General features: G+C 31.3%; 4 protein-coding genes across 5 annotated transcripts; 2 read left to right on the forward strand and 2 right to left on the reverse strand.

Moving 5' to 3' along the window:
* Positions 1–4424: 4424 nt before the first annotated feature.
* LOC107844503 (uncharacterized mitochondrial protein AtMg00810-like) lies at positions 4425–4775 on the reverse strand. The gene has a single exon (XM_016688903.2). The coding sequence runs from the start codon at positions 4773–4775 to the stop codon at positions 4425–4427; it is 351 nt and encodes a 116-aa protein (XP_016544389.2).
* A 9191-nt stretch (positions 4776–13966) lies between these two features.
* LOC107843464 lies at positions 13967–16461 on the forward strand. Its single transcript, XM_016687771.2, has one exon. It carries the CDS (start codon positions 14336–14338, stop codon positions 15752–15754), a length of 1419 nt encoding a protein of 472 aa, XP_016543257.1. The 5' UTR covers positions 13967–14335; the 3' UTR covers positions 15755–16461.
* A 16300-nt stretch (positions 16462–32761) lies between these two features.
* On the forward strand, positions 32762–42530 carry LOC107843465 (ribulose bisphosphate carboxylase/oxygenase activase 1, chloroplastic). 2 transcript variants are annotated; one of them, XM_016687773.2, is made up of 7 exons: positions 32923–33078; positions 35558–35892; positions 35994–36099; positions 36190–36275; positions 36382–36854; positions 41965–42269; positions 42349–42530. In XM_016687773.2, the coding sequence occupies exons 1-6, from the start codon at positions 33034–33036 to the stop codon at positions 42243–42245; spliced, it is 1326 nt and encodes a 441-aa protein (XP_016543259.1). In that variant the 5' UTR covers positions 32923–33033; the 3' UTR covers positions 42246–42269; positions 42349–42530. The 2 variants fall into 2 exon arrangements, with proteins under 2 accessions (XP_016543258.1, XP_016543259.1); XM_016687772.2 differs by having other exon boundaries at positions 32762–33078; positions 41965–42530.
* Positions 42531–43025: 495 nt separating this feature from the next.
* LOC107844504 (E3 ubiquitin-protein ligase MPSR1-like) lies at positions 43026–43763 on the reverse strand. The gene has a single exon (XM_016688904.1). The coding sequence runs from the start codon at positions 43761–43763 to the stop codon at positions 43026–43028; it is 738 nt and encodes a 245-aa protein (XP_016544390.1).
* Positions 43764–72089: the final 28326 nt, after the last annotated feature.

Consider the following 72089-nt stretch of genomic DNA (forward strand, 5'->3'; position numbering starts at 1 on the left):
TCTTCACATACTCAAATCATTACAACCTCGCTTTTCATATATTATTCATGACGAAAGCTACATACTTCCATTATATCCCATTTATTTATTTAATTACTACAAAGTATATATACTTAGTTATATGATTTACTTATTATTCAAACATTAGTTTAATTTTAAATATTTCTAATGAAATTTCTGACTTCACCTGTGTTGTCCCGTCTCCCGTGATATGAAGCAACGAACAAGGATTTCCCCTAGCGTTACAATGATTTCCTTTTTCATCAAAAACAGCTGTGGAATCTATGTTGTTTACGTGTCCATGACGGCCCAAATTTTGAATGACAAAATTTCCATTTCACTTGGTTTAGTCCATATGTATCTATTTTTTCACCTTGACTCATTCAATCCTATTGCTTTCTCTTACGAGTTTCGATAAAGATTCTCAACTAGTAAAAATATACAAATTTAGTTATGGAGTTGAAGAAATTAATAGGTCTAAACCAACTTAATTCAAATCTTCTTTGTAGAAAAAATAAGTGTAAAAGCAACTTCAAATCTTCTATATCAACTTCCTCTTAGCTTCTTTATCACTAGATAATTTATGTTGATACTCCTTCATTTTTTTTTTACTTGGTCTTAATTAAAACCTTACTAGTGATGTTTTGAAATTTTTAAATTTAAATATTATTAATTTATATGGTAATTTAATACTAAGAGTATAAAGAGAAAATATAACAAAATTCTCTTTATTTCATAAATTAGATAAATAAATTAATATAATTATTTTTAATATAGGGGTTAAGTAAAATGGAGTAGAGGGAGTATATTATACTTCTTCCCTGATAAAGTTATTTTTCATGAAATAAAGAAATATTTATCGATGTTTGGGCATTGGTGAGGGGATGTAATTATATATACAAACTAAAAATTCATGATAATATATATTAGCAAATTGGAGAGTACTTTAATAAAGTTTTTGGGTATTAAATTAACATCAGCGTATAAGGGTGTGTTCGATAAAAAGGAAATTTCTTTCCCTGAAAATATATTCGAAAAAAGTAAGTGTGTTTCTTATTTTTTGTGTTTAATTTGGTACATATATAAAAAATATCATTTTAAGAGAATGTATATATAATTTAAGCAAATATTATGAGAGACGGTTGTAGGAGAATGTAGGCTACGGGGGTTAAGTGAAGATGAGGTGCATTAGAGGGTAGAAGGAAACAATCAATGCGGATGACCACTTGTGAAACTTGTTTTTTTAAAAGAATATTTTTCAAAAATTTAATCAAGAAATATAAGAAAATTGAAAAATATTTTGTTCATACGTGATAGACCCTAGATATTTACTGAAGGTTACTTCGTAAGGAATACTTATTTAACATTAACAGTTCATGTTCATATATTTTTAGAGAGTGTTAATGTAACGACGAGAAATTGTAAAAGAAAATGTAATTATCTTACCGGGCCTACAATACTAAATTTCATGTGCCCGGCCAATTAGTCAACATATATAATATACGTCGTGAAATATTTCTTGGAAAATTCTTGTAAAGTAAGTATCAACATTATTTCTAGAGGAATTCAAATATAATTCTTTTTCTATTTTCAGGTCGGTAAAGTTCAATAATTGTACCAGTGCATAACATCAATTAATGTCACCTGCCCCATAATGCATTTCAAAAATAACGTGTGATACAATTTTTTTAAATAGAATACTAAACTTTTGGTCAACCATTAAAAAGATTGTTTATATTAGTAGAAATTAATCACTAGAATGTTACGATCAAGGGTTAACTTCACAAACAATCACTTAAATTTTAATAATCATTAAATTATTTTTTGCAATAAAAAAATATTCAATTTTATTTAAATATTACAAAAGGCTAGTTAACTTTATCCTAGGAACCAAAAGTTACTACTCAAATAGTTTTGTAACTTTCTATGATATTTTGGCATAATTGAATGACTATTTTTTTCTATAAAAAATAAAATAGATTAGTGACTTCTACGATACTTATAAGCAACGTTTTTTTTCAGTTGAAACCAACGCAATTGCGAATGTCCTGGTGTGTTGCATGTTTCAATGTAATGCACAAAAATAGTTCGATGATAACTTTCATGCAAATAAAATGAAAGTTGAATGACTATTTATGTAATTAACTATACATTCAACGCAAAATGCGTAAAAGAAAATTGGCGATTAATGTCACGGTTTAGTCTGCAATATTATTTTTACGATGAAAAAAGCGTAAAAGAAAATCGGTGATTAATATGACGGTTTAGTCTGCAGTAGTACTTTTACGATGAAAGTTAATCGTGCACGTTATCATAAGCACAGGTCATCAGTCCAACTACTTAATCTAACAATTAATTCAATAAGTCTTAGATTTGGCATGTCGGTAATTATCTTATTAGACAATAATAACTAATGGAATTGGAATATCGCCTACGCAATAAATTAACATGGACTTAAGTTTCACACTGATTATACAATTCTACACATAAATATTCTATTTGTCCATATGTGTGTTTTCACTTTTCACATTGAGTCATCATTTTATACTAGATTAATCGCATGTGTAATATTTGATTATTTAAAATTAAATAATTTTATTTATTGTAAAAAATTTTAATAATATGTAAAAGTCAAAAATCTTTCACACTTTAATATAATAATGTAAATATAAACATAAATACATATAGATTTTACCACCAGAAGTTTCAAGTGGTTGATGTATCATCACTTTTACGTTTGTCATATCGTAACTCTTTCCCTTGTTGCCACAGATTAAGAGAGATGCATCAATTTGAATCATATTTGTGTTACGATTATTTTTCTTTTTTATATGTTTAAAATCTTTTCTTATTTTAAATTCAAATATTTACAATACATTCTTATTACGTACTTAAAACTTTTAAAAAATTGGTACTTCTTAAATTTTTCTTAGTCTAACGGTTTTATATTTATTAATAGATTTTTTGAATCTCCTTAAAATCAAATTTCGTTGATTTAGAATTCTTAAACTAATGGGGAAAAAATATTAATTGTCATTAATTTTAATGACTTCTAATAAGAAAAGGTTTTATCATAAATATATTTAATTAATTTTCAACTATTAAAATAGAAAAACTAGTAAAATTTTGATGACTTTTAATAAGGAAAAGTTTTATCATAAATATATTTAATTAATTTTCAACTCTTAAATATTAAAAAAAATAGTGAAAAGACGATTTAGTCTAAAATAAATTAAAGACTTTTAATGAAGTGCAAAAAGTTCAAACAACAATTTAAGGCCCTTCACACTTTCAATATATTATAGATATATATTATAGATATATCAATGGTTTTAAAGCTTTAAGTTTATGAGTTTTCAATTTTAGAAAAGGCAGGTTATTATAATAATAACAATGATATATCCAACGTAATTTTATAAGTAATGAATTTGAGAAAGATGGTATGTATGCAATTTTACTCTTTCCTAGTGAAGATAGAGATCGAGGATATTTTTGATGGACCCTCAACTCAAATAAATGATTAGCCAAACATTAAGAAAAAAGAAATACAATAGTGAAAAGTTAGATACAAAATAATGGAGGAAAAAACAATAATAACAACAAATAATACCATAACTAAAGCAAAGAAGGTACAGATAATAATGACACCGAAAAATTCAATGGTAGAAGAAATAATAGTAATAATAATAATGATAAGGAAGTTAGACAATGTTTGACTTTCTATTAACCTTCTGCCTTAATTCTCAACCTTCATATTCTATTACTTAGTCTTCTCATATTATTCTCTCATCAAGACTTATTCGACCTATCTCTACCTTTTCTCATACCCGTTATCATCAGCCTTACATTTCTTGTTACTGCGACATTTATGTATCTCCGCTTCATTTGCTAAAATTATATATCTCAGTCCCGCCTGTTGATTTTCACTATATAGATGAACTTCATGGATAAACAGAGATCGAGCAGAGAGAAGGGAAGAGAAAACCGAAAGAGGAATTAAGAAATTGAATATATCTTCTCTTATCTTCCACTGTATAGATGTCCTCCTTATATATATACATGTGTGTAATTGTCTACCTCTTAACAACTGGCATACAACTGGCTTTTAATTAATTACTGTTAGAAAATTTAACTGCTCTAACTAACTCAGCTAAATAAAACAGATCAAGAAAAGGTTGTGCACTTGACTAAATCCTCCACACCCCCCTAAAGTTACGGGAAATGAAAATGTTCTTCATGCCTAGCTTGGAAAGCAAATAATCATGCTGCAATTTAGATAGAACTTTTGTAAGTATATCAATAGTTTGCTCAATAGAACCCAAGAAAATCAGATGAACCAAATGTTGCAAGACTTTCTCCCTTATAAAATGACAATTGATGTCAATGTATTTTGTACGTTCATAAAAGACCGGATTAGCAATAATTTAAAGGGCAGATTTACTGTCGGAATGTATAGGAACAGGTAGAGAAACAGGAATATCTAATACTTTGAACAAATTGATCTGCCATACAATTTCAGCAACAGTAGAAGCCAAGCTTCTATATTCTGCCTCTGTAGAACTCCTCGATATAGTGGACTGCTTCTTGGATCTCCATAAGATTAGGGAATCACCAAATTTAACAAGAAAACCTGTGATAGACTTTCTAGTATTAGGGCATGAAGCCCAATCAGCATCACAAAATGCAGTCAAATCTATAGAAGAGTTAGCTGATAGAAGAATCCCAAAACCAGGTGACCTTTTTACATACCTCACAAGTCTGATTGCTACATCCATGTAAGAATATTTGGAATTGGACATAAACTGACTGAGGCATTGTACAGGGAAAGCAATGTCAGGTCTGGTGTTTGTCAAGTAAAAAAGTCTCCCCACTAATCTTTTATATTCTCCCGGATCAAGTAATAATGGATTATCGGAAAAGAGGAATCAAACTCTGATGTGGTAAGCTTAAGTGTTTGATCCATAGGAGCACCAACTGGTTTAGCTTCTGCCAAACCTAAGTCAGAAATAAGCTCAATAACATATTTCCTTTGATGCATTAAAATATCCTCTCCATTTCTGGCAAACTCTATGCCTAAAAAATACTTCAAATCACCAAGATCTTTAATATTGAAAGAAGACTATAAGAAAGATTTAGTGTGTAGGAGATCATCAACATACATTGTGATTGATCTATTTTTTAGCTGAGTTGATCAACATACACAGTTTAGTTCTTTTGTCAATTTTGAAACAGACAAAAGATTGAACCTAAAAGATGGCACACATAAAATATTTTTGATCACATCACCTCCAATCATAGAACAATTTCCTGTGTGAGTAACTCTAGCAGATTCACCTGTAGGCAACTGCATATGCCCATTATTCCCTACTTTTGTGACAGGTAATAATATTTGGTCATTATTAATCATGTGATTGGTGACCTCCGTATCAACAATTCATTTAAAAAATGCAGCATTGCAACTATCAGTAGTTGCATTGCAACTATCAGTAGTTTTCTTACCATTACTAGCAGTGGGAATACCTACTATGAATGCGTTATTAGTAGATGTGGTTGATGCTTGACCATTGAGTCCAGTGTTATTCAACATGCTAAGAATTTGGTTGTACTGCTCAGATGTGAACATAGGTGTAGTATTCATAGTCAAGGATGCTGCTGGCACACTATTGCCTGACTCTCCCAGATGCCAACCATTACCGTTAGCATTACCTGTCTGGGGCATAATGCTGTCAGATTCTCCTTGAACTATATATCCACTTCCTACTGGTGACCTTTTCTTAGCTCTAAAATCAGCTGGATAGCTATTTAGATTATAACAAGTGTTCTTGATATATCCTTTCTGATTATAGGAATCACACTTCATTAGCTTAAAACATCCATCATTTGTATGTCCTCTCATGTGACAAAAATCACAATACAAATGACCATTTCTTCTAGGCTTAGGAACAGAAGTTCTCGAGGCATAAAGTGTTGCATGATCAACCGGAGCTGTGTCAATCTTAGAACTGTAGAATGCAGTAGGATCTACCTGATCTGTTCGAGCATAGGAACTTCCAGCCGTCATTTTATGACTCTCATCTTGCACCAGCATAGCATAAACCTGATTAATGCTAGGTAGTCGCGATTTCATCAAAATTTGACTGCGAGCGTGACTATAATAATCTTTGATATTGAAGATTCTCAACTGATTCTCTAGATTTCTCACAATCACATGGTCTAGGATGAATAATTGAATCATACTCATCCCAAAGGTCCTTGAGCCTAGAGTAATACACCAGAATAAATGATGTGCCTTGAAAAAGAGTTAAAATTTCTTTGTGCAGCTGATAAATACTTGAGCCATTGATTTTATCAAATCGCTTATTTAATTCCTACCAAATTAGATGTGCATCTGAACAAAATAGGATTCCGTTTAATATTTCCTTAGCTACATTGCCCATAATCCATGAGACAATGATTGCGTTACATCGATCCCATTGATTCTGCTAACTAGATCCATATGTATTGCCCTGGATCGTTCCATCAATGAAGTCAATTTTATTTATCCCTAATAGTGCGAGTCTCATCGCACGACTCCACGGGCTGTAATTTTTCATTCCTACGAGCTGAATTTCGATAGAAAGAGACCCTGGACCATCAGATGTGTACAAATACAACGGATGATTATAGTCAATTTCAATTATTGGTGCAGTTAATCCCCGATCCTCAGCTGCATTATTTGCCATATCGATAATCGATTCAAAATTCAACTGTCAATTGCACACAAAAAAAAACAGAGGAAGAGAAAGAAGGACAAGCCTACAAATTGACGACGAAAACACCTGAATTCAAGCCATTAAAGCTTTGATACCATGTTGATTTTCACTATACAGATGAACTTCATAGATAAACAAAGATCTAGCAGAGAGAAAGGAAGAGAAAACTAAAAGAGGAATTGAGAAGCTGAAAATATCTTCTCTTATCTTCCACTGTACAGATGTCCTCCTTATACATATACATGTGTGTAATTTTCTACCTCTTGACAACTGGCATATAGCTGGCTTTTAATTAATTACTGTTAGAAAACTTAACTACTCTAACTAACTCAGCTATATAAAATAGATCAAGGAACAGTTGTGCACTTGACTAAATCCTCAACACCGCTTCCTTCTTCTCATCCACTACGTGTTAAGATTTTGGCCCAAATTTTCTTATCAAATTTGAATTTTACTTTTCTTGGAAAGACAAGATAATACCATAACTACTTTACTTTTCTTGAAAGAAAAATATAATTTCTTTTCAAAATTTGACTAACCTCTCTTTTGGATGAAAAGTTTTGTACCTCTATAAATTGAGGATCCTTTTTTTCATACCATAGCACAATAGTATCCACAATTTAGTCCTTAAAAGATCTTGTTTGGGAGGGATTTCTTTCTCATAATTTTAATATTTCTTTTATATTAGTGTTATATGTAGGTCAATGACCAACCATAAAGTAATATTATACTTTTTAGTATTTTATGTTATGTAATCTGAATTATCATCGCTTTTCTTTGCAATGTTAAGGTTTTGTATGACGTGTTTTAATTTTGAATCCAACAAAGAGTATCAGAACCAACGATACAAGGAGACATAAGTTCAAAGCAAATTGCAATCAAGTTGATGATAAATTGATAATGAAGAGTTTTATGGTCAAAAGGAAAAAAAATAACTACGCGTGGAGCGAATTGTCAATCATATTTTCAATAATTTCAATGCTAAATTTTTAAAAATAAAGTTCACATTTAACCCTGAAAAGAGCTCCAATATTTCTAACCGAAAATGGCTCATATACTTTTAACCAAAAAAATCTCCATTTTTAAGTATGCCAAGTAGCAACAGTATATGAAAATTATGCGAAGAACCAAAATCATGCACGTGGCATGAAGAAGGCAGATCAAGTTTTGTTAAGAAAATTCAGCCAAAAAAGGTGAATTTATTAGAATTTTTGGTCTAAATTTTCTTATCAAATTTTAATTTTAATTTTCTTGAAAGGAAAATCAAAGTAACATCATAATTACTTTTACTTTTTTTTTTCTGAAATAAAAATGTAATTCTCTTTCATATTTAGCTAATCTCTTTCTTTGAGGAAATGTTTTGTACCTCTATAAACTGAGGATCCCTCTTCTCATACCATACACAATAACATCAACAATATAGCTCTTAAAAAGTCTTGCTCAGAGAGAGATTTTTCTCAGTAGGTTTTATGTTTTTCTCAATATTAGTTTATAATATGTAGGTTATTTGATTAAATCATATTATTAATTTGCCTTTTTAGTATGTTTTCTCTTTGTCTAAATTATCGTCTCTATGATTTGTAAATTATAAGCTTCCACATGACACCCTGTCAATTTGAACCCAACACTACGAAGGTCTCTCCCACCTTTTCCCGAATATTTTCATTCTTGATCTTATGTCTCCTGATATTCTTGCACATCCATCTTTTACTAAATTCTCAATAAATTATCTATATATATTTAGTAGAGTTTAACTCAAATATAAATTTTGCTAAAAGCTACTTAAATTTTATCCAGCTCATAAATGATATTCTAGCTTTGTTATAGTGATATTCTAGCTTTGTTATAGTGTACTGGTAAAGTATACATGCATAGATTTAGTAACAAGACTAGTTAATAATTTATTGTTGGTGAAATTACAATAAAAATTACAACTGAAAATTATAAGTGATCAAGAAAATAAAAAGACTATCTTATTCTTCTTCGATTGAGGCGCAAATATCTCACTCTCTTTAAGAAGATTCAAGCCCACTACAACAAATTTTCACCGATCCAGCATTAATCTTCTTGACTTGTTCCCTCTAGAATACAACCACCTTTTCACAAAGAACAACTCAACAACTCTGGACAAGAGTTGAGTTCAAAGCTCCACAAAAAGAACACCTCCCTTCAACTAATGAACTCTCTTTTTTATCATCTTTTGTAAACTCTCTATAATTTTGTGTGTAGAAAAATATGCAAGACCACCTCTATTTATAGGAGAGGAAGCTTTACGTGCAATAAATAAGAATTAATAAGTGGTAGTAAAGATGGAATATCAATGACTTTTAGGTTACATGAGTTACACCAACATAAAGAATAGGATAATGGAGAAATAATGAGAAGAAAGTTACATAAATCACTAGAAAAATGGTGATCAAATTGATCCATCACAACTAAAAATCAAGTGCATTATATGACAAAAATATTCCTGCACGTTCATGCTTAAAAAAACTGTTAACTCCAAATAAATGTCCCATAATGCCATAGTTGAAAACGTGATATGCATGCTGCCTAACGTTTTTTGTTGTGATGGCTTTTCAATAAGAGAAATGTAACAGATGCAGTAACAAGCATGAATACTTCATTATACTGCATAACATTAAAAATCATGCATAATAATATTAAGTAATAATATTAAAATGCTAAAACCAACATTATTTATGCACAGTCTTGGGCTTGAAATTTTCCAATGTAAACTGAAGTATGAATTATTATTATAAGTCCACTGTTTTGGGATATATACACTTCTTTCACGATTTATATAACAGTAAAGAGTTGATGGGGAAGTAAAAAGCATGATAATTCTCACTTGATACACGCTAGACTTGAATGTAAGATATTACAATTTGACTTTTGCACTGTTACATGCATGTTTGAATGCTCAATTAAGTTCTAATACTTTATTCCTTTTCATGAAACTTATAAGTTAATTAGTAATTAAAAAATACAAACTACATTGAGATTAGATGAGTGCCTCTAAAAATCAATTTTGAGGAGGAAAAAAAAGCATTCATCAATTCTTTAGGGTGAGGTTGATTGGGTTGGTCTAATTGGTGGTATCTTATAAGAGAGGTTTCATTTCCCCTGTAAATGTCTTTTCAATTGAGTTCATCGTATCGTGATTTGCCTAGTGCCTTTTACATCTCATACATGATTTTTGAGCCATTACATAAGAGCAAATTTATCCATTGTATGTCCACTCAAAGAATAGCGGCGATGGATACTTTTGAGAATTCAAAAGAAAAAAAAATTGATTAATTATTTTTTAATTTAAAAGTGTGTTGGAAACTAAAATAGAGGGTATAATTTCTACTATGTCCGTCATTTCGATTTATGTCAACTTATATGAGTGGGCTCAAATATTTTAGAAAAAAGTGAAAGACTCCTAAAACTTGTGGTTAATTAGCATGTCATAAGTCATAACATTGATATATGAGTAGTTTAAGAGAAAAAATTTTATGAGTGGTCATCTAATTTTGTGTTCATTATTGAAAAGTCAATATTTTTTGTTTTGTTACCCAAAAATCACTTAACTTTGCCTTACTTTTGGTAAAAGTAACTGCGACAAAATATTGTTAAAAAATCTGCTTAAAATGTTAGATAAAAAAAAAATCTCTTATTTGAGGATATAATCAAAATGATTCCTTAAATATATTTTGGAGCAGTTTTAGTCCACTAATTTGCTAAAAACAGATCAGGGATGAGTATCTAGACTTACAAAAAATACCTAAGAAGCAAAAAAATAACTAACACGTAAGTGGATATCAAATTGGATAATGCAACAGAGAACCATTCATAGTAATTGTAATACTTGATTAATTCAATCTTGAGATGCTCACAATATACAATTTATCTGCAAATATTATATTGAATGGTGACTCTTTCACTCATGATGTCAAATATGACAGGACCAAGTTGGTTTGGTCTGGTCAGTCTAGATCACCTCACACAATGGCCCCCCATTCCTTAACCACCTCAGTCTGTCATCTCTAACCCCCCTCCTGCACCCCCTCCTCCCAACCCCAACTCCCTCTACCACAACTATTTGTATACGAGTAATATTTTTATAGATTGCATATAAATATTTTTATAATAATATCTTTTTAGCTTGCTTATCAAGTACCAATAAATAAATTTTGAAAGTCCCACTTGTTTTCTTTTAACAAAATATTTTTGTGATAAATGTTTTTTTTCTTACTAAACACATCTTTAATGATAAGTTTCTATAGCCACATAAATGTTATGACTATATAATATGCTTAAGACGGTAAATATTAAAAGTTTTACCGCCTAGTAAAAAATAAAATGTACACTTAAGGTTATTAGTTTTAAAAATTTATATTTCTCACATAAATTTTGTGAATAATCCAACTATATATGCGATATAATTTAAAAATAAAAATTAAATACACGAAAAAGTTTAAATAAACAAACCAACATCTGTTTTGATATATATACACAAAATAATTTAAATTTTTTTTATACATATCATATAATTTTTCGCTAAAGAGTTTCAGATGAATCCTTATGACTCGACTTGAATAAAAAAAAAATTAAGTTCACTAAATATTATAAATAAAAATGAATATAAATCATTGATACAGTCATTTCCAATCTAACTTTATCTACCAAGTTGGAATGACTCTAGAAAGTGAATAATTAAAAAAAAATTTTTATACATATCATATAATTTTTCTCAAAAGAGTTTCAGATGAATCCTTATGACTTGACTTGAATAAAAAAAAAAAAATTAAGTTAAATAAATATTATAAATAAAAATGAATATAAATCATTGATACAGTCATTTCCAATCTAACTTTATCTACCAAGTTGGAATGACTCTAGAAAGTGAATAATATGGGACCAAAATAAGACCAAGTAAAGAAACAGAGTAAGTCTCACACAAAACCAAACCCAACATTTGAAAATCACCAAATCCAACTGTTTTCCTAACTGACAAAACAAGATTCCTCATACGTGGCATCTTTTCCTTAATAGCTACAGAAAAATAACAACAAAAAGTCAATCTAAATATCTCCCTCTTCAGTAAAATTCAACTGACCGACCTGTCAATATTTTTTCTTCCTTTCTTCTTTGAATTTTATAATTATAGTTTGTAAAATTGGGTTAAGAAGATTTTTTTTGATATAAACTCAGATATTTCTATAACGACCTATCTTTTATATTTCTTTTGTTTCGTTTTTATTGATTCCCTTATTAAATAGTTATTTAATATATGTATCCAATCTATAAAATCAAGATGATTTTATGAATATTTTTTACATATTATTTCTATATTAAATAACTATAGAGAAAATAGTCAAATATCCCTCCAATCTATACTCGAATTTTTAACTACACACTTCAATTTCACTGGATCCTATTACCCTCCTGAACTATTTAAAAATAGAATTATTATCCCCTTTAAAAATTCACACTCAAATTTATAGCAAGAAGTGTAATGCCCGCACCATGCCATGTCACGTCTACGCCACATAATATTATATTTTTAATATAGAAAATTGATTACTTTTATTTAGTATACTTTCTCCTTTTTTTTTTCTTTCTTTTTTCATTTTATTTTCTTTTCTTTTACCAAATTCTCTTTAACTTTTCAGCTTTCCCGTTCATAACTCATTCTCAAATCACCCCTAACCTTCTTAGCTTCTCCAGCAACGAACACAAAAGTGAAAAAGACGATGGAGAAATAGATCTAAGTTTCATTTCAGATTTAAAATAGATTTGGAGAATTGCTAGTAAATGGGTATCTGGGATGAAGATTCGGGGAGAGACACAAATGTTAATTTCGATTGAATAATGTTGAAATCAAAAAATTTAATTAATGCTTGCAATTTTGTTATGAATTTTTCTTTATTAGTGGGTTTTTTATTCAATGAATACCTCTCCATTAATGACAATAAAGTTCCATCCTCTAGGATTTCTATATTGAACTACCCTAAATTTTCAACTTGATGGTTGATGATTTTATTCTCACATGTCAAAAAAAAATCATTTTCGATGGATTCTAGCGAAGCTATGGTGAAAAATGTGTGATTTAAAGGTGAGAGGAGGTTTTTGGTGGAAGGACGATGAGGATGGGAACCTGGTGGTGGAGGAATGAAGCTCATATGGTGGATTGAAGGTGATTGCGGTGATGGTGCTTTGTTGAAGAGAAGAAGTGGGTGTTTGAATTAACTTATTTTTAGGTGTTTTTAACTTATAAGCACTTTTAAAATTTTAGTGGTGTTTGACAAAATAAAAAAAAATGCTTTTAAGTATTTATTTTTAAGTCAAAATAAGTGCTTATAAGCCAAAAGCCAAAAGCCAAAAGTAGGGTAATACCGACTTATGATTTTTGGCTTATAAGCTACTTATTAAAAACTCATCCAAACAGGCCCGAAAGAAAGGAGACACAAATGAAAAAATAAATAGAAAACATAAAAAATTTAAAAATTAGAAAATTAAGAGGTGAAAGAAGGCAAAATAGTTAAAAAAAAAAAATAAGACGTTTTCACTCTCTCAAAGAGAGTGTACTACACCTTTCTTGCCACCTCAACATTTAGGGAGAAAATATGACCATTTTAAATTAGTTTAGGGGGTAATAGGATCCACGTGAAGTTAGAGTGTGTAGTTGAGAATTCGAGTATAGATTGGAGGATCATTTGACCATTTTCTCAATAACTATATAAACTACTAATACTTATTAAATTTAGAATTTCAAAGTATCTCATTAATCAGGTTAGTTTGATAAATACTTCAGCATTAAAGTTTTTTAAAAAAATGTATCAAATTAACATGAATCAAATAAAATAATACATTAACAGCTACTTACTACTCCTTTGTTTTAACAGCCTAGTGTTCATTGGATTCAATTTTTATATTGTTTTCTTAATTTTAATTTGTTTATTTGATTTTGCTTTTTATAAAATTTTAAAAAATAAGAAATTTTAAATCTCGGTCTTAAACTAAATTACGTAGAGTGCACTATAATAATCTTTAATTTTTCAGTTCTAAACATATCATACAAAGAATTAGAATTAAAAAGTTAATAAAAAAAAGACTTTCTTTTTTAAAATAAATATCGAGGCAAACAACATCGTTATAAAAAGTTTTAAAAAGAAATTGAGGAAAAAAATTATAAAATGGGAGTCAAGTAATTGAACTACTAAGATTTTCATTATAGAAAATTCTAATTGTACACAAGTTGTTAAATTTTATTAACATAATTTTTATAACTTTAAATTCCCTTATTTGAATTCTTCACTCCGCTACACTATTTATTACTCCTGTCCAAAAGAAAAAAAAAAGATGAAGCTATAGATGTCCAACCGTCCGAACGCGTCAACACAATCCAACACTCCCAAAAGATCATTCGAAGCTCTCTCTCACCGCTCCCTCCTCAAATATATATATATATACCCTCCATTTCCATACTCTACATTCTTGCAGCTTCCACCATTCTTTTCATCACAAAAAAGCTAAGAAGAAAAGAATTGATGTTATAACATACCATTTATCTATATATAATACATCTATGTTCAATGGTTGGTTTTGCCAAAATGGGTTGGCTTAGTTCCGTCAACAATAATAAGAGTTCAAAAATAGCAGATGATGTGAATAAAATGGGAATCTTGGCATTTGAGACGGCGAAAATCATGTCAAGATTGCTTTGTTTATACAAGTCTCTTTCAGATTCCGAGATATCGAAGCTTAAAAAGGAGATGAAGTCACGCGGGGTGGCTTATTTGAATTCAAAAGATGATGGATTTCTTTATAGCCTTGCGTGTGCTGAGAGGCTTGAAGATCTTGATAAAGCCGCGGCGGCCGTGGCTAGATTAGGCCATAAGTGCTCTGATTTTGGCCTAAATCGTTTTGATCTTGTATATACGGATCTAAAACTGGGGATTATTGATTTTGGGAAACTGGAATATGGGTCGAAGGAGATTGAAAAAAGAGTTGATAAAATGGAGAAACTGATCAATGCGACCTCTGGATTGTATTCAGCGTTGGAGAATTTGACGGAGCTGGAGATTTCAGACCGTAAAATGAAACAGTGGAAGGAAAGAAAAGCGTCAGGGCAGTTGCAGAAAGTCAATCTGGACATGCTTAATCAGAAACTTGAACAGCAGAGGAAACAAGTCCGTCAATTTAGGGAGATTTCTTTATGGAATCAAACTTTTGATAAGAGCGTTGGTCACATGGCGCGGATTGTTTGCATAATATATGCTCGAATTTGCCTTGTTTTCGGGCCTTATATTCCTGTTCTCCCCTCTCTTTCGTTGCGCAACATGCGTGCATCTCAGCAGAAAGAGATTATCAAAGTCCAACCTGAGAATTGTTTGATTGAACCAATAAGGGAACAGGTCATTTCGCGGTCAGGGCCAATTCCCACCACGTCTAAGCCTACATTGGTTCGATTTTACAGCAGGAAATCGATATTTTTCTTATGTGACGATGAAGGTTTTGGATCAGAAAAATTGGCAAAAAACAACAGGGTGTTTCACGCAGCAGGGCCTTTAACCTTGGGTGGTTCAGGGCTCGCGTTGCGTTATGCTAATGTAATCTCATTAGTAGAGAAATATTCGAATCCATCTGAAACTGTAGACCTGAATTCACGAGAAAATTTGTACCAAATGTTGCCTGGAAACCTGAAGAAAACAGTGAGATCAAAATTGAGCAAGAATTTGAAGTGTATGGATGAGGACGAGTCGTTAGCTGAGGGATGGAGGGATGCATTGAAGCAAATCATGGAATGGCTAGCACCAATGGCTCATAACACCATAAATTGGCAGCTAGAACGGAATTTAGAGAAGACAAAGTTCGATATCAAGCCTTCCGTTTTGTTGCTTCAGACATTGCATTATTCGGATAAAGAGAAGACGGAAGCTGCCATTGCTGATATTCTAGTCGCGTTGAGTTGCATTTACAAGTGTGAGAATCGACAATGGAGCGAACCATGATTCGTGATTTTTTTTGAAAAATACTGGTGAATTTTTTCCATCATGTAGTTAGACCATGGCACAAATTACCTAGGATTCATTGGGCTGTGGAAAAGTAATCACATTTTTTTTAATACAAATACGTACAATTTTTGGTTCACTTTTTCCAGCTTTCCTATTTTTTTAGCAGGGTATCTGCAACAGTTTCATGCTGATAAGTATGTATAAATGATATCATTTCTCAAGGTTTTGATTTATGATTAATTCACTTTTTCCTTGTGTTAATATTGAATATATATACCTACGAGAAAGAAATCATCATTTCCAAATTGTTCTGCATAGTTACTGTAAATGATGAATAAGAGCCGAGCCACGAGTACCAGTTATTAGTATCAAACGCTTATCATCGTGTCAAAAGCTATATACCATAGCAAGAGGGTCATTTTATTTCTTAAAGCCCATCAAGCAAACATTATATATGTTCGACCATGACTCCAACCTAGACCATCATTAGGGCCTCGTCAGTCGTCATATGCAGGATGTTGGGGTCATGCAACACATATTATGCTTATGAATAAGAAAAGATTCAGAAAGAAAATTACATCTTCAAAACATAGAAACCAATCCTTACAAGTTACAAACACCAAGTGAAACAGTGACACAATACATAAAACCAAACTTTTTAGGTAACAATCAAAACAAAGACTCAGAGAAAACAACGATTCTATCTTATCACAATCCACAATCACAAGAACACTCGATTCATTTTGACTAAAAGAAAATCATATCGCGGATGATCAGCCGATACTTGGAGGCATACTGACTCTGTTGAAACCATCAACAAGAATCCGAACTCTATCTGAACAAAGATCTTGAGTCAACGCCCAAGGCGGATGGATGATTTGGATGATTTGTAAGTTTGGCATCTCTGCTTTGATCAACTTTGCAGCTTCATCGCCTAAAACCCCAATCAATTCAGGCCAAGTCTTGGGACTATTCTCATCATGCTTATATTGTCGAAAGTTTGAACATTGACACTTTTCATTGTCCATGTCTTTCAAGTATTTGAATTTTGATGCAAATAATACAACTTTTATAGAACCTGATATCAATATAAACTAAAGGTAGCTTAAAATTGACGCACCTAATCATCTTTGCCAGCCAAAAAATAGTTCAAAGGGATGTGGTCTAATGTAGAGTCAGTGGTATAGACTGCGTGCATTCTATCCTCCCAGACCTTACTAGATGAAAATATACTGGGTTTGTTGTTGTTGTGGATGTAGTCTAATGGTGATGAAGTAATTGAAAATCATGAGCTATGGGGCTTAAATTTGAGCAGAGATAAAAACACTAGGTGAGTTTTTCTCATCTATTCTACTCTTATGGATAGTTTTACGTGATATATGTTGCTGATGGATGATGACAGATATCCCGTAGAGTCAAATTCGTGAAATCTGACCTGAATACAACAATTATCAATAATAATTACTAATAATAATAAAATTGTAATAATAATAAGCCAAAATATATTCAGAACTTGTAATGATTAATTGTTCTGCATTGTATAGGGATGCATCTTTGACTCTTAACAATTACTTCGTCCGTTTAAAAACAAATGATCTACTTTAACTTGATACAAAGTTTAAGAAAATAAAGAAACTTTTGAATCTTGCGGCCTTAAATTAAAGTTATATCAAATGTATCAAAATGCCCTTTAATCTTGTGGTCTTAAACATGTCATGTGAAAAGTTGAAATTAAAATATTATCAAAAAAGAAAAAAGATCATTTTTTTTTAATAAATTAAAAAAAAAAAAGTAGATCATTTTTTTTTAAATGAAGAAAGTAAATAATTTTCATTTTAATTAAACAATCTAATTCATATGATTTGGTAAGTCAGGCGTTTTTTTTTTTTGCACCTCGTAATCATTACCATATCTAATTAATTAGCTGGAGCCTAGTCTCATAAGCACATGATTTCAGATTTAGATCTACCGTCATTTTCCGTTCCACATTTTGGCGCTGACAGTAATTACTAATTAGAACTGAACAAAGGCGTATTATGTGAGAGACTTTCACCCATAATATTTAGACCGTAAATCTTAGTAAGACCTTCAATGACTTTGTTGAGAATTAGAGGTTTTAAGAAGTTGGCCAATGTTGAGACATCTTGTTTCGATTTCTTAAAAATATTAATGGTACCTAAAGGATACTTTCAAAATAGAGTATTATAAGAGATCTAAAGACAAATACGATAATATTTTTGAGTAGTTTGAATAACATATATGTTAAGTAAGACTTTTCGCAATTTATTATCCTTTTTTTTCGATCGTGAACGCTCAAGGTCATGATCACATTTATATAATCCACCTAATCATTTGACTTTATCACCTAGTTCGACTTTAAAAAGTTTATAAATAAAGTAAATTAGTTTTAAAATCCTTAAGCATTGAAAATCGAGGATGCAACATGTGGCACTTAATTAAGTTGTGCAATTTTCAGTTTTCTGAAAAGCAAGCAAATGGATTCATTCAACAATTCTTGTTCTTTTGTTTCTTCATGTTTTTGCCAACTACTGATTGTCAGAGTTACATTTAAATATGATGTTTTGAATCAGTAAATTGTTTCTACACTGACTGGACGTCAGTAGAGCATATTAGTGATAGATTTACATTGTATAGCCGCCCAATCGAAGCTTTATATTTTTCGTTTATTAATATATACACATATAATATTCACACACTATTTCTATATATAATTAGAGTATATTTGGGTAGCGGCTGTAATATTTTGCAGAGTAGCCAAATGGATAATTGGCACATATGATCTTATTTTGTGCTGGCCTTTTAACTTATTCCCTTAGAACAAAAACTTCTTGGCGAGGCAATAAGTCATATGTAAAAATCGAAGCGATCGATAAATCGAATTGATAAAAATGTTATTAATTTATTGTTATTGAATTATTGGGTTAATAATTTTTTAATGATTTTATAAAAAAAAAATTATTGAATTATTAGTTCGGTTTATTTTTTTTTATTGGGTTATTGGGTAAACCGATAACCCAATAAGAATATATATATATATATATATATATATATTAAAAATGTGAAGAACATTAGAAAAGTAATTTAAACTTTTTGCCCTTCATTAAAAGTCTTTACTTTAGCCAAAATCATCTTTACACTGTATTTATAATAATAAACAAAAAATTACAAAAAAAATTCAATCCATATTTGATTTGAATTTGGGAGTTAAGATCGTGCTTATATTTGTTTTTGTTTAAATTCCTTGTATAATTAAAGTTTACCAAAATTAAATAAAATAATGTTTAACACCTCTAGATTAATTTGAATTTTACCTTATATAAATTAGAATTCTATTTAAGGAATAATATTTTGGGTCATAATTTTTTCTTAATTGATGATTTTGATTCAAGTCTTTCTTCTTACATTTATTATTATCATCTAATTTCTCTTTCAGTTTATTTTCTCTTTTGATAGCACAATTACAGCTTACCTTCAGCATCAATTGTAAGACTCTCTTAAACTAATTTCGTATAATTGATCCTATGAAATGTACATACATATATGTCCATTGAAAATAGTGTTTGGTTCGTCATATAGCCAAATTAGAGATAAAAGAGTTGAGGAGTTTTTTTTTTTTTTTACAATTTTATTATCGTAAAATTTATTTGAGTAGAAATATGACAGAATCATGTAAGAGAATTATACTAAATGACTCATGCATAAAGTCCTTTATATATTAGTAAGAGTAGCAGTTTTTTATTAAGAGTTATAATTGATCTATGCATCGTATTGAATATTAAAGTTTTTAAATTTTTTGTATTGTTCTTACTAACTTATTTTTAGTGAGTTATAATTTATTTCGGTTAGTAAATTCTATTTGATTCTCTTGTGTTGTTAAGCAGAAAATATTTACTTTAATTTTTTCCTTAATGATGAACAAACATCTTCTGTGAAAAATGGGACAGTACACAATTTCTTTGGTCATTGTTTGATTAACTTTTTGAAGTTAAAGATTATTGTATGGAGTAGACACGAAATTTATATATAGTCACATGAAGATATCTATATATCAGGTTCATTTGTTTAATTTGTCATTTAGTTAGATTTGAAGTTATAAAATTTTGTTGTGTTAACTCTTACATGTTCATAGTTAGTACGACATGATATTATCATTGATGGTGAGCATATAGAGGAAGAGGAACTAGGAGAAAGGAGTGTTTGATACCTCTATTTAAAGATGTGTTTGATGCATTATGAGATCATTTCTATTTTTATTCTTATTCTTCCTTTTTTTTCTGGTCATCTTCGCAATTTTCCTCCAAGTTATCAAATTAGTTCAACTAATTCGTTGACCTAAGATGATAACAGAAAAGACATTTTGATGAATACAACTAAGAAGAATAATTTGGATCATAATAAATCTTTTGTAGGCGTGACTTGCGAGCTATCAATATAAGAATCTTTTGGGCGTTAAAGTTCTTTCATGTTTATTTCTCTTATATGATTCATTTGAATTGAACTTTTAAAAGTATATATAAATTTAAAGATTATTTTTTATTAATGGTTATTAGGGACATGTCGAACAAGAATATACTAAATCATGTAATTGTAATAGCTTCATTTTAGAAGTCACAATTATGGCTTTGAAAACTTTATAATGTAACTATATTAGTTGCTTTAATTGTGTTTAAAGCTAAACTCAATATGTCAATGGGTTCTCCTCTTTTAATAATTTCTTGTGTATTTTCTTTAATTAAAATATCTTGATCGAAAAATTTGACATGATATATACGTGCAAAACGCGTACACTAAACTAGTATATATATATATATATATGACTTATTATATATGACTCTTAATTTCTCTTTAATCTCTACAAATTAACAAACCTATTATTTCAATTATACCAACTCTTAATTGCTCCTAAAAACATTTAATTCAAACTTGAAGATTCTTGTAAATTAAAACAAATTATGTAGGATTTTTATTTGCAAGTAAAATTCGGTTTTTTTTCATGTTAGTTACTGCTATTTCTATTTTATGAGTATTTTCTTATCAGTTAAACCGAAAATCGAATCGTTAAGGACTAAAAATCGATAAATCGAAAACCGATTAAAAATATCTTATTAATTTGGTTATTGGTTTAGCATATTTAAAAATTGAAAATCGATAAACCGAACCGATAATTTGTAAAATCGAACCGACCGATGCACAATCCTAGTAAATATTTTCGTATCCTAGCATGCTTTAAGTTATGCCTCTCGCATCACTTCAGTTTCTATAGAACTTATGCCCCACTAGATAGCTTTTCAGTTGTTAAAGGGAAAAAATACAAAACGCTAGACATGAGGGACAAAAGTAAAGACCAGCCCATTTTAAGGGATTCGTGCAATTTTTGTGGACAAATATGTTTAAAACCCTATTAAAACTGGAGGTCCATTCTAACCTTTTGGGTCAGATTAAGCCCATTCCACAAAATAATGTTTAGTTACAATGTTATTTGTTCATGAGGAGTCCATTTGATTTCCTTACGAAGGGCTAGAGAGTCCACTTATAATCCCAATAATTAGGAAAATATGCAGGGAAGAAAATATTTTCAGGAAAACATATATCAATAATAATAATAATGTTTATGTGCTGAAGCAAATATTAAAGGTATAATACATAAACATGTCCTTTAACTTGACCTCAAATCACATTATGACCTTCAATTTTGGGTGTGCACAAGTAGACATTTATATAAAGTTGAACAAGCAGATACACATGTTGAATAAGTAGACACACATGTCCTATGAAACATAATACACGTAGGATGCCATGTAGGACAAGAATTGGCCATGTTGGACGCCACATTGAACATATGTGTCTACATGTTAAACTTTATACAAGTTTAAATATCTACTTGTGCACACCCAAAGTTGGAGGTCATAATTGTCATATCAGATCAAGTTAAAGGGCATGTTTACGTATTAGTCAATATTAAATTAGTTAAGAATTGAAGATAATTATTAAGAAAATGACTTTAATCCTGCCAAACACATTCTAATTTAAAAAATGAACAATGTCTTTTCTTCTTTTTATTTATCAGTGTCATGAAGTGAAGTTGTATCGTTTTTCAAAGTTACAATATTTGTGTGGTTAATATTTTTAAAATTTTCTATATAATAAAAAAATCACTCAATTTTTATTAGGACATTTTCATTCATCTAAGAAGTCAGAGTTTATTAGGCTATTTATTTTCTAGCGCATATAACTGAGTTGTATGGGAGTTTTACTTACAATTTAACGGACCTAAATTTTACATCTTTTAATTCATAAAATTTGAGTTCACCAACTTATATTTATGAAATAAAAAGGAAATACATAACTATGTCAATTTTGCCCCGGCACAACTAAATTTAATTGGCTAGAAAACAGCCAAGTGGATGGTGAACCTTTTTGTGTTGAGAATAATATAGGAGCTTCCGGAATTTAGGATATTTCTTGTGAGCTCTGAATTACTAGCAAACATAATATTATTTTAAGTGTGATTTTTCATTTATTGTATTTGAGAAGTTACTATGTATAAGATTTCTTTTTTCATGTCACTTTTCTTTAATTGATTTTTACTTTACTTTTTATTGTTTGAAATATCTTATATTCCTCTTTCAATTTTTTTTTCTTTTCCATAAATTACTCTTATTCAAAATAGTAGATTCCTTTTTCAAATCAAACCCAATTATAAAGATTATTATCTTCATGATATTTAAAATTTCAAAATATCACTCTTTTATATCTCTAACTTTTTTTCTTGCTAATTTTTCATTTTCTTTATTGTTTTATTTTTTTTTAATTTTAATTACTCTTTCTTTTCCATTTTTTTCATTTTATTTTCTCTCTTTTACTTCTCTTTTTGTTTTTTTCCTTTTTCGTTTTTTTCTTTATTTTTTTCTTTTTTCGTTTTCTTATTTTTCTCTTTTCTCATATTTTTTTTCGTTTTTTTCTTCTTCTTTTTTCCGCTTCTGCTTTTACACTTCTATTTCTCTTTTTTATTCTTTTTCACTTTTTTTAAAGATTTTTATTTTTCGTTTTTGTCTTTTTTTTTTTTTTTTACTCTTCTATTTCTATTTATTATTTTTAAAAGATAAATATTTATATCACATATACTTATTCAAAAAAAATATACAAAATAAATAGACATACAGATCTGCATATGTATTTACGGTAAAAAAAACATACATATATATCTGCATATGTATTTAGAGAAATACATATTTGACTCACATGTATATATAAACATGTAGGATATGTTTCATGTATTTTTTTATTACTTATATGTATATGTATATAGTTGTCCTTTTTGTTATAGAGATTTTTGTGTCTTATATGTTTATATATACATATGAGTGAGATATGTATTTTTTATAAATAAATATACAGATACATATTTATATTTTATACTGTAAATACATATCCAGATCTGTATGACTATGTATTTTGTATATTTTTTGAATATGTGTATGTGATATACATATTTGTCTTTTCAAAATAAAAGTTAGAAATAAAAGAGTAAAAAAACTAAAAAATAAAAATAAAAATAGAAAAAAAGAAAACTAAAAAAGAGAAGTGAAAAAGAAAAAAAAATTGAGTTTGAGCAGCTTGAGAAATCGATTTTGATCACTATATTATTCGATCAATTCAATTTACTGTTGCATTACTTTTTTTTTTCGAAATTCGTTTACAAAATATTCAAAAACAATTTAATGAAATAAATTTTTAAATTGTACAATGTAACGGACAATTGATTTTGATCACTCTAACGAAAAATCGCTAATGGCTCAAAATATTTAAAAATAATTTAAAGAAAAATTGATTTTGATCACTATATTTGAACGAAACATCAGTAATGACTTAAAAAAATTTGAATGAAATAACAGTAATGGTTCAAAAAAAAATTCAGAACGAAATTTTTTTGATCGATTTCAAACAACTGATGAAATTCATATAAGAAAACAATATTACGATTAAATACCTTCAATAAAAGTAATGGTTTGATTTGAATTTTCGAAGATATTGAACAGAAGAAGTTTCAGTTGAATTTGATTTTGATTTGTTGGGGGATGAAAACGATAATGTGAAACTAAAATTTGAATTTTGATTTCAGTTGGTAACAAATAACAGAAATCATGTTAATTAAGAGGTTTTAATGAAAAAAGAATATCCACATTTAATTCATGGTTAATTATACCATATTTAACTCAATTGATTTGAGTTAAATATGGCCAGTAAAATGATTTGTATATGTATTTTTATAGCAACAGTTTATTCAGATACAAAATATAAGTTGCTATGACTCTCATAATTATGGTATTAAGTATGTTGTTTATTAATTTTACCCCTAAAGAAAACCCATAAATTATGTTCATTTTCATTACGACTTATTAATTACAGTCGGATCTCTCTATAGTGACAGTGTTTGTTCAAAAATTTTGTAGATGCTATAGAAAGGTATCGTTATATACTATACTGGTGTTTGACGTTCAGATTTCATTTAACTGTTATAAACAAAAATATGCAAAATTAGAAAGAGCATGAATATAAAAATGCAAACATTAGTGACGTTTTCCTCGTGAAGTTGTGAACAACTGATCTGCACTAGTTAAATATTTTTTTCTTTAAATTAGATATTCGTACTTAAAATTTACTACGTACATGTCGTTAGTGATGATTACATAAATATTTAGTATTTTATTTTGTACATAATACATTTTTTACAAATTTTTATTACATAATATTTGAGTATGCTGTTATAGAGAAGTAATTCTACAAAGAGTGTACCGTTATAATAAACGACATTGTTGTTATATAGCTTATAGGTAGAATGTCATTATAAAGAAGTAAACTATAATATAAAAAATTAATTTTGGAGAAAATCAAATTGCTATAGTGAAATGTTGTTATAACGAGGTAATGTTATAGAAAGGTTTCTAGTAATATTTTTAAGGAAAAAGGGTCAAAACCCCTCTACTTGCATAAATTAGCTAAGTTTGCCATTCGATATATAATGGGGTTAAATATACCCCCGCTGTTAATAAAGTTTGTAAATATGCCCCTCTTTTTAACGATTTTCCACATAGGATGACACCTGGGGTGAGATTGACGTCACGTGGCATGCCACCTCAGCGCCAAATATTACTTTTCTTTTTCATTTAACTTTTCTTACTTTTTCTTTTCACAACAGAAGGTGGCTTCAATGGCATTTTCTACAATTTCATTTTAGTGGTCTCTCTTCTTATGCTTAATTTGACGAATCTTCAATAACATTTCAATCACTAAAAACAAAGATGTAAAAAAAACAGTGTTTCTTCAAGATCGAAAAAAGAAAAGTCGACATTTAGTATAACTTTTTATTGAGATTCAAAAACAAATCGCTACCTGGGACATCTACAAGCACTCTCTTACCGATGGTTTGCACTCTCTTACCGATGGTTTTGTTCCAGAACATTTCTCCTAGCCCTCCAAATACCCTTTTACAGGTTGCGGTTAAAAATAATCAACAGCCAGTGTGGTATTTCAACGATAAAATTTATTTTCACGTACTTTTCACGGAGGATGGGAGGATGGAGCGCTCCACTTTTCTAGAGACTTGAAAGTCACTACCTGATTCAAATGAGGTATCCAGGGACTTCCTATCACCTGTTATCACTAGTGTTGAAACAACCCTTGATCGGCTAGCTGCATCAAACATATTCTTTATTGCTAAGCGCACACATGCTAACTAGGAGCTGTTGTATCTTTCTGTCAAGATTCCTCGAGGAATTCCTTTGTTAATCGAACTAACAACAGTTATTGGAACCTGTTAAATTGTGGAGCTTGATTAATATGTGACGTACTGTTATATATTAATGTTCACGCGATTTTAGGCTGGACTTTTTATTCTCATTCTCTGTGTAATTGTACATACTCCAAGTCATTAATATAAATAGCCCGTCCGCCGTGGAGGTTACCCACGGGTGTTACCACGACCTCTCTCTCTCTCTCCTCAAGAACTCTCTCTAGTTTTCTTCATCCTCTCCATAGATTTAGTGTGTGCGAACTGCTAATCGATCCTAACAAAACCCCTGGTGTCAAGTGTACCATGAAGACTCCAAGCCCTGAAATGGCTCCTCTCTTCTTTGAAGCTGTCGAGACTTTGCTTAAGAGTTGATAGCTTGTTTTTCCCTTCTCCATTAAATTTATTTTCCATGTGATTTTGTATTTCGCGCTCTTTTATTGAGACGTGGTCTTATTTTTGTTTTGATTAGTAGCTCGAGAGTTTTCAGGTTGAACTGTAATTCACGCTTCATCCTATGTTCAAGCGCTTGTTATTATAGTTTTCTTTATTGAAGAATTTTTTCAACTGTATGGAATGTATCTTAGAAATTTTTTTTTGTAGTCTTTTATTTGTTGACATTGAGGATTATCGAGTTCATTTGTGAACCGTAAGTTAACTCATCTGTAGACCATAATTTACTGGGAGCATCGATGTCTTGTTACAATTGCTAGAAAGTATTACTATTTGGGAATGAAAAAGAAAATTAATATTTGGCGCTGAGATGACATGCCACATGGCGTCAATCTCACCCAAGTGTTATCCTATGTGGAGAACTATTAAAAAGAGAGGCATATTTACAAACTTTATTAACAGCAGGGGTATATCTAATCCCATAGTATAACAAGGGGTAAATTTAACTAATTTATGAAAGAAGAAGAGTATTTTTGACCCTTTTTCCTATTTTTAATGTGATTTCACTATTTTTACTATTAAATATTTTAGTATAATGTCATGACTCATCTTATATTATTTTGTGTCTTCTTTTGGAGAATGCCTTATACAATTGTATTATCTTATTAGAATTAAGAATTATTTGAACCACGAGTTATACGTTTTGCGCTATGAAGATTTTACCTGAAAAAAGACCTAAAAAACTGAGAAAACCTAAAATCCTAGAAAATCCGACTTTTGTTGATTTTTATTAATCTATAAATATTCAAAATAATTAATTTAATTTAGTACGTAATTGAAATTTTTTAACTAACCTGACTTATATACCCAAGGTAGCAGGAATTCAAATTACACAAAATCTAACAAAGGAACAGTACTGTCTTTTAGATGGAATCAGTACACTAGATTGTGTATTACTGTACTTTAAAAGATGTTTGACAGTGACACTTTCAGATAGAGTAGAAATAGAATAGGCTAGAAACAGTTTGCATCTAATTAAATTAATAAACGTTTGGTCATTGAAAATTAAATTTTTATAGAGTTATAGTTATAGTTGTATTTGATCACAAATATAAATTAAATTTTTTATTGATTTTCTGCAAGAGAAGTTGAAGTAAAAAAAGTGAAAACAAGTTTCACTTATTTTCACTTTTTCAAATGAAATTCAAGTTGTATTTGGAATTCTTATAATAAAACACTACAATTTTCACAAGTGAAAATTCTCATGCCAAACATGCTCATACTCGTGATGTTTGGACAAACTTGAATTATTTCCACCCTTTTAAATACAATTTCAAGTTGTATTTGAAATTCTTACGACGAAACACTATAATTTAGACTAAATTGAAATAATTTTTCAAAAAAAACATGCCAAACAGGCTCTTATACTCGTGATATTCGACAAACTTGCTTTCTCTTTACTATTTATTCTACAGGGTATTGGCTTTTTCCTATTAATAGGCTGCGGATTAAAGTCATAGGAGAAGTGCTACAAATTAAAAATCTTATCGTATCAATATGATAAAAGAACACATTTAAACTATTAATCACAATTAACAAAAGTTAAATTTTGAGAAGCTAAAATGTGACATAAATTGAAACCCACGGAGCACTTTTTTTTTGAAATAACAATTATCTCCTGGGCATTCTAAGAAAGAGATACTCTATCGATTGAGTTCACATACATTTAATAGATTTTTGACATGCATGCGTTTATGAAAAAATGAGGCTACGATTTCTTTAGCTAAGTCTGCATTAATATCTGATATCAAGCATTATATGGATGTCTTGCCAGACCACTTTCATTCAATGTTATTTTAGGTCTGCACTTCCCCTTCTAAAACTTTCACTTATGATTTTTCACGATATGTTCAAATCATCTCAAGCGACATTCTTGCATTTTATTCTCAATGTGTGCTATGATGATCTTTTTTAATCTTATTTAATCTAATATAACCATACATCCATCTTAACATTCGAATTATCTGAGCACTCACATCCTGAGAAAACAACAATAGAATTAGAAAATTTATGGATCCAAAAACAACTTAGATATTGACATCAAAGCCAATCTAGGTTGAAGGTGTCAAACGGTTCGGGCCGGGCCAACCCGTAACCGGCCCTTCCATTTTAACCGGGTTGAGGGCTGGTTAAGGGCCGATTTTGACGTTAATCGGGCCGGGCCGGGCAGGGCCGGGCAGGGCCAAACAGTAAAAAAATTAAAATCCACACTAACCCAGCCCACTTAACCCAACCCAGTCAAACCCACCAAAACCCGGTCAAACCCGGTTAAAAACCGGTCAAACCTGTTTAAAAAATAAATAAAAAATCCAATATACACTATATACACTCCAATATACAATATATATTTTTAAAAAAATATATAAACAATTACACATATATACGTACCATTCAATATATAATTATATATGACTATACGTACTACTTTAAATAAAACATATGCTATAATAGTATAATATATATATACACTACAATATATATATATATATATATATATATATATATATATATACTAATTTATAAAACATATACACATCTATACGTTAAATATATACTATTTTAGAAGATATATACACATATATATGCACCATTCAATATATATGTACTACTTTAAATAAAATATATACTACAGTATACATATATATATATATATATATATATATATATATATATATATATATATATACAACAATATGTATATATATATAGTTAGATACTAATTTATAAAACATATACACTTGTATACTTAAAAGATATACGTCTATAAAAGATATATACACATATATACGCACCATTCAATATATATGTACTACTTTAAAAAAAGTATATACTACAATATATATACTAATTTATAAAACATAAAGTAATGTATACGTTAAATATACACGTCTATAGAAGATCTATTCACATATATACACTCTATTCTATGTATATGTAATACTTTAAATGAGATATACTACAATATATATACATTACAATATATATTTGTATAGTTATATACTAATTTATAAAATATATACACATGTATACGTTAAATATACAAGTCTATAGAAGTTCCATTCACATATATACACTCTATTCTATGTATATGTAATACTTTAAATGAAATATACTATAATATATATACATTACAATATATATTTGTATAGTTATATACTAATTTATAAAACATATACACATGTATACGTTAAATATACACGTCTATAGAAGATCTATTCACATATATACACTCTATTCTATGTATACGCACCATTCAATGTATATATACTACTACTTATAAAATATACTACATTATATATACATTACAATATATATAGATATACTTATATACTAATTTATAAAACATATACACATGTATACGTTAAATATACACTTCTATAGAAGATATATGCACAAATATACAAAACATATGCTACTTAATATAATAAATTAATAATATTTGGTAGTAAATTAATAATATACTAGAAGTAAGTTTTTAATTTAAAGTAGAAAACTAGAAATTCAATTTAAAATTTTAAATCGTTAAATGAAAAAAAAATAAAAAACAAGGACTAAGGAGTGAATGAATTTGGCGAATTTTATTGATTGCAAAATGATCCAAAATTTATAATTTACATGAATGAAAAATCTATAAATTATGCATCATTTTTTCCAACTCATTCATGTTAATATTAATGGAAACTTGCATAGGATAGTCTAAGTCAACGAGGGCAAAACCATGCATTGGACTTGATTCTGCTGAGTTTTTCCCTTGAAGTCATAATTTCTTCAAGTTTTAGCTCGTCACTCGGCTCCGGTTCCATTCCTTGGTTTCTTCTTTCCGCTCTAATCCAATCTCAGAGGCAAACTAGAACATTCATTGCATTGCTTCCCAATGAGTGTCGGTTGTCTCCAAGCTGTTGTCGTCCCTGACTAAAGGTGCTCTCTGATGCAACGGTTGACATTGGAACATTCAAGATATTTCTAGCTAATCTTGAAAGCACAGGATATTGTGTTTCATTACTCCTCCACCAATCCAACATGTTGATCCGTCGTCTGCGATCCTCTGGTGCCGTCCGAAGATAATATTTCAGTTCTTCCCGATAAGTTGATGTGTAAGTTCTCTCATCAACACTGTTCCAATAATTTAAATCATAAAACGAATCAGAAAAACCACTATGTGTCGGCCTTTTAAAAGATGATGGCTCCTCGGGAGGATGAGGAGCGACAGTTGGAGTGATATTTGTAGGTACGGCTAAATCAAATAAATCAGCATAGTGATTATATAATTTTTCTATGTAATCCTTTGCATCAGCCGTAGCCGTCCACAAATCAGGTTGTACTTGTTCAGAATCATAGTTAGTATTTATTTCTAAGTTAGTATGAATAAGAGTACTAAAGTGACACATATGATTATATTTCATGCACGGATTTAACATAGCACCAACCAAGTAAATAAGGGGAATCGAGAAAAAATATTTTTTAAATTTCGTAAACATGGCGTCAACAGCTTCTTTATAACCTTCTTTATTTTTATATTCTTTGAGCAAACCAGAAATATCGGCTATATATGCCAAAATATTACAAACAGTAGGATAATAAGCACTGAAAAATTCAACCGTAGCTACATAAAATTTTTCTAAAAACTTAACAAGATCATTAATTACAACCAATTAGAATTATGTAGCATGCAATCAGCAGAATCAGCAAATGAACCGCAATGTTGGTTAAAAGCTAGTGTAATAGGAATTCTATATTTATAACAAGTTTCTAAAAATTCATACGTAGAATTTCATCTAGTATCAATTTCCTCAGGCATCAAAATCGGTGTAAGTCCATTTTCTTGACATTTAACTTTAAATTCTCGATCTACGATTATTTCCTTGAATAAAACCAACGGCAAGACGAATTTTTTCAATATAAAGCTCAAAAAAGTCAAGACCATCTTTTACAATTAAATTATATATATGACATGCAAACTTAATATGAAAAATTTCAGGCAAGGGCGGAGATAGCGTAGATTTTATTTTTGTTATAGCAGTCTTGTTGTTAGAAGCATTATCAAAAGCAATACATAAAACTTTATTTTTGATACCATAATATCCGACAATTTTAACAATAGAATCAGCAATAAATTATCCAGTATGTTTACGATCTTCATCATATAAAAAAGCAAGAATACGTTTTTGCATCACGAAATTACTATCCATCCAATGACAAGTAACGGTTAAATAATCATTTTTATTTACAACACGACCAAGATCAGAAGTTAGGGACAATCTATATTGAATATTTTTTAACAATGTTGATAAATAAAAACAATAGTGTGAATGGAGTCTAAAAATATCAGACCGACAAGTAGTTCTAGGAATACCATTAAACATAGGATTATAAATTGCTTTTATATAACGAATAAAGACATCAGAAGAAGGAAAACTAAAAGGCAAACAACCCACAACTACCATTTTAGCTATTTCTTCCCTGTCCCTCATTTTATTATACTTCTTCGCTACGTGACCGGTTGCTGGGTCCATTCTAATTTGCGTTGACCCACCAACATCCCCACCACCTTTTGCAATATTTAACTCTCTTTTATGATCTTCAGCTACATGTCTCATTAACGTACCCGTACCCCCTTGCTTGCCTCCACTTCTATGCTTATATATTTGTTGACAAATATTGCATTGCACCTCAATATCTGATATACGTTCAAAAAATTGCCATGCAATATTAGTTTTTTTACGAGGTTTTGGGGCACTGGGAGGACGGGAAGGGAGATTAACTGATTCAGATCTAACGTTAGCATTTCCTACTGCGGGTGTCTTAGCAATATTTTCATTATCTTCGTCTAAATTAACCGCATCTACTTCATTTTCTTTTTCTATACCTCAATTTTCCTGAGCTTCTACATAATCCATATCGTGAGCACCTACACCTATTTCTTCCTCAAAAGGTGTACCAAGCGGTACGGGAGGCGAAGACATACGGGTATATCTACTACTTGAACTACCTCTAGCGCTAGTAATTCGCTTTCTACTACCACTACCGCTTTCGGGACAAAATTTTTTAACACTTTTAGTAGCGAGGTTTCTTAATTTATCCATAATATAAATTAAATTAAACTAAAAATATTCAAAATACACAAATATAATAAAATTAAATATTAAACAATTAATACAATAAATAAAAATTAAACGTAAGAGATGGAACGACAATACTAAATTTTGGAAGTATCCGAAGATTGCGACTTTAGAAACTTTCGCTCGTACTTTGTAAACGAAAAATTAAAAAATTAAAGTGAACACTTTAAGAAATTAAATATACTGAATATTTGAGAATTGAGAATTGAGATTTGAGAGAGTGAAAAATTGTGTGAAAAATGATTTGAAGTTGTAGGGTATTTATAGATTTTTTTTTGGGATTAAAAAATATTTGTTTAATTTTTTATTTTTTTTTAATAAATGGACTCAAACTAGCTGTTTGGACCCAAAAACGGCTATATAGCCGTTGGGCCAACGGCTAGTTTGGCCCAAAATTCAAAATATCTTTTTTTTTTTTAATTTTTCCAAGCCGGGTCGAGCCGATTAATCGGCGGGCCTGGACCGAACTTGATCCGAACTTGATTAGCCGGACCCATTTTAACAAAATAACCGACCCGAACCTGAAATCCTAAAGCCCTAAGGCTTGTTGGGCCGAGTCAAACCTAACCCGGCCCACTTGACACCCCTAATCTAGCTCCCAGAAGCCTCCATTTTGTTGTTAATCTAGTTCTAGGACATTCAAAATTTAAGAGAAAAAAAGAAGAAGATAAAAGCAATACTAGCCATGTCACAAAATAAAGTGCTGATCAAAAGGTCCACGTAATATAGACAATCCACCATCGTGTGGTTATTATGAATTTGTAATCCAAATAACTTGTGCTATATAAATTCTCACCCAACCTTCCCTATACTAATTTAACAATCAGAGATTTTTTTGAACAGATTGTGATCAATCAGCTGTTTGATTTTCAGAGTTGCCAAAAATTTAAAAAATGGCTAGCTCTGTCTCAACTGTTGTAACTGCCAACAAAGTAGTGGTACTGTATTTTTTCCTCTTCATATTTAAACATATGTCAAGTTGTTTATTATAGTTAAATAATGGAATCTAATTGTCTTTACCTTTGTTTTAGCGTCTAGCTAGGAAACAATATTTTTTCTTGTTTGTTAGTAACATTCCAGCATTAATTCCTCTTTTGGGTTAGTTGTCTGTCTTGTGCAGTCAATTTCTACTGGAAACAAAAGTACAGGTCTACAAGTTAAACTATTGGACTCGTTATTTTATGTACATTAATGTTGGCCATATATCACAGCACTGAAGTGACTATAGACTCACTATAGACAGATCAAGCAAGAAATTGTACACAGGATAGAAATACTGAATTCTTCAAAAGAGAGGATATAGAAATAGAGAGTTAATAAATAAAATCATTTACATTTAAGTTCTTTTTGGTTCATCACATTTATTTAGTTGTCTGCTGGAGGTTCATTCTTCATAAGAATCTTCCTAGATGGTGGTTAAGGAGATGAGTGTTTTTAGCTGTATTCTTTTGTTTGTTGATGGCACTGTTTACATGGTTATTAAAAAAAAATATTGGTCATATATTGTCAAATGAGATGTATAAAAGAAATTCAGTGAAAATAGTACTTTCTTCGTCCATTTTGCTTATCCATTATATTAAAAAATTCAGTTTTATCTTTTCTACTCATTTTACCTCTATTATTAAATATTATTTATCACTCAATGCATTACATTTACTATATTTAAAAGGTGATATAGTAAAACTACACCAATTATTTATTATTTTTTAATATGTATATCAAGTGATCAGTGGATAAGTATTATTAGACGGAGTAATAGTAGTATATTGGCCTCGAGGCTTAGTTCTAGCAACAAGGATATTGAGACTTGTGATTTAGGTCAGGTTCGGGAGGAGCGAATCTAAGGTGGTAGGAGTAGGCTCGAGAGAATCCACTAACTTTTACATTGAGAAGTTTATTAAACAAATAAGATACATTTGTGGGGAACCAAGTAACTAGCGAGAAAATTAGGCGAGGGTGACAAAAAAGTCTCTAAATTAAAAATGGTGATAATTTTAATCAGTTAAAGTTAAAATTTTATTTAAATTGTGATTAAATTAATTGGAGTATAAAGTATAATTTTTAAAAACTTTTAAATTTTTTAAAAAAGTCCTCCAACTCCAAATTTCAAATTTTATAATTTCCCCTTTTTTTTTTAATCTTTCAATCCTTCTTCTTTTATTTTTCTCTCTCTAAATTTCTTTCTCCCCATCTTCTTTCTTATTTTTTTCCCTCTTTCTAGATTTTTCTTTTCTTTCATCTTCTCTTCTTTTTTTCTTTCTCTTTTCATTTCGTTCTTTTTTTTTTTTAAATTTTCATGGACTATTTAAAAAAGAAAAATAAAAAGTTTAAAAAGAAAATTTTTGATTTCTTTTAAAAATAAATGAAGAAATAATACAGCAAATTCAGCAACTATAGAGTTTCTTCAGCAACTACGAGAGTTGTTTCAGCAACTATGATAATTGCTGCAACAACTACTATTCGTTATTGTGTTACAACAATTATCAAAGTTGCTGCAGCAACTATCAAAATTGCTGCAGCAACTTCGGTTGTTGATTGTTGTAGCAACTTCGACTATTGCTGCAGCAACTTCGACTGTTGCTGCAGCAACTTCGATACTTACTTAATTTCTAAAAAAAAAATCTGATTGGAGGAGGAGCCCACGAAAAAGTGATATTTATGGTAAAAATGAATGTGGTGGTGCTGATGGTGATGCCGAATGAGAAGATGACATTTGTTGTGGTGTTGATAGCGATGGTGATGGAGGAGAAAAAAGAAAAATAGGCGATAGTTATGTAGAGGAAGGAAATAACAGTGAATTTGGAAGAGGTAACAATGATAGTGATAATGATAGTGGAGGAAGAGGAGGTGGCGGCGATGACAACAAAATGGGTGTGGAGAAGGAGGAGTGGTGGTGATGATGTAGGGATCTTTGTGTAAATAATAAAACTTGAGGATTTTAAAATTAGTGTCATTAAAACTAATCTTAAAATTGTCACCTCTACTTAATATTTAAAACTTGTGTCACTCTCTTTTAGTTTTGAAAACTTTTTATTACTCTTAATTAATTTGTCATTATTACCAGAGAAAATTAGTAGTAACAAAGCAATATCTTGGTACAGCGGTAGGAATGAAACTTGCTTAAGCTTAGCTACCCTCCTTGATTAGTGTTCAATTCCTCCGGGCACATCGTACATATAATAAAGTTTCTTAGATGATTTTCTAGGTGGTTAAAAAAAAAGATTTAAGAGTAGCATATTGTTAATTTGTCTGGGTATGTGTCATCTTTTTGATAGGAATGTTGAGTTATGTGGAAAACTAGCAAGAAGTTTAATTATTGTTCATGTTTTAAGATTGATACATGCACTTGGCCTTTTATTTCCATCAAATCATACTATGTATCTAGTGCCTCTTACTAAGAAAACTTTATTGGTGCAGTTGAGTTTGAACAACTCTGGTGCTGGAACTTCAGTTCCGAGCACAGCCTTCTTTGGCAAAACCTTGAAGAAGGTGAACACGAAGGGCGCTTCCAGCCCCAAGGTTTCAAACAGGAGCTTCAGGATTACATTTACAGCCCAACAACCAGAAATAGACGAGAAGAAACAGACCGAACAGGACAGATGGAAAGGCCTTGTCTCGGATACGTCTGATGATCAACAGGATATTACCAGGGGAAAGGGTATGGTAGACCCTCTCTTCCAAGCTCCTGTGGGTACTGGTACTCACCATGCTGTCTTGTCATCCTACGAATACATCAGCCAGGGTCTTCGTCAGTAAGTTCTCTCGACTAATTTTTGGAAATTTGAGGTATAAATATAATCAATCCGAAAATATGAATCTAAAATGAAAATGTTGGCGTGATTATTTATTCCAGATACAACTTGGACAATACACTGGAAGGATTCTATATTGCTCCTGCTTTCATGGACAAGCTAGTTGTTCACATCACAAAGAACTTCTTGAAATTGCCCAACATCAAGGTCCGTATTAAAAATTGGCTTAGAAATTCTTCTTGACGGTCTTTTATTGAATACATTGAATGGTTTAAGTCTTATCAAATTTTCTTATAGGTACCACTAATTTTGGGTATCTGGGGAGGCAAAGGTCAAGGAAAGTCCTTCCAGTGTGAGCTAGTCTTCCGTAAAATGGGAATCAAGTGAGTATTATAATTACTTGATCACATAGGATCGATCATTAAGGGAAAGTCGATAAATTTTCAGAACGAAGTTACTAAACTTTATTCGCATCTTGATTATTTGCAGCCCCATCATGATGAGCGCCGGAGAATTGGAAAGTGGAAATGCAGGAGAGCCAGCAAAATTGATTAGGCAAAGGTACCGCGAGGCAGCTGAAATCATCAGGAAAGGAAACATGTGTGTCCTATTCATCAATGATCTCGATGCAGGAGCTGGTAGAATGGGTGGAACTACCCAATACACAGTTAACAACCAGATGGTGAATGCCACCCTCATGAACATTGCTGATAACCCGACGAATGTCCAGCTCCCCGGTATGTACAACAAGCAGGAGAATGCCAGGGTTCCCATTATAGTCACTGGTAATGACTTCTCCACATTGTATGCCCCTCTTATCCGTGATGGCCGTATGGAAAAGTTCTACTGGGCACCAACCAGGGAAGACAGGATTGGTGTATGCAAGGGAATTTTCAGAACTGACAGCGTACCTGATGAACACGTTGTAAGGCTTGTCGACGCCTTCCCTGGACAATCTATTGGTAAGAACACTAAAATTTGTGACAATACAAAAATGACTTTCCAAATGATGATAATGTTGCGGAAGCTGGGTAGATTGCAATTATTGCACAATTACTATCCCAAAATAAAAGCCGCTAAAAATAGTAAAAATAAAAAAAACATTGAATTTACGAGGTTCGGTAAAAATGTTTTACCTATGTCGACCAAATTTTACTCCACTCCAAAGATACAAGTGAAATATTACAAAAGAGAGAATACTCAAAATGCCTTAAAAAGATAAGAAGACAATTGTGAGAGGTGTATTTAAAACTAAAACATTTGGATTTCTTTTTTAGGGAGGAAAGCCCCCCATTTTTCTTTCCCAACCGATATGGAATAATCCCACTTTCAACAAATCTCCACCTTGGGATATCCCACATCTTCAATTTTCTCTCATGACAAATTTCAGTTGTGTCTTCAACTTTTGAACTTCAATGTTCAACAATGTTGATCAAGTCCAAACAATGTCCAAACTTGATCGCAGTCTCCACTTTAGTTAGCATATCAACAGGATTCTCTGTAGTCTTGATTTTCTGCACTGTGACTCCTCCTTCTTCTGTTATTTCTCGTATGAAGTGATACCGAACATTAATGTGCTTCGTTCTTGCATGATAGACTTGGTTTTTCGCCAATTGAATAGCGCTTTGACTATCACAAAATATTGTAATAGTTTCTTGTCTGATACCAAGTTCCTTAAGCAATCCTTGAAGCCAAATTGCATCCTTCACAGGCTCTGTAATAGCCATGTACTCTGCCTCAGTTGTAAACAAAACAACTGTTGACTGTAAAGTAAACTTCCAACTAACTGACGCTTTTGCAAAAGTATACACATAACCAGTAGTTGACCTTCGTTTGTCCAGATCACCTGCATAATCAGAGTCACAATATCCAACTACACACAAATTTTCTTCCTGCTAAAAAACTAACCCAACATCTACAGTATTACGAATATACCGCAAAATCCATTTCACCGCTTGCCAATGTTCTCTTCCTGGATTATGCATATATCTGCTCACAATCCCAACAGCATGTGAAATGTCAGGTCTTGTGCAAACCATTGCATACATCAAGCTACCAATAGCACTTGCACATGGTACCTTTGACATATATTCTCTTTCGACTTCATTCTTCGGCGACATATCAGCACTAAGCTTAAAATGAGGAGCCAATGGAGTGCTAACTGGTTTTGTTTTTTCATCCATACCAAATCGATCTAGCACCCTTTTCAAGTATTCTTTCTGAGATAAACAAAGTTTCTTTGAATGTCTATCCCTTTTTATCTCCATGCCAAGAATCTTCCTTGCATCTCTCAAATCCTTCATCTCAAACTCCTTACTTAGTTGAGCCTTCAGCTTCTCAATTTCTGCCAAATTCTTGGAAGCTATCAACATATCATCAACGTAAAGGAGAAGATATATAAAGGAACCATCCTTAAGCTTCCGTAAATACACACAGTGATCGTATTTGCTTCTCACGTACTTCTGCCGCAACATAAACTTGTCAAATCTTTTGTACCATTGTCTAGGAGACTGTTTCAATCCGTACAATGATTTTTCAAGTTTGCACACCATGTTTTCTTTCCCTGCAACTTTGAATCCTTTCAGGCTGAGTCATGTAGATTTCCTCTTCCAAATCACCATGTAAAAACGCTGTTTTTACATCCATCTGAACTAGTTCCAAATCCAACTGCGCTACCAAAGCCAACATGATTCTAATAGAAGAATGTTTTACAACTGGAGAAAATACTTCATTGTAATCAATTCCTTCCTTCTGAGCATATCCCTTGGCCACCAATCTTACTTTGTAGCGAACATCATTTTGGTCAGGAAATTCTTATTTCTTTGCGTATACCCACTTGCACCCAATGCTTTCTTGCCCTTCGGGAGGTCAGCCAGATTCCACATATTGTTCTGATGAAGGAACTTCATTTCCTCAGTCATTGCAACCTTCCACTTATTTTCTTCACAACTTTGGATAGCTTCTTTATAAGTGGTAGGAGTATTGTCAATTATGATTGAGGTTGCACATGCCATCGTCTCTATGAGACGCATAGGCTTCTTTATTGTTCTTTTGGGTTTTTGGGTTGCTATTGACTCAAGTTACTATTTAGGTTCTTGAGTTGGAACCTGCGTCTCAACTGGCTCTGCTTTCAAATCATCATTTATTTCTTCATCTGCCTTTTGTGGAGAAAAAATAAATTTTTCTTCTAACTCCACCTGCTTTGAAGCACTATCGGTTACTTTTGTATCTTCATCTGCACCATTTTTCATCATCGTGGATTCATCAAAAGTAACGTCTCTGCTGAATATTACTTTTCTTGTCTCAGGACACCATAGGCGATACCCTTTGACTTCGGAAGTAATTCCCATAAGATAGCATTCTTAGCTCTTGGATCCAATTTTGAATCTTTCACATGATAGTATGCAGTTGAGCCAAATACATGTAAAGAATCATAATCCACAACAGGTTTTCCATACCATTTTTCAAATGGTGTCTTCCCACCAATTGCAGCAGATGGTAGACGGTTAATAATGTGGCACGCATATGTTATTGCCTCAGCCCAGAATTCTTTCCCCAAGCCAGCATTGGACAACATACACCGTGCCTTCTTCAACAAAGTACGGTTCATGCGTTCTGCCACTCCATTTTATTGTGGTGTATGTCTGACAGTGAAGTGTCTGACGATGCCATTATCATCACAGACCTTGTTGAAAAGATCATTTTTGTATTCACCTCCATTATCTGTGCGAAGACTCTTGATCTTTCTGTCTGTTTGATTTTCTATCATCGTCTTCCATTTGACAAAAATTCCCAACACTTCATCTTTTGTTTTCATGGTATATACCCATACTCTTCGAGAAAAGTCATCAACAAAGGTTACAAAATAGTGTTTCCCACCTAATGAAGATATTTTGGAAGCACCCCAAATATTTGAATGTACATAATCCAAAATGCCTTCAGTATTATGGATTACTGTACCAAATTTAACCCTTGTTTGCTTTCCCTTCACACAATGTTCACAAAATTCCAAGTTTTCAAATTTAACGCCTTTTAACAATCCTTGATCTGATAGAATTTTTAAGGATTTGCCTCCAGCATGTGCCAAGCGTATATGCCACAGCCTGGTTGCTTCTGCCTCTTTGTCAACACTGGATGTTATTGTTGTTGTCCCAATAATTGTAATGCCATGATAATGGTACAAATTATTATTCTTCCGAATAACCTTCATTACCACAAGTGCACCGGAGTATATCTTCATCAATCTATTTCCTATAACAATTTTAAGCCCTTTTGAATCAAGGGTTCCCACAGAAATAAGATTCTTCTTCAAATCCGGTACATATCGAACATCTGTTAGTATTCTGATCACTCCATCATGGTTCCTCAAACGTATTGAACCAATGCCATATACGGTAAGAGGACTGTTGTCTGTCATGTGGATAACTCTAAATTCTCTTTCTTCAAAATCAATGAACCAGTCCCGATTGGGACACATATGATGGCTACAAGCCGAGTTCATCAGCCATACATCTGATGGTTTTGACGACTCTGCTGTAACCAATGAGAAATCTGAGTCGTCACAATCAGCTACATTTGAATCCATTACAGCCTTCCCTTTGTTAGGTTTGGCCTTATTCTTCAATTTTGGACAATCCTTCTTCCAATGCCCTTTTTCTCGACAAAAGGCACATTCATCTTTGCTAGGTCTGGACTTTGACTTTGATCTTTCCTTCTTTGTTCTAGTTTGATCTTGAGAACGGCCTCTTGTTACTAGTGCTTCTCCTTCTTCGCTCTTCTGTTTCTCTTTCTTTCTTTGTTCATAGTTGTACAAAGCTGAACAAGCTTCTTTCAGAGAAATTTGTTTCCTCCCATGAAGTAGAGTAGTTTCAAGGTGCTTATACTCATAGGGAAGTGACCCCAACAACATCAACGCTAGATCACCATCAATAAAAGTTACATCCATATTTTGCAACTCTGTAACTAATTTATTGAAATTGGTGATATAATCATTTATTGAAATCTGTAACTAAGGACCGAATAGTACCACAAGCAACACGGTTGATGTATTTCCAATCTGCATCTTCAATATTTTCTGGTTTCTCTTCTTCTAAGGCAAGATCTAATCCTTGTTGAAAAAGGACATCTTCAACCTCGCATCTCCACATCCCAAAGTGTCCTGTTCCGTCAAAAATTTCAACTGCAAATTGCACATTTGTCTGAATTCTTGACATAAGCGAAGATACAAACGATGTGTTATTGACACCTGACGTGGACACCTTTGTCATGTCTGAGCTGGATACTTCTTGATTTCTCTCTCCCATTTTGTGCTATAAATACTATTTAATAGCTGGCTCTACACAGACCAAGATAATTCTTTTCTGGTGTGGAAGATCAGACTACGCCGATAATTCTTTTCCGGTGTAGAAAATCAGACTACGCTGCAACCACAGAGCGTACTAAGAAAAAATCTTGACAATACAGACCCAAGAAAATATCCTTTCTGATGTGGAAGATCAGGCTATGCTGCAACCACCGAGCATACTCAGACAAAATCCAAGCTCTTATACCAATTGTTGCGGAAGCAGACCGAGTAGATTGCAATTATTGCACAACTACTACCCCAAAATAAAAGCCGCTAAAAATAGTAAAAGAGAAAAAATAAAAAAACCACTGAATTTACGAGGTTCGATAAAATTGTTTTACCTACGTCCTCGGATACAACTGATCAAATTTTATTCCACTCCAAAGATACAAGTAAAATATACATTCCACTCCAAAGATACAAGTAAAATATACACAACTGACCAAATTTTAACACTGACTAAATTTTATTCCACTCCAAAGATACAAGTAAAATATACATAACTGACCAAATTTTATTCCACTCCAAAGATACAAGTAAAATATTACAAAAGAGAGAATACTCAAAATGCCTTAAAAAAATAAGAAGGCAATTGTGAAAGGTGTATTTAAAATTAAAACATTTGGGTTTCTTTTATATGGAGGAAAGCCCCCATTTTTCTTTCCCAACCATGTGGGATAATCCCACTTTCAACAGATAACTTATGAGTGTATTTGTTCTTGAAACAGATTTCTTTGGTGCTCTGAGGGCAAGAGTATACGATGATGAAGTCAGAAAGTGGATTGAAAGAACTGGACTCGAACAGGTTGGGGAAAGACTATTGAACTCTGTTGAAGGACCTCCAGTATTTGAGCAACCAAAGATGACAATTGAGAAGCTCCTCGAGTACGGAAAGTTGCTTGTTCAAGAGCAGGAGAATGTGAAGAGAGTTCAATTGGCTGACAAGTACCTCAAAGAGGCTGCACTTGGAGATGCAAATGCGGATGCCATCAACACGGGAAATTTCTAATGTTTGCTGAAACCTAAAGACAATGTTTGATATTCATTCCAAATGTTTTATCCATAAGGTTGTAGATGCCAATAGCACTGAGATAATTATTGCGTGGATGCAGGAAACCAAGAGAAGCTCGCAACGAAACCTTGATACACCTTTTACAAATGATGAAGGAACCTATCTCTCTTCAAATTTTCGAAGTACTTTGGTGGCAGTAGTTATAGGATACAAATTGCGTAATCCATGAAATCTGTTCAGTTTCATTTATAAGATCAAACAAAGTTTGAGTTATATTTTTATTTAAAGAACTGAAAATAAAAAATTAATACAAATATCACTAGAAACAAATTATATAAGGTTTATATCAAGTTTAACATGAGTTTTGACAAATCAAAATACAAAGGACCTGCTTCGCCCTTACAAAAGAAAAGAAACAATTCTCAAATTGACAAAAATAAAATAGTCCACACATCAAGCGCACACAATTTGAGTAAATGTCTCTCTATAATCTGTCTTTGTGAAGGCAAAACTGAAGCTGTGCACATCGGTTAAGTCACGCAATTTGTGAAGGCAGAACTGTTTTCAATGTTTTAAGTCACGCACACTTTAAAACGACTTGTCTATGCAATATTAAGTTTAATGACATGAGTTTCAACAAATACAAATTACCAAGGACCTGCTTCGCCCTTACAAAAGAATAGAAACAATTCTCATATTGACAAAAATTAAATAATCTTCACATCAAGCGAGCGCCATTAAGTAAATGCCTCTCTATAATCTCCGTATCTATGAATGCTAAACTAAAGCTCTGCATAGGGGACAATCTTTCTTCATCAACAACCATTGTTTGATGCAACCGACATGATACTCGTGTCCACACTGCAATGACCCTATAACCTTTTCATGCTCAAATTCAGAAAGACATATAGCACAGATTTCTGATGGTTCAACACCAGCAACTACTTCGCGATCGACTTCGTCTGTAGCAGGAGCATAATGAGTACTTATAGTCAAATACTTCAACACGCTGTCATCGCCCTCCTTCTCTTCAAGACAATAGTAATAGTAGCAATTAATGAAGTTCAAACAGCGATACCGCAGAGAGCGAAAAGAAAAGCCTGAAGTTCTCTCCTGATCAGTCATGTTATTTGTATTCACTAACATATTTCCACTAGTCTCGTTCGACTCAGTAGCTACAGAGACATCATCAATTGGACTATGACTGTTTACAACAATTGATGGTAAGACTGTATCCACAGGATTGTTCGATGGAAGAGGAGGTTGATCGGAAACAACGGTTTGATCCTGAAATTGTGGAACAAAGTTCTCATTATGATCAGTTGTTGCATAAGAACCATCAAACAAAAACGATAAATAATCATTTTCTGGATCATTATGAACTCTGGGATGCCGTATAGAAGACTGATAACTAGGGAGTCTTGGAGTGTTACGCGGATAATAGCCTCGTTGTCGTTGTTGATGATGATGTGTGTGATTACGGAAAGAGCGATGATTTTGCCTATAATTGCTCATAGTTTCTCTTTGACCAAGAAACAAAAAACAAATTTAAGTATTGTAATGAGAATATTTGAGCTGCAACAAAGTATAAATAGAGATTTTAGTATTCCCAATTTAATTTGGATTAAGTTTAAGTCGACCTTAATTTCCATTGCGATGTTTTACTAAAAGCTTTTTTATTTGTATTCCTAGATTGGTTAGGTAAATAGGTTTCGGTTAGGGAAGCAATACAAAATTATATCCTTCCTAATATATTAAAAAGTTTTCTTTCTTTCCTTTGAATATTTTTTTGCCGAGCAATCGTTTTTACTTTTTTATTTTGCTAACATCTGGCATTTCTCAACAAAAAAAGTTCTCTCTTTCCTTTGAATAATTTTTTTGCCGAGCAATGGTTTTTTACTTTTTTTATTTTGCTAACATCTGGCATTTCTCAAATAATATTTGTAAAATAAAAGATATCACCTATTGTTTGCACTCCTCCTAAGAAAAATATTAACTACATTTTAAATTGCTTAAATTAGTCTTCTCCATTTAATACTTATCTATTTTACATTATATATTGATATTTCTTCATATTTATGACTAAAAATAAAAATTAAAAAAATAAATAACTATGCATTGACATTGTGAAAATGACAAGTAGAGTATTAATGAAAAGGACAACTAACGAGGAATGAAGGGAGCATTAATTAGATCTCAACCATTAATATTCAACTCTTTTTGTGTGTTTTTAATCCACACAACATAGATATACATAGCCAATAAATACATGACATGTATTTGCACAAAAAAATAAATAAATATTCCATTCCATTTTAGTTGATCATCGTATTAAAAATAAATATTCCATATTAGTTGATCACTTACTAAGTCAGGATAGAATTAATTATTTTTTTCTCATTTTACCTCTACAATTAATAATATACATTAAACGTGAACAATTATAATTCCAATGTCCATCGTATGCTTAGTGAATAACATTATTATGGGTAAAGGGTAAAATAGTAAAATTAATCATTTAATTTATAATTTATTAATTATCATGTAAAATGAAATGTGCGCCCAACTAAAATAGGACAAGGGAGTATGTATTTGCACATGACTTTTAATACACTAATTACTCCCTCCGTTCGCTTTTACTTGTCCCTATTTTTCTAACTTGATTTTCATTATTATTTGTTATTTTTGACAAATCAAGAAAAGACAATTTTCTTTTTCGTATTACATCCTTAACATTAATTTTTTTTTTCATTTCAAGACACACTAGTAAACATCATTTAAGATGGGTACGATGTAAAATAGTCATGTCTATAATTATTTTTCTTAATAAATGTGCCAAGTCAAAATATGACAAATAAAAGCCAACATAGGGAATAATTAATATGCGCTCTAACTTTATTTAAATCACATAGATACGATAAATTTATAAGATTTGATATAAATGCTCGGTACAAATAAGGGAGTATTTACTTGGAGAATATCGTTATTTAATTCACGAAGGATAATTTACTCAAAATCCTTGTCTAGGTCATAAATTAACTTTAATACTCCATCATTTATAATTGTTGGTGGAGGTAGCAATGATGATGATGATAATTGTTGGTGGAGGTAGCAATGATGATGATGATGATGATGATGATGATGATGATGATGATGATAGCTGTTGTTGGTATCAAAGCCATGACATATTTGTATACGTAGTTGTTATATATATGTTCAACACTTCTTTCATCATGAATATCATGAGAAAACATAATATTGTTAAAAACAGTACAAAGAAGGAATATGATATGCCTCAATAATTGGATCTGCTTAATAAGTGGACGGTCCCAGATTAAACCCAGGGTAATGTACCAAATGGGTACTCTTGAAAAATTGGGTCTTAAACAAATTGTTAAGGCCACTGAGGAAACCCTCACTGTTGACAGCGATCATGTTACTTTCAGGTTATTATCTGAAAATGATTTAGCTCCATATAAAGAATCTTATAGATTCATGCATATTGGGTTAATCCAAGTCGCTTTTAAGCCAATAACCCTAAGAGGACTACCAGAAAGCTTTATAGCAGCTTTAAGAGATGGTAGAAATCAAGATTGGAAAAAGTCTCTCATAGGGATTGTCCAAACAAGCTTGACCTATAGCCCTATTTATTTTAATGCTTATCCTAATTTGATAATTTCGCTTAATGATGAGAATTCATTGAATGCTTTGATTTTGAGCATTAAATTGCATGGTTATAATTACATGCCCGATACTGAGGTTATATGTATTAGTTATAGAATTTACTATAAACCTCTTTATACTTTGAATCCTATGTGTAAAATGATGAATTTCAAGAGTGAAACTATTCTGAGGAAAATCAACTTTGCTAGGTCTAAAGTTGTTACTAGACGACCTATTATATGAGATGAAATTGACTTCTCGAAAGAATGGATTCTTGAGGATGCAGCTCCTCCTCAGAATAATCTCAATAGTAAGATAACGAAGGTAGAACAAATCGCTGATGGTACTGTTAAGATAAGATTTTCTGATTCTTTACCTCTAATAAATAGAGCTAATGATTTGCATATCACATCTGCATCGAGATTAACAAGATTAACATCACCTTATATATCTCCTATTGATTATATTGTTAATTTTTCATCTAGAGTTTCTACTTTTCAAATTAGAGAAAGTTCTAAAATGAATAATATCAGAATAGATAGCGATAATATTGCTAGTGCTATTTCTAATTTGGATCCAAAAAAATTCGAAATAAATTTTCCCACAGATTTAAAATGAATCAAGATAAAATTAATTTTAGTCTGGGATCTCCAGCAAGGAAAAAGACCTCAAATGAGTTCTTTAAACTACGATGGAAACTTTTCAAAAGATGATTTTTTCAAAGTTTTAATAAAGAAGAAAAAATTACTTTTTAGGAAGAATTTTATAAAGATCTTTTTGCTCATAACATAATGATTGCATTTGTCCCTTGATTTATGGTCAAATATGTGGATAATTATATTTTCATGCTTGCTAGGAATTTTAAATTGACTAATGGTGATATCATCATATCAGTCTTCCCTCCCCAATAATTTTTTCAATTAGAAAAAGGTAATAAAATATTTTATTTTACTGCTTCTGTTAAACTGATTGAGACTGATTCTGCTTTTGTTACTACTCAGCATGTTAATATGATGTTAAAACAGCATAATTATGCTAATATATATGTGAGCATTCTAGGAGAATAAATTATTTCTCTGCATGATAGAATGGATAATATTCTTTCTGTGATAAAGAAGATAGAGCTTAGTAATACTAAGCAAAAAAATAAGGACAAAGTTATTACTGCTACCTCTAGTATTCAGTCTCCACCTGAAATTAGAGATTTTAAGTTAAGTAATGATTTAAAAAATATAGAAAAATTATTGAAAGAAAAATTCAGTGGATTACGGATTAATCCTATTCATGGAGACAATATCGCAAAGGACAATAATGGTCCTACTGAGGTTAATAAGCTCTCAGAAAAATTTGCAAGAAAACCGACTTAGAAGATGTTTTATTATCAAAGGCCTACTCCTCAAGATGTTCTGTTTGAAGAACAAGGATTGTATGTTCCTAACAGTTTTAGAGGGGATGAAATCTATGAATGAAATGTAGATGGTCTAAGTTATAGACAGATCTCTACAATGGTACATAGAATATTGATGTACTGTACAATCTGCAAGGCCAATCCTAAGAACAATGATAAGGCTATTGCTAAAATGATTACTACAAGTTTTACTGGACAGCTTAAAGGCTGGTGGGATAATTATCTCACATCAGGTCATAAAACCAAAATTATAGGGGCAGTAAAGACAGAGAATGGTTAGGAGGCCTTAAATACTGTCTATACTTTGGTTATTAGTATTATTGAGCATTTTTCAGAGAGATGGACGGATAATAGTGAAAGTATCATAACTTTGCTCCAAATTTGAGGTGCAAGACTCAAACGTCTTTTAGGTGGTATAAAGATATTTTCTTATCAAGAGTCATGAAACTACCAGAGAGTAATAACTCTTATTGAAAGTCTAAATTAATAGATAATTTTTTCATGTTATTTGCTGAAAAAGTTAGAAAAATCCTGAGAGGACCTAACCTGAGTATTAACTATGATGAGTACATATATGAGAGCTTGATAAATGTTTGTACTCAAGAAGGTTTAGCTTTGTGTAATGAGATTAATCTAAACCAACATGCTAAGAAGTATCATTTTAATGAGAGACAACAATTAGGAGAATTCTGTGAGCAATTCGCCATAAACATTCCCAAAACTTCTAAGGAGCCTTATAGGCACAAGAAGAAAAAATTCTTTAAAGATAGAAAGGGTGAGAGAATTGAGAGAAAATATAAGATAAAAAAGGATTATAAATTCAAAAAAGATTATAGAAAAGCCAAGAAGACTAATGCTTGCTAAAAATGTGGCAGAGTTGGTCACTTTGCAAAAGATTGCAAAGTAAAAGAAAAGATTAAGAGTCTTATCTTAGATGAAGAAGTTAAATACTCTTTATACAAAATATTGCTTAATTCCTTTCCTAAAAATTCTAGTCCGGATCATAGTGATAATGAGGAAAAATATTAGTCCACAGATGGAGATTTACGAGTCCTTCAATATGAAAATTATATGTCTCCAGAAGATGAATGTTTTCCCTGCCAACAAGGACAGTCTTGTACTAACAATAAAGAAGAAGATGTTTTTTATAACATCTACTCTCAATTTCAAGATTTGGAAATAAATATTTTAAAAGAAGATAAATTAGCAGCTCTGATGAAAATGCTAAAAAACATAAACCAAGAGGATAACCAACTATCTACCAGTTATTCTCACAAAGAGGAGAAAATTTCTTGTATTCCCTTTCAAAAGAAACCTTATACCATGACAGAAGTTCATAAACTTCTAAAGGAAAGACAAAAGGTTGTCAATGTCCCTGCAACAATCCAAGACCTTTAGAATGAGATTGATAATCTCAAAAAGAAAATATCCTTTCTTAAGAATCACAATTTGGCTTTAGACAAATGGGTTTCTGCCTTAGAAAACCCAACTGTGGCACCTACTATAGTAAGCCCTACTCTTTCTTTGCCTGAGAAAGATTTCCTCTAAACTTTGGAAGCTGTTACCCAATAATATTTTTATGCTAAGATAACTCTTTTAATCGATTAAAATTATAAAAGAGAGTTTACAACTTTCATTGACAGTGGGGCAGGCTGTAATTGCATTCGAGAAGGATTGATACCTTCAAAATATTTTGTAAAAATCACTCATGTTGTAAGAAATGCTAGTGGTCATAAGATGAGGATAGAATATTAAAATCCCCAAATCATATGTTTGTCAGAATAAATTATGCATGCCAGAAACTTTCGTTTTAATAAAAGATATCAGTGATGAAATTATTCTAGAAAAATCTTGATTTGTGCATATATATTCCATAATTTGGTGGAATGAGAATGGTGTGATTGACACTTTTGAAATAAATAAATTAAGTTTGAATGGTGTGAACCACCCCATACAAGGTATATAAACCTAATAAAGAAAAAATACTTTTCAAAACTAAACAAATTGATTTCCTGAAAAATGAAATTTGCAGTTTAACTATTGATCAAACTCTTCAAAATTCTAAACTGATTGAAAAAATTGAATTGTTAAAAAATTAATTTTCAATAGAAATATGTGGAAACCATCCAAATGCTTTATGACAAAGGAAAAATCTTGTGGTTAATCTTCTATATGAAGAAACTTTTCAAGAGGCTAATGTCCCTACTAAGGCAAGACCTTGCCAAATGAATTCTAAATACTTAGAATTGTGTAAAAAAATTGATTCTCTTTTGCATGAAAGTCTTACACGACCTTCAAAATCTCTATGGTCATGCATGACCTTCTATGTTAATAAACATGCTGACCAGGAAAGAGGAGTTTCGAGGTTGGTTATAAATTATAAACCTCTCAACAAAGTCCTCAGATGGATCAGGTATCTAATTTCTAATAAAAAAGATTTATTAGACAGATTATATGATGCTCTAATATTTTCTTAATTTGATTTGAAATCAGGTTACTAGAAAATCCAGATATTTGAAGCAGATAAATATAAAACTTCTTTTAATGTTTTAATAGGATAATTTGAATGGAATGTCATGCCATTTGGACTGAATAATGCTCCTTCAGAACTCCAGAACATCATGAATGAAATATTCATGCCCCATAGCAATTTTATAATTGTCTATATTGATGATATATTGGTGTTCTCCAAAAATATCGAGACACATTTTAAATATCTGAATCTTTTCAAAAAGATCATTATACAAAATGGCTTAGTAATATCAAAGCCAAAAATATTTCTTATTCAGACAAATGTAAGATTCCTCGGTCATAATATTGACCTAGGGAAATCATTCCTATTAATAGAAGTATTGAATTTGCTTCTAAATTCACAGATATTATAACAGATAAAATCCAATTGAAAAAGTTTTTGAATAGTCTGAATTATATCTCTCATTTTATAAAGGATTTGACAAAATACACAACTATCTTGTATGATAGAGAAAAGAAAAATCCAAATGCATGGACAGAGAGTCATACTCCCACAGTAAAAAATATTAAAGCAAAGGTTAACAACCTACCATGCCTTACTTTGGCAAATCCCAATTGAAAAAAAATTATTGAGACTGATGCCTCTGATATTGGTTATGGTGAAATTTTGAAGCAATATTCCCCACAAAATAAGCAAGCCTATATTATTCAATTTTATTCTGAAAAATGAAATGCCAGCCAAAAAAATTATGCAACTGTGACTAAGAAAATCCTTGCTATAGTCAAATGTGTTTTAAAATTTCAAGGCGATCTTAACCTTACCAACTGAATAGTTCTCCATGTAGAATTGTGTATTTTCTTTTCCACAAGAACCAATTTTCTTGTTTTGATTTTCAGAATAGTAAATTATTATTTGCCTTAATGCACATTTCTATTAGCTTGGCTTGAAAATTTTGAGAAAGAATTATAAACAAGTAAGTCTAAGTTATCAAAGGCTAGGTTGGGAATGTAGTCATCCAAGTTATTTTCCTCTATGTGAATATGTTAAATCTGAATACAGTATATCTGTAAGAGTCCTTTTATGTCTTCTGTGATCACGACAATATTCTTAGCTCCCTCATGTATCTCTTCCCATGTGTGTAAACTAGATCACCTTTAGAATTTTTCAGACAAAAGTCATAAGTACTTCTTTTGGACAGCCTTTAAATGCACCATTTATATTGCTTTTTAGCCTTTTTTCTAGGGTCTCCAATAGACTAAAAGATAATATAGCTTTGGTTTATGATTTTTTGGGGTAAACTATTATGTTTGACCTGTTTGTTGGCAAATCCTGTAGATTAGGATGGACAATTTCCCTAATTTTTAAAATTCAAAATTGACCTTGAATGCCAAACACTTGCATGATGTTGTCCTACTTAATAGAGAGAGGACCGGTTACATAACAACGGACTATTATCCCAAAAAAAATAACCGACAAAGATTTTTGATTATTAATGTACATAAGGTACAAGTCTAATATTAATTCAGGATATTATGATTGTTATTATTATTATTGTTGTTATTGTTAATATTATTGTTATTCTTATTGTTATTGTTATTATTATTGTTATTGTTATTGTTATTGTTATTGTTATTATTATTGTTATTGTCCGAATCGGTTCAATGATATTCCAGAAACATTTACAAGCAAAGCGTAAGCCCACATTCATAGCTTTAATTCAAAACGGATCTAAAACACAACCTTTAATGCCTTCCGGGCTTATAAGCCTTTCAAATGAACCTCCTGCATGGAGCCTGAATAAGAACTACTACTGCAGGTCTATGTATTGCGACCTTAATATTATTGGATAATTTGATTCTTATTTGAATAACATATGCCATATCATACTAGTAACGTAGTCAACCTTAGTTCAACACTAAGTATTTAGCCTATCATTAGGCTATGATAAAAAAAAAAATTAAAATTTAAAATTACAAAAATTTAAATACCTTTATAATGGATGGTTGTGCTTCGAACCAAAACTTTATTGCAAATCAAGAAAAATATTACAAGAGAGTAGTAGAGAGAGTAGGGGTTCTAAAACTTGTCCCTCAAAATAAAATTGGGCTTCCTTATATAATGGATGCTCCAAGAAAACAACAAAAGAAAATTGTTGGCTTTTACTGTTTACATTGGCCTTTACTATTTATATATGACCTTTACTTTTATAAAAGTTAGTGGCCTTTATTGTGTGCTTTATAAAAGCTATCTGCGATCAAGCTGTGTCCCCCAATAATGCTATTAGCAGTGGGGTATTTAATTATTTCATTTTTTTCCTTTGCCTTTTGCAGATGTGGAAGATTCTTCTAGTGTATTCTAGAACTGCTTCAAGTATTCATCCAGATCTAGTTCTTCATCACTCTGTATGCTTTGGGATTCCCCAGCTAAGCAATCTCCTTCATTTTTCGTAGTGTGACCTGCGAATGATATGGACATATCTGAATGACATCCTTGATCGATATTCCTCATTAGATCTCGCTTGATTTCTCTCATATATGAAGCAAATATCTCTAATTTAGACATTATTCCTTTCTTCATTTGAAGTTTACGAGCAATATTTTTGAACGGACTGTGTTCCTCTTGTTCATATAATGGAGCCATCTCTTTTTGCTGTTTATATTGAGTAACAGTTGTTTTTATTTTTTCAATTAATTGATGGCTATGGACATTTCTATTCCCAGTTTATTGATTTAACTTACTCCAGAATTTAGTATAATAAATTCTCATTAAACATGGGAGATTATTGAAGTTTGATTTTGCCTCTATGGACCATTTCAAGATCCAAGGAATATAGAATTTGATGAAGAAATACATTATCGATATTCCTTCAAAATAGATATTCTCTTTTTGCATTTTGAGAAGTATTGATGATACTTCTATCCAGTCATTATAAAGACTTTTGAAAGGTTTAGGCAAAATTTTTGTCGAAGGGCTATACACGATCCACCATTGAGCAACCAATTTGGTATGCATTATTTATAGACATTTTTACAAACTTTGATAAACCACGGGAAAATCATGACACCATTATGAAGATGCTTAAATTGAGATTCAATTGGACCTTTGGCATCAACAACTAGCCTATGTTGATAGCCTCTTTAGAAGGTTACAATGTTTTTCTATTTTATAGACTCACATATTAATATTCTATACATAGATATGTTATGTATAAAGATATTCAATTTATGATCTAATAAAATAATAAAGTTTTTGGGTTATCAATATGAGTTTAATTAAAATTATTGAAAATTAATTAACCTTTCTTAAAATTTGATGGAAACTTATAAAAAAGGTACATTTTCTGAAAAGACAGTTTTCCAGAAAATGCACCCTTTTAATTGAAAATACATTTAGACAATTATATAAGGATTGGTCCCTAAGTCAGATATAACATTTCTCTTTTTTTCTACACCATCTCTAAGAAGAAATAAATTGAGAGAAATATCAGGACTTGAAAGATCAAGTTTTCCTTCATCCAAGTCTTGCTGTAAAACGAGGTTAGTGTTTTTACATTTTTATATAATTTTATCACTTATCACAACTAAAAAATGATTTGCAAGAAAATGTTATGCAAGAATACGTAAATTATTTTCTGTAAGGGACCAAAAACTATAACAAACGATAGATTTTATTTGCTATCATGCCTAATGAATTAACAAGACATTGCTCTTGATACCACTTGTAAGAAGACTTTTAATAAATTCACCCAAGATCGTCCAGTTAGATCATTAGGCGAGTTTTCAATATTTTTTTTAAGGATCTAATTCAGAGTTTTGATGCCTGTTTTTGCATTTTTATTTTTAAACGAAGAATATTTATTCTCTTTTAAAGAGATTTATTTTGGTACTTGATTGACATTCATAGTCTTTAAAAATATTTGTTGAATTGTCGTTCGTTTAAAAATTTTCCAGATCAATTTCAAATATCCAAACAGTACATTCTTATGTCTTTTCTTAAAAATAACTTTTAGTATTTGAAAGAGGATTCATTATTAATGTTGTTTTGGCATGAAGTTGTTTCACTTGTTATAATTTGTCAAATCATGAAATATTAATTTAGTGAAATATTATTATTATTATTATTATTATTATTATTATTATTATTATTATTAATGATATACTACAAAAAAATAGTTCAAATTGTGGGGGTTAAATTTACAGTTTGCGGGGGTTTTAAACCCCGCAAAATTTAATTCCGACGGTTTTCAAAACCCTCACAATTTGAGCCATCACAAATAATTTGCGGCGATTTTTTTCTGACCCCCATATTTAATTTACGGCGGTTGCAACCCCCGTAATTATTTGCGGCGGTTATTGACCCCCGATAATCTTAATTTTTGATTCTTTTGAAATTGCGGGGGTTTAAAACCTCCGCAATTTTTTTATTCTTTTTAATTTAATAGGGCCCACCTATTTTTAATAACTAATTATAGATTCTAATTTTAGCTCAAATTTAATTGTTCCTTTAGGTATAACGTACAATCCAATATTTGTTCAACTCATATATCATTAATACAACAGAGTAATTAAATATTGTAATTGACAAATATCAAAAATACATTGAACATTAAACTTCAAAATTAAATTTTAAACATTAACATCTTCAAACTCCAAATCAAATTTAAACACAAAACCTTCAATATTTTAAGATTCACTCCAACTACACAATTACATCGTCATAATTGAATACCCAAGACAAATGCAACGAAATCAAAGAATATCGTTAACATCATTATCATCGCGTGATCTCCTTGCATCCATGAGCGAAATGGGTCCACTAACTGCATCACTTGGCTACATAAAAATGGAAAGTATAAAAATCAATCGATAAACTTTCAATCCTTATAACTCAAGTACAAATATTTTCTTAATGTCATTTCGAGATTTTGATACATAAGCATTGGATAAATATGCACCTCAAAGAAAGGTGAAACACAAAGAAAAATAAGCAAATTAGATGATCAATGCCCGGGAGTAATTATTTAGATATGTTAGAGAAAAACAAAGTTAGTGATTGGAAAGTTAAACATCATGCAACTTCAAAATGTCCTACTCTAGGTAGGGCAAAGGGGTCTCCAACTATCAGGTGGACAGAAACAGAGAATTGCAATAGCAAGAGCAATATTAAAAAATCCACACAAGGCACCAGTGCACTTGAGACAACAGCACAAGGCAGAACAATTTGCAGACATGCCTAATGTTAATTGCACACCTGACTTAAAGGTGGATTGCATTCTTCCTTTCTTTCTTTTACCTCTTTTCAGTAATTCTAGTTGGAAATGTTGTCTTCTCAACATGGTTATCACAAAAAGTCTAAGATGATTCAGTCAAGAAACCCACAACAATATTAAGTAATAGTGAATTCCTTATAATTTTGGAAAACGGACATTAACTCTAATGATAAAAAGCATTCAAGGGAATGAAAATAAAATCATATTTATCCCAGATTATGTTCCTTAAAAATTTATGCATGACAGATTTTTTAGAAAGAATTTGCATGGAGGTCCTGAGATCTGAAAAACAATAGTTTTTAATCATCTAAGAGTGTTAAACCCCTCTTCTTCCGTCCCTGTCCAAACCAAATGGAAAACTGTTATTTCTAGCACCAGCACACGTACCAGGTAACTTTGTCCACCAAGGATTGGACAACTTAGTCATTTCTAGCAAGATTATGAAACAAATTTGTAAACAAAAGATGATTTACGAAGTGCCAACAAGTCCACAACTTTCTACTTCAACTGATAAACACTGGGATGTATGATTCTATAAGGTTAATTTCAGTTTCAAGTTCATTGTCACTAGGGCTTCCATCTAGAAGTGTGACACTACTTGCACGATTCTGCATTAACATCATCTTTCCAGTACAACATACAATCATTTGGACAAGCATCTATCTTGATATAATCAAGACACAATTTGTTGATGGTTTTCTTAGCCTCATAAAAAGATATAGGGATCTTTGCAAATTTAAACGCATCCCTAAGTAGATCTAGCAGCATAGTCATTCCCTTATCACTTAACCTAGATAAACACTTTATGTGATAAAGTTTTAACAAAAATTCCAACTTTGAGTACTTGGATCCTTCATACAAATCTTCACTTCCATCTTTAAGCAATTCAAAATAATCTTGGTTATTTGAACCAGAAAAATCATGTAAAGTTTCTTCTTCTCCCACTACTTGTGTCGGTCTTGCATCAACAGTCTCATGCCTTAGACCCCTGGATGCTTCATTAATCAATAATTCAATAGGATTTTCAAAAGGCGGTGCATCTTGAGCGATCTCTATGTTTCTGAAATTACGCAAAACATTCATTTTCCCATGCATAACCTAAGTGACGTAATGTTGAGGGAAATCCTTGTTCATCAAATGGTGAAATACCACATTTTTGTTTTCCACTTTGTACAACCACATATAGGACATGACACTTTATTTTATCTCCTATAGCTCCATTGGTAAATGTAAAATCTAAAAACTGATTCAAGCCTAGCAAATACTCTGGTGTGTTTCTTGGCATTCCAATCCAAGTTTATCCATTGAAGAATTTGATGAATATGCAAAATATCACCTATAAGATTTCATAAAGAAGAAATTCGTAAATGAAAGCCCAAAATATCACTAACTATCAAAATATCACTAACTATCATTAACAAAACACGATATAGAAAAGGATGACTGAAAAATTATTGTAGATATTTTTGAAATGATTGTCAAAATATCCAATGTGATCTCAGCCAACATCTTTAAGACCATAATTCATGCCTTTAGTCTCAAAACATACTCCCAAGTTAGTAAAACAGTAATAACTGGGTTCATATTCAAATATCTATAGATTAGGGAAGTAAGAACTAGGGTAGGTAGATCAGAATGACTATGAGACTAAGCCCCGCCACATAAAATCAGAAAATTGCAACCTTATGCAACAAGCTAATAAACAGACATATCATACAATTATACAAAAAACTAAAATTCAGTAGAGAACAATGATATAACAACTGCAGATATAAATTATAGTATATTCTATAATAATTCTCATAACAATCCAATGAGCATCGTAGCAAGCAATGCAATTCAACATGCAATCAAAACTACAACTATTTGAAAGTAGTGCAATGATGTTAAAATTAAACATGAGTTTTTAATGATATCGACAGAATCTACTGGGCAGTGGATTGCTTCTGGTATGATCTTTAGTCCTGGAAATGTTATGTATCTTTGTTGGATAAATACTATCAGATTGAAGTGCTTAGGCGCTTTTGATTCTTACATATGAAGGTTCAACTGATGGATACATACATCGAAAAACACTCACAAAATATGGGCGTAAATACATAAATAGAACCACTTAATTATGCTAGAGAAGAAAAATGAAAGCATCATTGACAAATTGCAGATCAGAGACTGAACTTTTGAACCTTCGTATATCATTCTAATTTGTAGCAATCCTTCCTCGGGGAAATCAACCACTATATGGCATAGCGAGAAAAGGAGGATGGGAGTTGCCCTTGAGAATTCTCTCTCCAGATTTTTTTGTATTTTGATAACCGAGAAATTCATCTGGAGTTGGCCCTTTGGCCCAACCACAACTCTCAAACCTCGGGGACAATGAACCTTCCCTTACCCTTATCCACTAAGTACTAGGCTGACTTAGATTCACTCAATGACTAAACAAAACAAGTCCCTCAACCTCTGCTAATTGAGCTAATAGCTCTCTCCTGCTTATTGCACAATGAGGGAAAGCTAAATACTTTTCTCAATACAGAAAGAAAGTTAGAATAGAATTTTCTGAAATAGAGACACATTTTACAATTGTTGCAAAATTCAACCCAAAAGAACATGATTCATGGGTTTATCTATAATAAAGGAATATATAACAAGAAAAATGTCAAAAGAGTACCAACAGACTGGTTTGATCTTTTGCTGCCTCTGCTATGAGCTTTAAGATACTCCTCATATGTTTGCGAAAAAATAAAGGGAAATTTGAAATACAATGTACAGTAATATCTTAATCACGACAACATGATTTGTTGATAGATCTAACAACTACACAAAGAGATGAAGCTCGTCGTCTGAAATCATCAGCAAACTTTGAGAAAGTACAGAAGAGTTTTATCTACTTAGTAAATACAAGAATCTTTTTAGATACATGACTACAAACTTGGAATGCACCAAAATAGTCCTGAAATAGTCCACAACTCAAGCACAAACCATGAACCCAACAACTACACAACATGGCCAAAAATAACAGGAAGAAACTGACAAGAATACAAGGTGTTTTGAACACCAAATCTGCCACCCAAACTATATTAACAACAAGAAGATGATGAAAAGAAGATGAACAATAATATTATAAGAACAAAAACAGAACAACAAGTGATTCTTACAATTTCGAAGTCCAGCGCAATTCCAATGGCCGGCCGGCGTATCAACGGCCGGCCGATGGAGTCAATTTTGAGGGAAATGGAGTTAATTTTTTTTTTTGGGCTGGGGGTTGACGACAGTGAAGTTGATTTGGGGGAAATGTGAGAGAGAGGGAGATTTTGGGGCAATGTAAGGTGTGAATTAAAAAATGAGGAAAAATTTTGGCCAATGGAAAAAAAAATGAGGGGAATTTTTTTAATGGTATAGGCTATTTTTTCTATTGATAGCGGGGGTTTAAACTCTCGCAAATTTTTAAATTTTAGCGGCGACTTTTTAACCTCCACATTTCATATAATTTTACGGGAGTTAAAATAACTCTCGTAAACCCCCCGTAATTTTACACGTTTTTTGTAGTGATAATACATGTTTTGATTCGGGTAGTGTCATAGTAATGAAAATCCACCATTTGGTTGTTGCACGTTAAAATTTAGTTTTTACATTGCCAACCTAGCCTTTGATAACTCAGACTTACTTATTTATAATTCTTTCTTAGAATTTCAAGTCAAGTTAAAAGAATTATGAATCTAGGCAAACAATAATTTTCTATTCTGAAAATCAAAACAATGGTAATTGTTTCTTGTGGAAAAGAAAAAACACAATTCTACATAGAGGACTATTCAGTTGGTAAGGTTATTTGGGAAATCAGCTACACTATTATGAAGATGCTTAAATTGAGATTCAATTGGACCTTTGGAATCAATAATTGACCTATGTTGATAGCCTCTATAGAAGGTTACAAGGTTACTTAATTATAGTATCAAATTGGTTCCCTCCTCCTATTAACTGGCTAAAATGCAATATAGATGGAGCTTTCAAGGAGAAATCCTGAACCTAACTTTGCAGCTTTCTGCATAAGAAGGAAAGCTAATTATTGCTAAAGGGCTCAAGATACATGATACTACTAATTTGATAGCAGAAACAATGGCTATTAGAGAAGGTTTGGTGTATTGTAAGGAAAATATGTTGACTCATATCATTATAGAAACATATACTATGACCATGGTTCAAATCCTAGCAGGGATATGGGGAATTTCATGGAGTGTGACATTGGACGTCAACTCCATATACAATTTAAGGAGATCTTTTTCAGTAAGAGTACAATATTCCCACTAGAAGGAAATACTCCTATCTATTATTTTGCTAACTTAATTTTTATTTTTGCGCAGATAATTTTCATATTAATTATTTTTAACATATTTCTAGTGAAGACAGAAGATAATCAATCTGGACAGTGGACAAGAGTGATACTCCTCAATTAAGAAGAATTTTATTAAATTGACATATATATAATTTAAAGCAAATGTGTTATGAAATATAAATAAATAGAGAGAGGAGAGAAAAGACTTCTTTATTTCTCTTGAAGGATGAGAGACTATAAGATGATTGTTCAATACAATGAACAAAACCTCTCTATTTATAGAGAAAAATACTCCTAGTTTCTGACTAAAAGACAGATACTTCAAATCTTGATAGATATCAACTAGATCTTGATAGATCTTTGATAGACATTCACTATAATGTAAATACATTTATAATACTCCCCTTGAATGTCTATATAGATAGATAATGTGCCTCGTTGAAACCTTACTAGAGGAAACCTAGTAGGACAAAAAAGCTAGTGAAGGAAAAAGAGTACACATCTTTAACAATACGCATATAGGCTGCCTCATTAAAAACCTTACAAGGAAAACCCAGTACAACAAAATCTCGTAAGGAAAAAAAAGTACAACGCGTATTAACTCCCCCTAATGAGAACATTCTTGAGCTTTTGTATCTCGATCTTGTGCATTATCTTCGTGAAAATTGCAATTGAAAGTTTGGTGAATAAATCAGCCACATTGCCACTTGAATGAATTTATTGTACGTTAATATCACCATTCTTTTGTAGCTCATGCATGTAGAAAAGCTTTGGCAAAATGTGTTTCGTTCTATCTCCTTTTATGAATCCTCCCTTAAGATGTGCTATATATGCTGCATTATCTCTGTATAAAATTATGGGTACATTGTCATATTTTAAATTACATTTTTCTTGAATGAGATGTATCATGGGTCTCAACCACACACATTCCTGAATTGCTTCATGAATAGATATTATCTCAACATGATTCAATGAAGTGGATACGATAGACTACTTTGTATATCTCTAAGATATGACAATATTCTCACTTTTGAACACATTGTTTGTTTGAGATTGAGCTTTATGTGGGTTAGATAAGTACCCAACATCAGTATAGCCAACAAGATTGGGACTGGAAGCTTTAGAATAAAGTAAGCTCATGTCTTTTATCCCATTTTGATGTCTCCTATTAGGAACAAAAATATACCTTGCTAATAAAATACTCAAAAGGCTATATCATGCCTTGTAGCATTTGCAAGATACATTAGTACACCAATTGGACTAAGATATGGTACTTCAGGACTAATCCAATTCGGTATGTTTCTCATTTCAGCAAATAATCTTATTGCTTTTGAAAACACTCCAAGAGTTTCAATAATTTTCATGCTATAAGCTTATACAATATAAGGATTATCAATAAGTTTCCCAGAAACTTTTATATTTTGAATCATTAAAGAAGTTTTCATATAAATTTTGTCAAGTGACAATATTCAACATTTCATGAGTGACTTCTTCAAGTGTTTGGGTTGCAAATCAAATAAGTTTTATTTTTACCAAGATGCATCCTTTCATGTCACTTCATAAATATAATGTTCTACGCCAGCATTCTTAAATAAATGTAAAATTCAGATCCTCGTAATCTTTCACAATATTACGTCAATATTGTATCAAGGATATTAATGATATATCATTTTATATCGGTTCACAATGTGACATAGCATTTTGAGATCTCATCACTTCATTATTTTCAGGTACCTGAACCTCTCATAAGGTTTCATGAAGTGTTATGTCATAGGCTCTTCAAGAGCACGTTACCTTCTTATTATGATTATTTGATCCTTGTTTCATTTGGAACCGATTAGTCTACCATACTTCATGCATGCATAGACTTTTTCCTTCAAGGAAACAAAATAGGAGCACTTGCAGCTTAAATATGAGATGCTGTCGGCATTTGGCTTGAATTATCTTTTGAATGATGCTCTTATGATAATTCCTAACATATTTCTTAGCTTCTTATAATCTCCTCCTTATGTTAGGAAAACTATTAGCTTCTTATAATCTCCTCCCCATGTTAGGAAAACTAACATACATCATCCATCTTATTTGAAGAATCCATCTTTGTGCATCATAGTATATTCATTAATCGTATACCGCACATCAAAACTATTAGATGGAATAGTTGGTTCCTGACCTAGAACCAATTGAGAGGGAAGAAATAATCATAATATATTGATCTAATACATACAAGTTCTATTAAATGCAATATATCATATTTCATACCAATGTATGAAACTTTGTTCTCATTAGTAATGGTTCAGCTATTTATGAAAGGCATTCAATGCTAAACCATCATCATCAAGATGAATTATCTTGATTATACAATCTAAAAATTATGCTCAATTTATATTAAGCAAGTAACTTTATGAATGTCACACGTAGATTGACAATGAATGTACATGTGATCATCTTATGGATGCATATTTTCAACATATCACATGATAGGTGAACGGGCCCTTATTCACCTTTTATACTTTTCAGATTTTAAGGAATCCAATCCCAAAATTAGTTGGTCCAACCAACTTATCACGAGAACAAGCAATATTAAAAGTAATGAAGAATTTTCTAATTCATCAATATATGTTCAATACTTAGTCTACACATCTTTGAGATGTTGCAATCATTCAAGTCAGTTTATGAACTTTTATTCTAGTAAACTCCAAGTTTGCTATGACATGTACTTCTTTCTTTAGTAAATTTTAGATTTACTACTTTAGAAGTAGATTTCAAAATAACTCTTCTCAATTATTCTGCCTCATTCAGAGGTGAGTTGTGATATAATTATAATCAATTGTACATTGCATTAGATTTGCATTCCCCAAGAATGAAATATAATTATGCCTTAAGCGTATCAAATTATGATAGCTACTACAAAAAGCAAATTGAGGCATACATATGATTTATTGCTACCACATTCAATTCAATGAATAGAGCATATTTAATTGGACATGTTTCACCAAATACTCATTATTTTGCCTTAGCCATCATAATATCATCAATATGGTGCATTGAGATTCAAACTCAACATCTTATCTATATAAAGGCGTCTTAGGCATAAATCGATGAGACTTGAACCCAACATATTATCACCCCTTTGGATAATATTGTTCTTAAGGAATAAATTTTAAACATAAATAGTTTCAAACCAATTATTTTTTCCTCAAATCCAACAATAATTATATCATTAGTAGCAAAAGACAAATAACATAAGGAATGCCTTAACCCTGAAATTACTTTTAGATTTATTATCTCACCTTGTTTGGTAGAGTATCATGCTGATAACGTATTATAAAATAAGAAAGAATAGAGAAGAAGAAGAATAGAGAGAATAGAGAGAATAGAGAGTAATTGATATTTCTCTTGAGGGATGAGAGATCATAGGATGATTGTTCAATACAATAAACAAAACCCCTTTATTTATAGAGAAAAATACTCCTAGTTTTTGACTAAAAGACAGATACTTTAAATCCTGATAGATATCAACTAGATCTTGATAGATCTTATTAGATCTTTGATAGATGTTCACTATAATGTAAATACATTTATAACAAAATGCAAATATCTTGAGGTAGGTCACATACTCACAAGAAAAAGCTAAGCTGATATAGTATATATTAAACTACTCTATCAAGTACTAAAGTTTGAAGTAATTTTGATTGGTTATCGTATTTTCACCTGGTGAGAGTGTGTAGGGTGTCAAACTATTACTAAACTAGTTTTAGTCATGCGAGAAGGCTTCAATTGCTGAATCTAAGTTGGCTTATATCTAAAACCTGCAAAAAAAGTTCAATTGAAGTTAGCATCTAAATTTGTGGTCTTTTTCCAAAAATCATGAGCTCTGTTGATGGGACTCTAGATAATGGGATAAAACATTCGATTCAAAGAATCGACTATTTTTAACCTAGCTTACAAATTAAAGGGAAAAGTTTTTTCTCTTCTCCTTTGATTCTGTGCTAGCTGCAGACAAAGCTTGGTTCTTCAAGACTGACATGAAGGTGGAAAAGAGCTAAAAATGCACCGAAAATCATGCTCAAAGGATCATTCACCTGAAAACCCTTTAGATGTGATTATAATTGAGATTCAAACCTAAGATATCGAAGAGGCAAATCGGGAATCGAAGAAGATTATCAGTGTTCCACTATTGCAATGTCAATTACTTTCTGCTTTTGTTTGATATTTTTTTTTTATTTTAGATTAGATTTGTTTGCTTTTTTTTGTTTCCTGTTTTTAGATGGGCTAGATCTAATACTGAGTTGAGTTTATTGGGAAAACTACAAGAATAGCCTCAAAATAAGGTGGCTTTCAAGTTTGGGAAAAGGACATCACGTAGCTTTTTCAAAAAGTAATGGACAATAATGGCCCATGTTTCCCGTTTTGGACAAAAGTAACACTTCGGCGATTTTTAATACCATATATTAACCCTTTGTTTTGTAAGCCACACGCGCCCTCTATTTTAATAAACCACACGCTAAAGAATAAAAAAAATCACACGCGCCCTTTGCAGTTGTTCTTTTTCAAAAAAAAAAAAAGAAATAACTTGTACCTACAGTTCACGCTAAAGGATAAACGTTTGTAGTTGTCCTTTTCCCCCCCAAAAAATTGGTACCTATAGTCCCCTTACCTTTTTTGACTGTTCTTTGCAATTAGGTTTTCTGACGTTTGTTGTGCTGAAAATGAAGAAAAAAGTTAATACTGATACAAAATTAACTGGTAAAGGTATAAGATATGATCCTAATTTCGTTGCTCCTGATGATGATTTTGAAGATTTAACAAATCCTGATGTTCGATTGAATGATTTGAAGAATATTCATGCTAGTCCTAGTCAAATTACTAGGTCTCGAGGTAAATTAGTAGGTGATCCATCAATGGAGAAATAAAAAAATCAGCTAAAAAAAGGCACATACAGATGTGAGTGATGATTCAGATCTTGTTGTTATTTGGAAAAAAACCACAAAAACCAGTGATTCAAAAAATGATGAAGATGATGGTAAGTCATCTAAAGGAAAGGAGAAGATAAGTGTGAATGATGAAGGAGATGCTCTTATTTCTCCCAAAAAAATAAAAAAAAGGAATCGATTAAATGATGGAGAAGATGATGCTCAATCATCCAAAAAGAAGAGTAAAAAATTACTTGGAAGAGAAAAATACCCAAATTAACTGATTTTGAGGTACATTATTTGTGCTTTATATGTATTAATTATGTTTGATAGATGTTCACTTGTTGTGTAGAATTTGTGTATACTTGAAATATGTGTTATTGATGTATATAATATGTGTCAGTGTTGAATATGAAATATATTGGGTAGTGATTTTTGTGAAATTTAGTGTACATTGACTGTATAACTATTTGTGTATCAGGATTATATAGGAACTGTGTATAGTTTGAATATTCATACCGTATGAGTAAAATTAGTGTGCATTGACTGTATAACTAATTGTGCATCAGGATTGTATAAGAACTGTGTATAGTTTGATATTTATACTGTATGAGTACAATTACTGTACATTGACTGTATAGCTATTTATGTATCAGGATTGTATGAGAACTGTGTATAATTTGACTATTTATATTGTAACTCTGTAAAATTAGCAACACTGTTGTACTGAATACTATATTAGTAAAATTAGTGTACATTGACTGTATAACTATTTGTGTATCAGGATTGTATAAGAACTGTGTATAGTTTGAATATTTATATTGTATGAGTAAAATTAGTGTATATTGACTGTATAACTATTTGTGTATCAGGTTTGTATAAGACCTGTGTATAGTTTGACTATTTATATTGTAATTGTGTACAATTAGCAACACTATTGTAATAAATACTGTATGAGTAATATATGCAGCTTTTTAAAATATTTATACCTAAAAGTACACTTATGTATTGCAGGTTTGGGATTTGTTTCTTGGTCCATTTGATCATTATAAGTGTCAGCTCAGCGTGCACACAAACTGTGGTACTGTGACTGCGTTGAAATCTAAGTTGGACAAGAAACAACTTGATTTGTTTAACAATAGTTGCTTTGGATATTTCTTATCTTTACCAAATATTTTTCCTCAAAATCAACTTATCCATGGAATGTTGCTTAGGGAACTTGTTTGTAAGAGAGATGATGAAATATGGATTAAAGTGAATAACACTAGGTTACGTTTCGGCTTACAAGAGTTTGCTATAATTAGCGACTTAAAATATATCGGAAATTACAATAATGAGTTTGCTGTTAGTGAAGAAAGTAAGATGATGGAGTTGTATTTTTCAGGAAAGTCCAAGGTCACAAAACTTGATTTAGAAGAGTGTTTCATGGGGAAAAAGTGGCGATGTGATGAAGATGCTTTACAAATTTTTGTTTTGTTCTTTATTTATTCCTTTATTTTTTTTGTCACGTATAGTTATGTTATAACTAAGAATGATTTCTTATTGGTTGAATCTGGGAACTATGAAACATTTTCTTGGGGAAAATTATGTTTTCGTTTGATGTTGGAGTCAATAAATTCTAATGTTTATCAGCAAAAACTATGTATCATTGTGCTGGTTTTTCTCTTGCATTTCAGTGTTGGTTTTGTGAGTGCTGTCCTTATATCGATGGCCATCTTACTGACCGAGTGGGTGATGGTGTGCCACGTATACTAAATTTGTTTGTAAACTATAGACCAATATACAAGGAGGTCAAGTCTGCATTTTTTGATATTAGGCAAGAGCAGGTATACCGTTGTTTTAAATTGTAATTTATACATGCTTTGTTAAATTGTAATGTGCTTCTTAAATATTGGGTGCTGTTTTGTATGTGCTGGTTGTGTTGCGTAATATTATGCCGACAGTTCTTGAAAAAATAATCCTTCAATTACCTGATTTCAAACCTGTGGATGCGGTTGTGCACTCTGTTAATTTACCTAGTACCAGTAAATAAGAATGTAGTCAGTCGAGCTCAGATAATGAATTGGCACTTTTGAGAAGTGATGTTAATATGGTATGTCGAAGGTTTTTATTAATATTTGTATGTTTTTGTTAATTGATGTGTTGACTTTTTTCTTTTATGTTTAGTTAACGAAAAAGATTTCCTCGATGGAGAAGTTTACGAAATCCTCATTTGAATTGATTTTTCAAGCTCTAGATATAAAGAATGAGCCTAAGGTATTCTTTTCCTGAATTTCTCCTGCTTTTTAAATAAAACTTATATACACTATTGTACTTATTTTACAAAGTTTTTATTATAGGTTGGTACATCGATTGGTGATAACAATGGAGACAACTCAAATAAAAAAGACGATGAGACACCTAATGTTGGTGGTACAAGTGATGATCAAGTTAATGATCCACCGAATGTGGGATAGTAAAATGATGTTGTACCGGAAGTGGATCATATAAGTGACAATTTGATGAATGATGTAGGGAAAGCAACAGATTGTGTAGGTGGTGACGTAATTGGGCATTTGGTAGATGTTGTTGGAGAGAAAGTTAATTTTATAGGTGATTGTGTAGGTGGTCATGTCGATGTTGATTCTGCGGCTAAAACTTTTAAGGATGGTGCTTGGAAGAATTTTTCAAATTTTAATTTTTTGAAGTTCACACAAAGCTCAGGTAAAAATAAGGATATAGAGGAGGGTAGAAATGGTTAGGTTGATAGTGATTGGTCTAATTTTACTGATTCTGAAGTGTCTAAATTTACTCAACCTTTTCGTGATCAAAAGACACAAAAAAAGGTGATGAGGCAGTGCTTAGCCAGAATGAGCTTGACTGGTCAAAAATTCCAGATGCTGAAATTTCTAAGTTCATTTTACCCGATAAGAGTGTTGCAACAACTAGTGCAAATGATTTAGTATGTGATAATGTTAGAAAATTTGATGGAACTTCAAGTCATAATGTTAAAGGAATTGAGGAAAACATGGTGGCTGCATCTGCTATGTTGGATGAAACACCTGCTATTCCTCGCCGATTACATAAGCCAGCGGCAGTATGTGAATCTTCATTTTTGTCAAAATTTGATTCTGGTTGTGGTAAAGTTGAAGGCCAATCATCTAAGTGTGTAGAGAATGCTCAGCCAAGTAAATGTGTCTTGTCTATAAAGCATCCTTTTGTGAAGAGTATTATAGAGCGAATTGATGATATGAAAGTGACATTAAAGTTTAATAGGTTTGTTGAGAGATCGTTGCACGTTAAACAGATGTAAGTTTCTGTTTGAATTTTCTTTTTGTTTTATTTTATTTTATCATATATTATAATTTTTGTAATATTTTTTCCCAGGCCTGTTTATTCAAATTCTGTCAATGCTCTCCGAAAATATTTGAACTATGGAGTTGATACTGTTAAAATGAAAGAGTGGTTCTTCACATTGGCATATCCAGGAGTACCGTTAACCGATTCAGTAAGTAATGAATTTGTTAGTTAAGTAGGTTATATATCTTTCATTTTTGTACTTGATAGTGATAATCTAATTGGAATACTGAAATTTTGTACATGATGCATGTTATATAAGTTCTATGCTTTATTATGCAGTACTATATGTGCAGTTTATATGCAGCACTTAATATGCAATGTATATACAGGTCCTATGTAGTGTTTACACAGTAGATACATAGTTTAAATACAGTAGTTGCTATTCATTATATATACAGGTCCTACATAGTAGATACACAGTTTATATGCAGTAGTTGATATGATGCATGTTATATAAGTAGCTTGTATTTATACGATTTAAATTAGTGTTCTGTATTCATTTTTAGAATTTTAACGTGGTTTTGTTGTTCGTATTTTTAGCATATTGATGTTATCTTTTACTATTTGCGAAAGAAGTCAAAATACGGGCCTGTTTGTGATTCAGTTAAATTTACAACCACCGATTGTTGGTTTAACTATTTGATTTAGACTTTGTATAAGCATTTTGTGGATAACAATAAATATGTAACACTTATCACTCAAGAACATTAAATCGTTGAGTACATTCTTGGATTTTTTATGAGATGCAACGTCCCGTGGAATAGCGTTGACAGTTTTCTTTTCCCAATTAATCTTGTTGAGGAGTTTCACTAGATTTTGGCGAGGCTATCTTTTAAAGATCAGTGCATATATGTGTATGATTCAATTCATGGTGCAAGGCATGCCGTTCATTTCAAAAATAAGTTGCAGCGTATTCAGAATTAATTCCACACTTTCTTTCTTATATTGGATTTTGGGAAAGTAGGAGTGATGGACTTTCAGTGGATAATTCTTTTGATATTCGTATTGTTGATGGACTGTCAATGCAAGCTAACACGTAATATATTGAATGCATATTCAATTTCTCATTTTTACATACTTTTTGTCAATTATACCGATGATGTATTATATTTGCAGGGACTGTGGTGTATTTTTTGCTGCCTTTGCTGCGTATTTACTTGATGGTCTTGAAATTTCTAATCATCTAGATGATATTGATGTTATTCGTATTCGGTATGGTGTGTTACTATGAGATTGTAGAAAGAAGAAACAAAGCCAATGTGCAATTAGTGAAGATAAATCTACTGGTCGATTGTTGAAGAAAAAGGATGGTGTGCAAAAAATTTATTTAGAAATGTCTTTGAATCATAGATGTTAGATATGTTTTAGTGTTGAAATGCTTACGGTTGTTTCTGTTTTGTGTTGATACACTCAGAGATTCTTATTATGAAATGTTTGTTGAATACTATATGTTTTGGTAATTGATACAATTCTGTACAATTGATGCTGAAATGTTAGTTTATGTTGATCACAGTTGATATTCAGTATATATGCAACATTTATTTAGTTCCTATATAGTTTAATATCCAATATATATGGGTGCTATACAAAAATTATACAGTTCATATGTAGTACTTTATATGCAGTCTATATACAGGTCGTATATAGTTGTTACACAGTATGTACACAGGTTATATGCAGTTTATATGCAATATTTAGACAAATTTATACCAACAAAATATAAAACTTATACATTATTGACACAGGTCATATAAAATAGTTATATAGTTTAATAAATAATATATATGCAAGTGCTATACAGAAATTACACAGTTCATATACAGTACTTTATATGCAGTATACATACAGGTCCTATATAGTAGCTACACAGTACATAGGTCATATGCAGTATTTATGCAAATTTAAACCAACATTCCAATAAAATATAAAACTTACACATTATTGACACAGGTCATATAAAGTAGTTATATAGTTTAATATCCAATATATATACAGGTGATATACAAAAAATACACAATTCATATGTAGTACTTTATATGCAGTATATATACAGGTCCTATATAGTAGTTACATAGTCTATACATAGGTCATATGCAGTTTATATACAGGTCCTATATAGTAGTTACAATATTATATGAAGTATTTATGCAAATTTATACCAATATTTAGTATATATGCAACATTTATTCAATTCCTATAGAGTTGTTACACAGTTTAAGCACACTATTTCTACAATTTGATACATTCATCCCAACCAGATATAAAACTTATATATTGTTGTAATAAAGTATTTATATAGTTTATAAAAGTAGTTATATTCAAAATATAGAGGTGCTATGTATCTGCTAATTAATTCAAAAGACAAATACTAGTACTTATATATATTCAAACTGTATATAGGCATTATACATGATTGACACGGATGATATGTAGTTTTTTTAGGCATTGTACCAGAAAAATTACAATTCCCCGGCTCAGAGGAGTTGATTAGTGCACCTCACCAAAGAATGTGGCTAAATTAAACACCATAATGCACAAATTTCTATAAGAGTAGAATGCATTTGAAGTAAAATAATATTGTTGCTATTACATTGCTATGAAAAAAATAGTCTTTTTTCAAGGAAAAAATGGGAAAGATAAAAGTGTTCTTGAAGCAACATCCTATTAGATTCTTGTTGGAGCATTTCCGCATGTTCTTCGATCAGCGCCCACATGAAATTGTTGCTTAAAATAGTCCATAATGCCCTTTCCTCGATTGTTCTTTTTTGGTCTTCCTGGTTTTGGTTTCCAGATTTGTGGCAGTACTATATTAGCTGATATCTCTACTGGAATGTGCCAAGCTGTATCATCAGGAAGTTGTATAACTGGAAGTTCATATGCTTTCAAGAAGTTTTCTCTTACGTAATATGGAGCACAATAGCTTTGTAAGTCCATATGTGTGTAAGTTAGGACCGCCATAGTATGTGGACAAGGTATGCCATCTACTTGAAATTGTAGGCAGGAGTATTTTTTTCACGCATGTAAATAATATTTCACTTTCCAGTTTCATCAATGATTACATAAGAATAGTGAGTAGAATCTATCACCTGCAATGTACAAATATATTAGTATATAGTGTGCACATTAGAATATGTAAGTGTCTATGAAGTAGAAATAAGAAGTAATACCTTCATTTTATTTGATAGAATGATATTTTCCCTTGTTATTATACTGTATTTGTTTTCTAGTTCTGTAAATATTGCTTCTGAATGCTGTCTATGCTCATTATTCCATCTTATGACCCGATCTATCATAAATTGTAGGAATTTTTTAATTGACAGGTCTCTTGCATCTCTATTTGCTGAATTTAGGGACTCTGCTATGTTTGAAGTCATGAACATTGACCTTTTGACATAGGCATGAGCTATGGACCATTTTTCATAGCCTATATCAAACAGATACTCCTTTACCCTATTATCGATTTTATTTATGTCTTCCATAAGCTGATCAAAGTCTGCCTTTATGTATGTTCTGGCCATTGTAAAGAAGATCCCCTTTAATTTCATTTGATTCTTGTTAAATCTACCCTTGATGTTGTTCCATAGATGGTAGATGCATATACAGTGAGCCACATTTGGATATACAAGTGTATCAGCTTTTAATATGCTGTCAAGACTATCGGATACTCTGCACATGCCTTCTCTTTCACCAAAAACAGTATTAAACATGCAGAAAAACCATTCCCATAAAGCATTATTTTCAGAATCAACAACAACATATGCTAGTGGCAAAATATGTCCTGATTAAACTAGTGGGAAAGTGTCTATCAATGCATGCCAGCATATACATAATTTTGTCTAAAAAAATTTCATAAAACTCACGTGCTGCATCCAGCACACTAGCAGACAACATTGTTCCCTTGTATGCAGATTTCAAAAAAGTTCCATCAACAACAATGGTAGGCATACAATATCTCCAACCCCTAATTGATGTGCTCAACGTGACAAAAACATATAAAAAGTGGTTGTCCTTCGTTTTATGTAGTCTTGTGAATGTTCCAAGATTTATCGTGTTTACCATGTATAGGTAAGCTGACAATTTAGCATAAGATTCATGCAAGGAACCTCTAACCAGTTCAAGTGCTTTTTCTTTGGCTCTATATATTTTTTTGTAGTTCATCCTAATTCCGTACAAGTTTCTCATTTCTTCTATGATCTCTACGGGAGTGTATGTTGACTTTCGATTTAGAAATTTGTGTTTCACCATTTTACCGATGGTTAAAGAAGTAGCATGCCGCTGTGAAAGCATTCTGTCCACAATTGGACAGGTGTGATCATCGACAAATTTGGTAACCATGAAAACTTCTGAATTTTGTTGACCTGAAGATCTAAAAGTCCAATTGCATCTCTGATTGATACACTTAAGATAGTACCTAGATACATTTATATACAATAAATGTATATTCAGTAC

This window comes from Capsicum annuum, chromosome 10 (assembly GCF_002878395.1).
Source record: "Capsicum annuum cultivar UCD-10X-F1 chromosome 10, UCD10Xv1.1, whole genome shotgun sequence".
NCBI lineage: Eukaryota > Viridiplantae > Streptophyta > Magnoliopsida > Solanales > Solanaceae > Capsicum > Capsicum annuum.

Excerpts from the sequence above, each read along its gene's own strand:
- LOC107843464 (XM_016687771.2), top strand. The coding sequence starts at position 14,336 with ATGGTTGGTTTTGCCAAAATGGGTTGGCTTAGTTCCGTCAACAATAAT.
- LOC107844504 (XM_016688904.1), bottom strand. The coding sequence starts at position 43,763 with ATGAGCAATTATAGGCAAAATCATCGCTCTTTCCGTAATCACACACAT.
- LOC107843465 (XM_016687772.2), top strand. The coding sequence starts at position 33,034 with ATGGCTAGCTCTGTCTCAACTGTTGTAACTGCCAACAAAGTAGTG. Across the intron at positions 35,893-35,993 it reads ATCAGCCAGGGTCTTCGTCA|ATACAACTTGGACAATACAC; the intron begins GTAAGTTCTCTC and ends TATTTATTCCAG. Across the intron at positions 36,855-41,964 it reads CTTCCCTGGACAATCTATTG|ATTTCTTTGGTGCTCTGAGG; the intron begins GTAAGAACACTA and ends TTCTTGAAACAG.
- LOC107844503 (XM_016688903.2), bottom strand. The coding sequence starts at position 4,775 with ATGGATGTAGCAATCAGACTTGTGAGGTATGTAAAAAGGTCACCTGGT.